General features: G+C 36.4%; 3 protein-coding genes and 2 non-coding genes across 8 annotated transcripts; 2 read left to right on the top strand and 3 right to left on the bottom strand.

The window, feature by feature from the left end:
• Positions 1-30,522: 30,522 nt before the first annotated feature.
• On the bottom strand, positions 30,523-38,233 carry LOC122019940. The gene is made up of 12 exons (XM_042577594.1): positions 37,618-38,233; positions 37,011-37,096; positions 36,824-36,923; positions 36,115-36,204; positions 35,594-35,707; positions 34,075-34,257; positions 32,957-33,450; positions 31,808-31,907; positions 31,647-31,706; positions 31,464-31,556; positions 31,253-31,372; positions 30,523-31,132 (listed from the first exon to the last, which is right to left on the bottom strand). Exons 2-12 carry the CDS (start codon positions 37,046-37,048, stop codon positions 30,818-30,820), a joined length of 1,707 nt encoding a protein of 568 aa, XP_042433528.1. The 5' UTR covers positions 37,049-37,096; positions 37,618-38,233; the 3' UTR covers positions 30,523-30,817.
• On the top strand, positions 38,192-40,908 carry LOC122019932 (pentatricopeptide repeat-containing protein At5g52850, chloroplastic-like). Its single transcript, XM_042577582.1, has one exon. It carries the CDS (start codon positions 38,220-38,222, stop codon positions 40,650-40,652), a length of 2,433 nt encoding a protein of 810 aa, XP_042433516.1. The 5' UTR covers positions 38,192-38,219; the 3' UTR covers positions 40,653-40,908.
• A 217-nt stretch (positions 40,909-41,125) lies between these two features.
• On the bottom strand, positions 41,126-53,454 carry LOC122019914 (serine/threonine-protein kinase STY13-like). Of its 4 annotated transcripts, none has more exons than XM_042577551.1 (4): positions 53,261-53,452; positions 53,082-53,111; positions 52,072-53,012; positions 41,126-41,749 (listed from the first exon to the last, which is right to left on the bottom strand). In XM_042577551.1, the coding sequence occupies exons 3-4, from the start codon at positions 52,983-52,985 to the stop codon at positions 41,416-41,418; spliced, it is 1,248 nt and encodes a 415-aa protein (XP_042433485.1). In that variant the 5' UTR covers positions 52,986-53,012; positions 53,082-53,111; positions 53,261-53,452; the 3' UTR covers positions 41,126-41,415. The 4 variants fall into 4 exon arrangements, with proteins under 4 accessions (XP_042433485.1, XP_042433476.1, XP_042433503.1 ...); XM_042577569.1 differs by adding an exon at positions 46,240-46,343 and having other exon boundaries at positions 41,631-41,749; positions 52,072-53,111; XM_042577542.1 differs by having other exon boundaries at positions 52,072-53,111.
• LOC122039196 lies at positions 45,285-45,394 on the bottom strand. Its single transcript, XR_006128081.1, has one exon. It is a non-coding gene; the product is annotated as a small nucleolar RNA R71 (small nucleolar RNA).
• Positions 50,768-50,877, top strand: LOC122039160. Its single transcript, XR_006128051.1, has one exon. It is a non-coding gene; the product is annotated as a small nucleolar RNA R71 (small nucleolar RNA).
• Positions 53,455-72,089: the final 18,635 nt, after the last annotated feature.

The raw sequence follows: 72,089 nt of genomic DNA, 5'->3' as shown, positions 1-72,089 counted from the left end.
AATGTTAGGTTTTTGGTGGGTTGGCCCGTCTCGCCACGGGTCAACCCGTTTGACAGCTCTACTATTCGCTGCAATCCCAAAGTCATCTAATAGTCTTCGGAGCCAAACGCTCTCTTGAACTGCTAATGAGCAAGACACAAACTTAGTCTCCATTGTAGATAGAGCAACATAGATTTGTTTCTTACTACTCCAGTAAATGGCTCTACAATTAAGCAAGTAAGCAAAACCTGATGTTGATTTACATTTGATGTGGTGAATAAGGTGGGGCCCCCGAGTCAGGTCAAAGTCTAGGAGGTTAGCTGACATGACGACCAAAGTCAAGGAAGGGTCAACACTCAGGGAAGCAAGGTCAATTCCTTTGGCCGAGTGGTTACCCGATCAGACCCTTAGGCTGGTCAGATCCTTAGTCCCTTGATATTACTGAACCCCCAAGTTGAGTCAGTATCTTCCTGAGCCAAGTCTTCTTCATCACTTGGGGATAATGTGATCAACTATTTCGGCCAAGTAATGTAACCGATCGGACTTATTGTCCGACCGGACAAACTAGACACTTGGTCTGACTAAAGCAGCTGAGTGAAGGACAAGTCTTTGACAACATTCCTCAAATCTGACCTGGTCGTTCTTGTGAGCGACAACCGATCGGACTACGCATGATTGATTTGCCAGCTAAGCATATTAAGAGTTCATCAACCCAACTACCTCACATTCCGTTTTGGCGCTTTATGCCATGGATGATAAAGGATTTTTCATATGCAAGTTATACTCTAGAAGCTTCTACTCTGCCAAATGTAGAGATTTCGAGTCTATTTTAGGAAAGGTATTAGAGTAATTTTATGGTCTGTCATTTTTCAAAAATGCTTTGAGATTCATGCACAGACAAACATTAACACTATAAAAGGAGGTCTCCATCTACAAGCGTAGGTACACTTACATTACGTAAATGTTATGCACAAGCTACATTACGCAGCCACTGTTCATCTACTGTTTACGGCTTCTATCGTCGCTAACTTGAGCATCGGAGTGTATGTGATGGGGACCCCCTCCCTTACCCTGTTGTTGATATTCTTTTTGACACGCAGAGCAACTCGGAGTCATTTTTTGCCAGCTTAGCGTCTTTACACGGTCAACATCAAATCCACGTACCAAATACACCATCTCTATTGATTTCAAACAGGATCAACGTTTATCTAGATTACCTCCTCAATCAGCGTCTGAATATTCACAAGTCACAAATCACCTCCTCCATAACACAAAGAGAAGTTTGCAATTCCTTTCAGATATCAAAAAAATCCTTTTCATTGCTCTTCAGTGACCCCTTCCAGGATTTGTTTGATATCTACATATCAAACTGACTACATAACATATATCCGGTCGTGTACACAGCATTGCATACATTAGATTTCCTATTACATTGGAATAAATTACTTTACTCATTTCCTTTACTTCTACCTGAGTTTTAGGACACATTTCCAAGTTCAGACCATCATCTTTAGTGATTAGAGTATCAATGGGATTACTATCACTCATCCGAAAGTGCTTGAAAATTTTCTTAATGTAGGTCTCATGTGAAAGAGCCAACACTCTTCTCGAGCAATCATTCTGGATCTTTACTCCAAGGATGAACTCAGCTTTACCCATATCTTTCATGTTGAAGCTAGATGACAACCATATTTTAATGGTTATAAGATACTTAATGTTGTTCCCAGCCTACATGATGTCATCCGCATATAACGATAGAATCACAAAAAAGTCATCTAACATTTTTAAACAGACACAATGATCCTCCTTGATCATTGTAAAATCATAAGATATCATCTCCTTGTGAAATCTTAGGTACCACCACTTGGATAATTGCTTTAGGCCATATATCAACTTCTGAAGTTAACACACCTTATCTTCCTGACCTACTAAAACGAACCCAGAGGGTTATTCTATATAGATCTTATCATGCAAACTTCCATTAAGGAAAGCGGTCTTAATGTCTATCTGTTGAAACTCTAGATCTAAACGTGCGACAATCACTAAAGGTAAATGGATTGATGTAAACTTGACTACTGGGGAGAAAATCTCCTTGTAGTCAATGCACTTTGTTTATGTGTGACCCTTGGCTACAAGACAAGCTTTATATCTCTCGATCAATCCATCATCTTTACTCTTGATTTTGAAAAATCCAATTGTTTCCAATGACCTATCTACCCTCAAGTAAGTCAACTAAGTCCCAGAGCTCGTTGATTTTTATTTATTCCATTTCTTCCTAAATGACCATTTACTATTGGTCCTTTCTAGAGCCCTCGAGAGCCTCTCCAAAGGTCCTCAGTTCTTTGTTGTCCTCTGGAGTCACAATGAGAATCTCATTCTCAATCAGAAAATGATGATAAGGTATATTTCTTTGACCACTCCTTCGAGAAGAGAGAGCCTCCCCGCCTTCAGATGGACCACTCCCACTAGGATCAAGATCTGTAACAAGGTCTTAAATCCCACTACTGTGCTCAACTGTACCACTAGGCTCATTCATCTCACAGAAGATGTAGTATCGATCAATTTCTCCTCTCTTAGGAAAATCATTCTCGAGAAACATAACATCACGAGATTCAATTTAGTTATTATGTCGTATGTATGTTCTCCTAGGAACACATATCCTTTGGAGTGCTTAGAGTATTTGATAAAGATACACTTCTTTCCTCGCGGACCTAATTTGTCGTACTTGTGAGGAATTTCTAACATACGCAACACAACCCCATGGCCTAAGATAGCTAAGGACAGGCTGCCTCCATGTCCAAAGTTTGTATGTGGTGCTAACTTTGGACTTTGTTGGAACACAATTAAGAACATAAACTGCAGTCAATAACACATCCTCCAATGAGAGATTGGTAAATTGACCTATACCATCATGGACCTCACCATCTCCAATAGAGTTATATTCGTTCTCTTGGTGATTTCATTCTGTTGAGGAGTAGCAGGAATAGTTAGCTGTCTTATAATATCTTTTTCGAAACAGAGCTCTCTAAACTGCTCAGATAGATACTCACGCCTCCGATCGGTTCTGAGATTTTTCACTCTCATGTCTGGCTAATTTTCTACCACGCTAATAAACCTTATGAAACACTCTAGTGTCTCAGACTTGTGTGAGATCAGGTAGATATAACTAAAACGCGTGAAATTGTCTATAAACTAATAAAATATGTGACTCTGTTTCGAGCTCTCACATTCATGGGTCTGCAAATATTGGAATGAACTAACTGTAATAAAGTCTCAACCCTTATTGCTTTTCCAAATAGTTTTCTCATAGTTTTACCTTCTAGACAAAACTTACATAAGGGCAACTCAACCTTGGTTAGCTGGCAAAACACACCACATGCTGCTAACCGACCCATCCTCTCTTGCCCTATATGACCAAGTCTGTTATGCCAATATTCACGTCATCTACTACACTATCAGATGTAAAGGCAATGGTAGATGTAGGATAAAACTCATGAAAAGAAATCAAGTTTAGTGCATATAGTCCCTCATGGACTAAATCAAAACATATTAAAGTACTATCATACGAGATGGAAACCTTAGAATTTCCAATTACAATACATTATTCTAATTGTTCTAGACTACGGATATAAACTAGATTCTGCCTTATTTTTAGAGCATATAACACGTTATGGAGATACATGACTTGATTACTTTGTAGCGATAGCTTGCAAGTGTCAATCCCTCTCACCTCCACAAATGCTCCAATCCCCACATATAGTTTTATCGCATGTGGGCTTAAACGACAAAATTCCACATATGCACTCCTATCATGAGCTACATACTCTGTGGCTCCTAAGTCTATGATCTATAAAGGAGATGAGTTAGCAAACATTACACTAGATAGCACATAGCTCATACCATGTAAAAAAGAAAGATACATCTTTCACTCACTACACTCATGTGTGAAATGCCTTGACTTACGACATACATAGCATTAGATATTGCTCTTTACAAGCTTCTTCTTCTTGCTTTTCTGTCCCTATCCTTTTTTGTCGATCTTTGCAAATGACTTCTTCTTGCCATGACCTTTGGTCTTCTTCTCATGCTTACGCCACTTGCGCTTTTTACCTCGGGAGTCCTTACTCGACTCAGCAAAGTGAGCATAATTTGAAGCAGACCTGGTCACCTCCTGGCGCTCCTCCTTGAGCTTATAATGCCTACTCACATCCATGAAAGTACGGATACTTTCAATGTGTGTAAGATATGTCTTAATAGTATCCCAAGAGTCAGGCAAGGACTATATCACTCCTAATACTTGAAACTCATTTGACATAGGCTCTCCCATATTCTTCAGAGAGGCAATCATGTTCGAGATATGCATTAAATGTTGCTTCATAGTATGATCAGACCTCTTCTTATGAGTTATGAACTTATAGGTTATCATCTTTAACTTTGAAACTAACGGGGTGCCATAATGCTCTTTAAGAGCATGCTAGACCTCGCTTACCCATACTTCACACAAGAAGTATGAATTTATAGGAGAAAGTAAGAATATACATAGTCATTCCATTAGGAGAGTTACTAACATTCATTTATGTTAGTGGAATCATTTATGTTAATGGAATCATGAGATGAAATTACTAACATTTACTTATGTTGATGGAATCATTTATATTAGTGAGTCATAAGATAATCTCATTATTCCATTTGAATACGTTATAATGGATATATGTTACTAACACTATGTAAATACCCTATAGTGAATATAAGTTGCTAACAAATGGAAATAAAAAATCCCGTCAAGAGTTTATTGCGTTTGCACTTTTTAATATTTATCTTAAATCTTAATGAATTTGCAAGGCATCCGATGTGCTGGAGATCTAAGTCAAACTCATGATCAAAATCAAGCGGAATTGTAAATCAAGAGGAGCGGAAAACTCGATTCCTCTTATTTAACCCTCCAGATTTCATTGACTTTTCCAACTCAGTCTATTAGATTCTTTCAATTTCTCCTTCTATTTGTTTAATCGACCTCTTCTACTCTATCAACAAATATTTTTGATTCAATCATCCTGGATTTGATCTACATCTTTGTTTTACCATTTTACTCCTTGGGTAACAAACCTCTTCTACTCGATCAATAATTATCTTCAATTCAATCATCCTTGATTGGGATCTATATATTTATTTTATCATTTTTTTTTTGAAGAATATGGATTATATAGCCATTTCTTCCAAAAAAAATATGTACAACATAATCATTTCTTTATAAAGTCATCCGTCCTTACGAGTACATGTATACACACAACCATCTAAATTCATCTACTGCTTCACAATTTTGATCTTTTGAAAGTGCTTGTGTTGACTTGAACCTCGAAATGATCAATCTTGATGTCTATTTTAATTTCTGGTTGAGTATCATAGGCATCCTAGGCGCTTTCTTCATCAATGAGAAGCGTTCAAGATTTTCCTCTTAGCGGTTGCCTTGTTGACTCATCAAATCACGATAGCAGACAGTAAGGACATCAATTATAAAACACTTTATTTTATACAACAAACTATCTTGCACTTTAATATAATTATGCTAGTTATAACAAATTGATTCATCGTACATGTTGATAGATGACTCATATAAGTCCCCGTAAGGATGGTAGATGATCTGATCTGAAAGTGGGAGAGATGGTATGTTGATTAGGGATGATGTTGAGGTGACTTATATATTGATTGAGAAAAGACTCTAAGTTAAAAGAAGATGACATTAAGTGATTCTAGAGCTAAGAGTTGTGGACCTGCACACACTAGAGATAGAGCCAACTGGAATATTAGAACGAGAACTAGGGAAGGGGTCCCTGGCACAGGCACTCCGACTCTTAAATCAAAACAACAGCCGAACGAAATAGAGAAGACGATGAACAGTAAAACAACAGTGTAAATGTGCGAATGTGCGGATGCATGCATATGCATTCATACCTATACTTGGCCAATGGAGAGGACCCCTTTTTATATCGCTTCTCATAACATATGCATTAATGAGGTAGCAGAGAATCTCTGGTGTTAGAGTATGTCGGATGGTGGAGTATGTACAATAATCTTCCTATAAGCAGAGGAAGGCTCTATTGCATGCATATGTCATAGAAATGACATATTTCCTGATAGGTTGTTATGATTCTTTGATAATGATGTCTCTTACAGAGAGTCCGATCGGCCTTGGGCTGACCGAATGTAGAGTAGGAGTCCTGCTCATGTGGGGAACTAGGCCCCAGATGCCCGACCTGTGCTGGGCTGGGCGGATGTAAACTGAGAGCCTTGCTTTTGGAGAAGTGGGGAACTGAGCCCCTAAGATCTGATCGGCCTTTGAGCCAACAAGGTTTATGTTGGGAATTCATAATCCACTCCGAAAATATGTCCGATCAGACTTTATGTCTGGTGTTCATTTTACACTCAGCCGCTATACTTGAATATAGAGTTCGGTCTGACCGGGCGATGTGTCTAGCGTATCTGATCAGCCTTTTGGTTTGATTTGCCAGAGCACTCGATGGTGACACTGGACTTATTTTGGCATGACATCTATATGACCTAAGAGTTTACCCCTTCTTGACTTTGACCGCCACATCAACAAACTTTCTTAACGTCGAACCCAACTTCGAGGATCCCACCTTACTTATTGTATTACTAGTCTCCCCTTCAAGTCTAGTCGAATGAGGCTGCAAGCTCGATTGATTAGACACTTGTGTTCCTTAGTGTCATTGGTTTGGACGCTCGGTCCTATTTTTGCTATTCGAGTTTTATGCTGAGAGCATTGCCCATTCTAATAGTTCACAGTTGTGGTAAGAGTTAAAAACAGGTACGAGAGCATGCTCTCTTATAAGTCGGTTGATCCGCATGAGAGTCTAGAACATAAGCACGAGAACATGCTCATTTATAACTTGACCAGAAGGCACGAAAGTCTAGGATATAGGCGTGAGGGCATGCTTACTTATAACTCATCCAGACGACACGAGAGTCTAGGACATGCGTGAGGGCATACTTGCTTATAACTTGGTTGGTCAACACAAGAGTCTGGGACAGGCGCGAGGGCAGACTCGTTTATAACTCGAACGAATGACATGAGAGTTTAGGACATAGGTATGAGAGCAGACTCACTTATAACTAGGCCGAACGACATGAGAGTCTGGGACATAGGCACGAGGGCATGCTTGCTTATAACTCGGTCAGACAACATAAGAGTCTAGGATAGGTGTGAGGGCAGACTTGCTTATAATTCAGCTGGTCGACACGAGAGTCTAGGATAGGCGTAAGGGTAGGCTCGCTTATAACTCGGTTGGATGACACAAGAGTTTGGGACAGGCTAAAGGGCAGGCTCACTTATAACTTGACTAGATGACATGCTAGTTTGGGACAAATGCGAGGGCAGGCTCGCTTATAACTAGGTCGAAGGCACGAGAATCTAGGACATAAGTATGAGGGCGTGCTCCCTTATAACTCAGCCGAACTGTACAAGAGTCAAGGATAGGCATGAGGGAAAGCTCACTTATGGCTGGATGACATGAGAGTCTAGGACAAGTGCGAGGGCAGGTTTACTTATAACTCGGCCGAACAACACGAGTTTGAGATAGGCACAATGGCAGACTCGCTTATAACTCAGTCGAACGACACAAGAGTTTGGGACATAGGCACGAGAGCATGCTCACTTATAACTTGGTCAGACGGTACAAGAGTCTGGGAGGCACGGTATATGACCTGAGTGCCTTGGTGCTTAGAGGCACAGTGTATGACCTGAATGCCTTGGAACATGGGTGTGAGGACATGATCACTTATAAATTGGCCGGTCAGTACAGTATATGACCTAAATGCCTTAAAGAGTGGAGGTACAGTGTATAACCGATATGCCTTGGAGAGCGTAGGCACGGTGTATGACCCAAGTACCTTGGAACTTGGAGGCATAGTGTATGACCTGAAAGCCTTAGAAACCAGAGGCACAGTGTATGAACCGAGTGCCTTGTGTAGAATTGTTGTGCTAGAGGGGGTGAATAGAGCTCGCAACTTTTCACACTTTTTGGAAAACACAGAATAAACGTAGTGGTAATAGAAAGTAAGATAAAATAAATGCTAACAAGTATTGATTTTACTTAGTTCGAAGCCTGTGATGATTCCTACTCTAAGGCCTGCGATCATCGATCATTTTCATTAGACAATCCACTATCAGTTTGAATATTTAAAGAATCGTTGAATTATAATATAGATGTAAATATTAAAAGTTAATGATAACTACAAATTTTGAAGATTCTTGACTTCGGTTGTTAGAGCAGCATTTGGGCATAGTCAAGTAGTTTCTGGAGCAGTGCGCAGGAGAGAAACTTGTTCGGAATGTTGTTCTTGAGATGCCGGTTGAATCATCCTTTTATAGCTCACTTTGAGCACCTGGAACCTCCCCTGGGTGCCCCCACAGGGCTGACATGGCGTGCTCTCGTCGAAACTCGAACTGCAAAAATTATCCGTCTCTGGGTGCCTGAACCACCCTCGGACGCCCGAACCTTGACATAGCTCCATCAGTTAGTGCCCTACAGCTGTTCGAGTAGATCAAGTTTTGGCAGTCCGGGCGCCTGGACCAACTCCGGGCATTTGGACCACTAGAGCGCCTAGCCATGCACCCCTTAGGGCTATTTGTAGTTGAAGACATTCTGGTCGCCCGAACCACCCCGGACCACCATTGTTTGCCAACTTCAATTTCCTACAAAACAAGGTTAGTCTAGTCAAATAATATGTAAAGAACGATAAGATTTGACAGCCTTCGGACTGTCTGGTCCTGACTTTGAGTTTCACAGAAACTCTAGGTTGGATCGACACCTACTGTTCCCTCTTCGGGGAACACATCCTCACCTACTCTTCTCAAGAGAAATTACTTTTTGCTAGACCGGTCCTCTAGATCGTCTGGACTTTTGCTCAGCGTCCGAGACTTTAGGACTTCATGTTGGACGTCAGCTCTACGACCCGTCTAGTCTTCCACTTGGTGTCCGTGATCCCCAGGATTTTCACCTAGAGTCCTTGACCTGCTCAAGACATTATACAGTCCCCTGGACTAGGACTTTGTTGTCTAACTGTAGCTAGGATTTTCCTCCTGCCTACACTCAACTAGGACTTTTCCTTTGCCTAAGATCACTTAAGACTTTCCTAAAAACTTAGGCACACTTGTTAGATCACAAGATACCTTAACTTTGAACCTTTTTACTATAATCAAAACTTAGGTTCGATTGTCTGGTACTCCCTGCACCTACACCTTGGAGCTTGAAGGCATAGTGTATAACATGAATGCCTTGAAGAGTGGAGGCACGGTATATGACTCGAATGCCTTAGAGAGCAGAGGCACGGTGTATAACCTGAGTACCTTGGAGCTTGGAGGCAAAGTGTATGACTTAAATGCCTTGGAGAGTGGAGGCATAGTGTATGACCCGAGTGCCTTGGAGCTTGGAGACACAGTGTATGACTTGAATGCCTTGGAACATAGGTGTGAGGGCATGCTCGCTTATAACTCGGTCGATTAGCATGAGAGACTAAGATTTCTGCATTGCTAAAAATAGCAATATATTTTTAACTTTAAACTATAAAATTCCAATTTTAGATTTATCTATCGAGTTGGCTTGAGCAGATAATCTCAAGCTACTGCACAGGGATGGATGAACCGCTCAATATGGCCAAGCTGCTGATTGAATTTGCCACTCATATTTTAATTATCAAGCGGTTCCTACTTGAGGAGGTCGATTAAACTTTATGTGCAGATGTCGATTGGATGTCCGATTTGAGCATCTGCTAAGCCCCTTCCTACTATGTTCTTAAAGGAGATCATTGAGAGGAGAGCGAGCGTGATCCTTTATTTGTTTCTCCTGACTCAATCATTCAACGAAGCCTCTTGGCATACTGATGGTATTCACTGGTAGCATGATGAGGAGATTAATGGTAGTCACAAAAATGTATGTGCCTTCCATGCAGTGACTGTTCCACTTTCCGTACTACTCTTTCTTCCCGGATTGGAAGAAGATTTGGGCGGGAGTTTCTGGGGCGTTTCGGAGGTAGTGGTGGTTTCTGACTGGCTTGATTGATCAAAGCTGAGACAGTCACCTCCTTCTAAGCAACCTGGACTTCCTCTATATTAATGTATTTTCCCTAGGAAGTCATCGAAGTCCTTTTGGGAGCTTTCTGACAAGGGCTTGGAAAAATTCTCCTTCTGAAAGGCCTTAGAAAAAAGCGCTTATTAATATCTCGGAAGTGGTAGACGAAACATCTAGCATCACTTGGTTGAATCGTTTGATGTATGCTCACAGGAATTCTTTGGCCCTTTGCTTGAGCATGAATAGACTTATGCTGGTCTTTTGATACCTTATGCTACTAGCAAAGTGGTGCAAGAAGGCTTTGCGAAAATCTTTGAAGCAGCAAATGGACTCAGCTGGGAGCCGGCTAAACCATCTTTGCGCTGAGCCAGAAAGGGTGGTAAGGAACACTCGACACTTAACGTCATCCATGTATTGATGAAGGATGGATGTATTTTTAAATTTAAGTAGATGATCTTCTGGGTCAGTCGCTCCTCCATCTTCTCCGATCGTCAAAGGGAAGAAGTGACTCGGTAGTTTGTCTTCCAAAATTTCTTGCGAAAATGACACACTTATCCTCACGGGGAAAATACTGGCCATCGACGCTTTCTTCTTTCAAAGGTCTCGAGAAGGCGCATCTCCAGAAGATGATATTTGGGACCTATGATACACAACTGGGGAGGGCGGTATATGCCGCAAGCTACTTGGCTTCATAGGCACTTGCACTAAGCCTACTGAAGGAGGAGGAATTAGTTGAAACCCCATTGGGTGTTCCACTCGGGCCCCTCGTTCGGTGTGAGGGCTTGACATTGACGTATCAGGGTTGTTCTGTAAGGGACATCCAGCTATTGCCTATTGTTGCTGCACTAACTTCTGCACTCAAGCAGCTATTAGTAGCTCCAAGTCTTCTTGTGACAAGGTAACGGTATGAGTCTCCCAACTTCTTCCATCTTTGCATTTTAGTTTTGGCAAAGTTCCCATAGATGGTGCCAAATTTGATCCTTTCTGAAAGCGAGGTAAATGACGCGTTGGCTAGGGATGACGTCGAGGTGGAATTATGTTAACTAGAAGATGACTCTAAGCTGGAAGAAGATGACACTAAGTGATCCTGAAGCTAAGAGTTGCGAACCTACGCACACTACATATAGAGCCAACGGGAATGTTAGAGTGAGAACCAGGGAAGGGGTCCCTGGCACAGGTACTTCGACGCTTAGTTAAAATAGTAGCAGAGCGAAATGGAGAAGATGATGAACAATAGAACAACAATGTAAATGCGCAAATGTGCGGATATGTATCCATTTATGCTTGTACCTGGCCAAAGGAGAAGACCTCCCTTTTTATACTGTTTCTCATAACCTCCGCATTAATGAGGTGACAGAGAATGTCCAGTGTCAGAATATATTGGGTGGTAAAGTATGTAGTATGATAGTCTTCTTATAAGCAGAGGAAGACTTCATTGCATGCATATGTCAGAGTAATGACATATTCCCTAACAGGTTGTTACAATTTTCTAACAATGCTGTCTCCTAGAGAGAATTCGACCAGCTCTCGGCCAACCGGCACTGTGTTGATTGGCTCTGGGCCGACCGACTATAGACTAAGAGCCTTGCCCACGTGGGGAACTAGGCCCCGGATGCCCGACCAACGCTATCACTGGGCGGATGTAAGCTAAGAGCCTTGTATTTGGAGAAGTGGGGAGCTAAGCCCCTAAGGTTCGACCGACCTTTGATCCAACCAAGTTTATGTTAGGGATTTGGTATCTGCTCGAACAATATATCCGGTAGGACTTTATGTCGGGGTTTTTACACTCGGCCTCTATACTTGAATATAGAGTTCGGTTTGGCTGAACGATATGCCTACCTTGCCCAATTGGCCTTTTGGTCCGATCAACTAAATCACTCGGCGGTGACACTAGACTTATTTCGGCATGACATCAATACAACCCTAGAGTTGACCCCTTCACTTTCTTGACACCGAACACAACTTCAAGGGTCCCACCTTACTTGTCATATAAGTAGATTTATTACAATAGAATATAGATTAATTTTTAGTGGTCACATGAAGAAAAAAAAAACTATTTTCACTTACTAGCCACTTGGCGGTGGTTGACTATAAATTGATCTTATGATTTATCTTTTTTCACATAATATGAAGACGAACTTAGGGATAGCTGAGATAAATGTAATCATCTTATGCAACGATACATGACTCATTTAATAATTTTAATGTTTTAAATTTATCTTTAAAAAAAAATCTAGTTACCTTGTTGAAGTTAGCTATAAATATTCTGTTCAAGAGAAATGGACAGAGCAAAATGAAGAGATCTGATCGTGCTTAATTTGATTCATTAAGAAACTTAGGTAAGAATTATGTAATAATATCAAATTAAGATGTCGTAAGATATGAACATCTATGAGACATGTTACTTCCCATTTTTTACTGGTACAAAATATTATCTAACCCAATTTCTCATGCAACACCGGCTCAAGCCTATTTAAAGCTCTATCTAAAAAAAATTTAGACTTTTCATATTATTTAAAAAAAATCATTTCACCCTTTTTCATTCAGTCTTGATCGGAAATGATGATTTAGATTTCTTTTACATATTAAAATATTAATTAAAATTTTTTATATAAAATTAAATTTGTTTTACTTTTTAAGATATAAAATTATTAATTAAATTTTTATATTCAAATTTTGATAATCTCATAGACTTTATGGTATTAAATAGAGTATTATTATTAGATATAATAATATACCTCACGAGATAATAAGTTTACAATTCATTTAACTAAAAATAAGTATATTCAAAATTATTTAAAAATGAAGAAAGAGAGAAGTATGTCTAATTACTTAAATAAAAAATGTAGGAATCAACCCTTACAAAAAGAAACAAAATTAAGGAAATAAGAACAATGAAATAGAATAACAATAGGAAAAAAATTATGCTCCCATACTCAACTCATCATCATCCATGAAGTAAAAAAATAAATAAATAAATTTATATTTAAAATGACAAAACTCAATATAATTCTTAAAAAATAAAAATCACAATGAGAGAAAACCAACCATTATCATTTATCAAGAACTAATGAGAACCTTTTTAGGCACAGAGCAAAATAAACAATAAATCATATTTTTCATCACCTAAACCAGAATAGTTGTAAATGATAGAATGGAGACAAAGGAAAAATCCAACAATTTATGATTGTAAATACATCTACATAAAAGTTAATGTCTATCAAGAAAATGAAATGGTAAAATATCTAATTTGTTGTTGTTCAAAAATAATAAATCTTCGATTTTGATCAGACACAATATGAATAAATGCATCAACATTTGAATTTAATTAAATAAGGAGCATAGTAGTAGCACCAACCATATCAACATATTAATGTTAGTGTGGTTTCCCTTCTCCAATCTCAATGAGCAAGAGAAGCATAGAGAGGGGAGTTGGAAAAGGGGAAGAGGGGAAACTCAAAAAAAAAAAAACATAGCATTTTTATTTTACATTGTATGAATAAGATAAAAAAATTTCTAATTTATGTTCTTATTGATCAAAGGAGAAAATATCATCAATGAAAGAGAAACGTAACAAGAGAAGGCTAGGAAGTGAGATATATTGAAGAGGAATAGATTAGATCTTATAAAATAACATCTATAATTAAAAATAAATTTAATTTCTTAAAAAAAGAGCTCCTTTATGACTTTATCGATTGGAGCCATAATGAGATCTTTGCAAAATTCATGTAAATCTTTAATGGGCCCTATTATAAAAATATATTTAATATATTAAAAAAAATGATCCTAATTTTTAGAAAATAAGATTGTGTAATCTTTTATCATGTAGGCTATATTCTTTTTCATTATCTTTAAAAAAATATATAAAAACATATTTAATATATTAAAAATAATGGGCCCCAATAAAAATTGGGACCCTAGGCATAGGCCTTAAAGGTCTATTCCTAAAGTCGACCTAAAGTCGACCTAAAGCCGACCTTGTTCTCATCGAAGTGCAATATTACATATCGTTTAGTGTCGTCAAACTAATTTTTTTATATAATCATCGATAATTATTGATAATAGACACTAAATTATTACAGGTAGTGGGGATGTTATCACAAACTCAAATCTCGAGTTATAGATGGGAGCACTAGGAATCTAGATTCTTGGAGTAGCTGGGGCTGACAAGAGAGAATGAATTGCCTATAAAATAAATAACCCCTTCTCGTTCTTTTGATTTGGTTAGTAGTACAATTAAAATAGCAATAATAAAACTAAATTAAACAACTTAAAAGAAAGATTAAGAGGCCAGAGTTTTACTTGGTTACAATCTATGTGGTTGTTAATTCAAGACGATGAAAGACACTAGAAGATCTCCTTCGTTGCAGGCGAAGAAGCCTCTTACATTCGTTAAAAAACTCAAGAATATGTTTGGGAAGTGTTACAAGAGTTGTAGTTCAAGTTGTTGAATATTTCCTACCTCTACGGGTATTTTTATAACCCTTGAAAAATATTATCCGTAGCTTGAAGGCGCCTTCAAAATGGTCCAAGGCGCCTTCCATCGGATAGAGTTTATTCACTGAGGATAAAATTTTATCCTCGGGTAATGGCCAGGGAAGGCGCCTTCCATAATGGAAGGTGCCTTCCACAAGGCAGACCAAGACACCAAGTTGGTCTTCTTCGCGTGAGTGATGCTTTCATCCAAACACAACTCCGACCTTCTCCTCGAGCAGACTTTATTCCTGGCTTCTCATCTCTAGAACGCCGTGCACATCCTTCTCGTCCACCAGTGTACTCTTCCGCAACTTCTCATCCCTCGGATGCACCGAGTTTGTTGGCTCCTTTAATTTTCCATGCCACCTTTCTCTTTAGCTACGTCTTCCGCTCGATTCCTTGTGTTCTTAAGCTCCTGCATACTTAGACACAAGGATCAAATACACGAGACCTAACTTAACTTGGTTGACTACATCAAAACTAACCCGGGGTACTTACAATCTTTTCTTTTTTGATATACATCAATCCAAGTTAAGTTAAGATTAAACTATAATGAAATAACATAGTACATTACGATTTATAACAAAAAAAATTGCAATGAAATGAAATGAATTAACTAAGTTAATAAAATTATAGAATAAGTATAAGGATAAATATAAAAATTATCCTATTTCCTTAACTTTTGCCTATTTTTCCTTCTTTTATCACATAAAAAAAACTCATGAAAAATATGAAAAATAATGATAAAAATTTGAGAAATTTTCTTGGGAGTTATTAAAGGAATATCTAGTAAAGTAACATCTTTTAAAAATTATTTTCAAACATATGTGAATTGTACCGATTAATATTCTGTATTAAAAAAATAATAGTAAAAATTACTTATTAGTTTTTAAAAGTCCTAAAAAATTTAGTCAAACTCAAACAGAAAATGTCAGATCAGTATAAAAATGTTCACTAAAAAATTTTTTGTACTTTAACAGAAATAAATTACTTTAGTATAGCAACCTATTTTTTGAGAACTGATATTTAAAAATATATTTTTATGTCTAAAAATTCTGTTAATTTTTCTCGATATGTAAAATAGATAGTTTAATACAAGAAAAATTAAAGTGTCTAAACTTCTATTTTATTAATTTTTTTAATATTAAAAATGAACTTTTTAAAAAATAATTCTTAATAATTCAAATAATACTAAAAAATGTCGAAATTTTTTATTGAGATTGAGAACTCCATATTTTATCAAAAAATACATTTGCAAAATATTTTTAATTTTCAAAATACTATTTTCATTAATAAATTTATAAAAAATAACTTAGCAGAAAAAACTTTTTTCCTTAACAGAAAATTATTGTTCTATAAGTATAAAAATTTTGAATAAAAATTTTCAAACACAAAATTTTATTTGGAAAATATTTTTCTAATTAAAATAATTTCTATCCTAATAATTCAAAAATTTGGGAATTTAATTTAAAAATTATTTTAGAACCCAATATAGGTTCCTACCTATTAGATTTACTAAAAATTTTAAAGAGACGTAATTTCTAGAGATTTTTCTAATTTGTCCTTGGTGATTTTTGACGTACCAGTTAAATCTTCCATAATTTTTTAATTCTAATTTTTGAAACATATTTACATTCAAACATGGATAGTCATTTTCTGTTTTTCTATTTTTGCTTTCAATTTTTAATTTTCTACTATTAGATTATCATACATTTAGCGGCATGAATTGACCAAGGTCATTTTTATCTTAACATTTTCTTTTTCTAGTTTTACTATATTCTCAGAAAGCATCTTGATAAATTGAAATGACTTTTAAGAGAAGAACACGTACCTCACTTACCTCGTGTTTTGATGCTCTCCCTTCATCATAGCTTTCTTTTGAGGATCCTTCCCCTTCATCATAACTTTCTTTTGAGGATCCTCCCCCTTCATCGATGCTCATCTCTGAGCTGCTTTCATCTTCTCCTAGGTGGTCCGTCAATAGGGCTAGTTCGGCATATTCTTCAACTTCTGACTCCGATGATGACTTGTCCCATGTTGCTTTTAAGTTTTTGTTCCTTGATTTGGTTGGCTCTTTCTTCTTCTCCTTCATCTTCAACTTTGGGCAATCATCCTTGATTGTGTCCTTTTTCATTGTAGTTGTAGCATCGGACCTTCCTTTTGCTCCTAGAATATTTCTTAGCCTGTGCTTTATTAAATTTATTAGATATAATAAACTTACTAAATTTTCTTACCATTAGGGCAACTTCATCTTTATCGATTGATGTTTCAGAGCCTAGATCGTTCGTTTTTACCTTCAAGGCAATGTTCTGACTGTGCTCCTTTTTCAATTTTGCAAATTTAAATTCGTGAAGTTCCAAAGTAGAAAGTGTTGGTGCAAGATGCACCAGAATCAAACCTGAGTTTTGATGTTGTCAAAGGTTCACGTTAAGTCTGGTTATGATTTGATGATTTGGCTAAGTGTGCATGCTATTTACTCAATCGAGAAAGTCCTAGTCATGACCAGACAGTAAAGTCCAAACAGGTCTAGAAGACCCAACATTTGGTAGGTAGGTTGAGGTAAATAACTGGAGGAGCGATAGTGAGGTCGGGGTCCTGAAGGGAACAACCTAAGGTCGTTGATCCAACTGAAGAAACCAGGAAGGTTTCCAAGTTGAGATCAAAACAGTCCTAACTGTTATACTCATGCATATTACTACTCATGTATTATAACTGTGCTAATTTTGTTTTGCGGGAATATTATTATTATATCGAACTAACTTTGTGTTGCAGAATCATATAACCCCTTGAACTTCAAATGGTCATAACTTTTGATTCAGAACTCAGAATCAGGCTCTGTCAGCGGCCACATGACCAGCACTCAGAAAGCTTCATTTGACCAAGGGTTCGGTCGATTGAACAGGAGCTTCAGTCGACCGAGAAAGACATTTTATCAGTCGACCGAACAAAGGTTCGGTTGATCGAACAGGCAAAAATGGCAAAACATATCAGGCTCGCAAATATGGTATCACAGCATGATCGGTCGACAGAAAATGAGGTTCGGTCGACCGAACAGTAAAAGCATTAATAGAGCATTAAGTGTGAATCTCGGCAAGAAGGAAAGTCCATCGTTCGGTCGACCGAACAAGGTTATCGGTCGACCGAACAATTAAAGATAAGTTAATGCTCAAAGATCAGATCTCAGCGAATCTCAGCACAGAAGGAATGGAGCAGGTTCGGTCGACCGAACCCAAGGATCGGTCGGCCGAACGTTGACGGTTCTTATAAAAGAGAGCTCGAGGTCCAATGCTGAATAACACTGTTCGGGTTCGAAGTCAATCTCTATGCTAGCTGCTATTGTTCGTGCTACTGCTCTACAACTCTTCTACACGCAAGCAAGTGCCGACCGAGCTTCAACTTTCACATACTGTTGGTATATTTTACTTTTGTATTGCACTTAAACTCATACAAGATAGTAGGCTTGTTACTATCTTATATTATTGTATTTTGTATGCATTACTTCTTTTCGAGGTTTTCGGGAAGAAGAATCTTAGTGGATTGCTCATCGGTGCAGTCAAGGACTGCGAGTCTTCGAGTAGGAGTCGAGCTAGGCTCCGAACGAAGTAAACGAACTTGTCTCTTTATATTTTCCACTGCTTACTCGAATTGTTTTGAAATACGAAAAGAAAAGTTTTTAAAAGAGCGTGATATTCACCCCCCCTCTATCGCACTTAATCGATCTATCAATTGGTATCAGAGCCTCGTAGCTCTGAAATTACTTAACCATTTTTTCATAGCACTTTTAAAACTTTTTCTTTTCACTTATTCCTTTCCTTTTTCTTTTAGAATTTTTTTTTCTTATATCTTTTTCCCTCACTACTAATCCCAAGACGAGAGTCTTGGAAATTCTTTTTGTTTCTCAACTTTTGGTGTAAGAACAAATGACACAATCTGAGGGATATTTGACCATGCATCCTCCGCTATTCGATGGAAGCGATTTCCCATACTGGAAAAAGAGGATGAAAGTTTTTCTCAAAATAGACATTGATCAATGGTTCATTATCCGATGTGGCTACACATCACCAGTCAACAACTTAGAGGAATGGACAAAAGAAATAAAGAAGAAAGTACAAATTGATTCAAAGGCACTCAACACTTTACAATGTGGATTATCAAAAGAAGAATTAAAACGAGTCGGCCCCTTCAAGAATGCAAAAGAGTTGTGGGATAAGTTAGTCAAACTACATGAAGGGACAAACGAGACAAAGGTAATAAAGTGTGATCTTTTATTAAATTCATTACTAAATATTAAAATGCAAGATGGTGAGTCGGTAAGCCAACTACACATGAGGATTAAGGGCATCCTTAATGGACTACATATCATCGGCCATCAACTCGAGAATCGTGATATCATCAGGTATACACTTAACTCATTCCCTCGAAACTCCTTATGGACATCTATTATAGATGCCTATAAAGTTGCGAAGGATCCTTCTACTATTAAATTAGATGAATTATTTTGTGAATTAACATTACATGAGCAGACTAACTTGAGTCAAACCAAGAAAGGGTTAGCTTTGTATGCAGGACCAAACAAGGAAGCTAAGCTCAAAACAAAACCAGAACCAAAGCACTTGAGTCATATAACATTTATGACAAGGACAGAAGAGTCTGAATCCGAGTCTGAAGATGAGTACGAGTCAGAGTCCGACGATGAGTCTAAGACAAGCCACGGATTTGCATCTGTTTTCGAAGGATCCGATAAGGTAACTTTCAATTCGAAGTCTGAAATGTTGAAAGTAATTAAATGCTTGTTTAAAAAATTAACAAAATCTGAAAAACAAAATAACTTGCTACTTAAGGAAATAGACCACCTTAAGGAGCAAGTTAAATTGAGCGACTCGACTAATCATGTTCAAGTTGAAACTTCAACTCAAGTTACAAAACTTGAAGAAGAAAATTTCAACTTGAAAGGACAAGTCGAGCAACTCAAGAAAATGTTGGAAAAGTTCGAATTGGGATCCAAGTGTTTAAATATGGTACTTGGGTCACAACGAGCCGTGTACAACAAATTGGGGCTTGGCTATAAACCGAATAAAACAAACAAATCATATTTATCTTTAATCAGTCAAAATGCTAGAAGGCTAGTCCAAGCATGGGTTCAAACAAAACTTTTAACCAAACTAATTGAACCAAACCTATACTTAATCCCTAAGAGTCAGATTCATTACTTAAATAGACCTTATCTAAGCTATGACTCAGGGGGAGCAAGTAGAAAAACAATACAACCAACTTAATTAACCAAACTCAACACTTAGGATTAGGTTTATTTTCTGCTTAGAATAATTAGATGAAAAAGGTTTACCAAACACTACAACATAGCATTGGAATGGATTCGGATGATAGTACGTCAAGGAAACTTTGTTGAAGGCATGTCTAGGCGAAATATAGAATTCTACCTGGTGCACTAGATATAGTGGATCTGACCGAAGCTACCCCAGTCAAACATGGGCTAGTTAGACCAAAATTTAGAATTAAGTTTTTTGGGCGGGAATAGTTTGGAAAGTCTTCAGCAAGTGGTCTACCATTGATACACAAGAAGGTCATATGCCTCGCCACTGAACTGAAAACTTATCGTTAGGAAGCCTGCTTGATTAACCCAAAGCTAAGTTTGAATCTAACATGAGTTCAATAATCTTTTTCAATAAATAAATAATTATTTCAAAACTTAAATGAAATTATTTTAAAACTTAATTAAAATTATTTTAAAGCATAATAAAAATTATTTTAAAATTAAAAATAAATTTAAAATTTAATTTAAAAATTATTTTAAAACTTAATTAAAATTATTTTAAAACATAATTAAAATTATTTTAAAACAAAATTAAAATTATTTTAAAACATAAAAATTATTTTAAAAACTAAATTAAAAATTACATTAAAACTTAATTTAATAATTATTTTAAAACTTCATTTAAAAATTATTTTAAAACTTAATTAAAAAATTATTTTAAAACTTAATTAAAATTATTTTAAAAACTTAATTAAAATTATTTTAAAACTTAATTTTAAACTTAATTAAAATTATTTTAAAAACTTAATTAAAAATTACTTTAAAACTTAATTAAAAATTACATTAAAACTAAATTTAAAAATAATTTTAAAACTTAATTAAAAAGTTATTTTAAAACTTAATTAAAATTAGTTTAAAACATAATTAAAAAAATATTTTAAAACTTAAATAAAATTATTTTAAAACTTTATTAAAATTATTTTAAAACATAATTAAAAAATTATTTTAAAACTTAATTCAAATTATTTTAAAACTTTATTAAAATTATTTTAAAAAACTTAATTAAAATTATTTTAAAACTTAATTTAAAAATTATTTTGAAACTTAATTAAAATTATTTTAAAACTTTATTAAAATTATTTTAAAACCTTATTAATATTATTTTAAAACTTTATTAAAATTATTTAAAAAAACTTAATTAAAATTATTTTAAAACTTAATTAAAATTATTTAAAAATTTAATTAAAATGATTTTAAATTAAAATTATTTTAAAACTTTATTAAAATTATTTTAAAAACTTAATTAAAATTATTTTAAAACTTTATTAAAAATTATTTTAAAACTTAATTTAAAAATTATTTTAAAACTTAATTAAAATTATTTTAAAACTTAATTAAAATTATTTTAAAACTTAATTAAAAAATTATTTTGAAACTTAATTAAAAAATTATTTTGAAACTTAATTAAAATTATTTTAAAACTTTATTAAAATTATTTTAAAACTTTATTAAAATTATTTTAAAAAAACTTAATTAAAATTATTTTAAAACTTAATTAAAATTATTTTAAAACTTAATTAAACTTATTTAAAAACTTAATTAAAATTATTTTAAAACTTAAAAATTATATTAAAAACTTAATTAAAAATTACTTTAAAACTTAATTAAAAATTACTTTAAAACTTAATTTAAAAATTACTTTAAAACTTAATTTAAAAAGTGTTTTAAAACTTAATTTAAAAATTATTTCAAAAAACTTAATTATAATTATTTTAAAACTTATTTAAAATTATTTTGAAAGTTAATTAAAATTATTTTAAAACTTAATTAAAACTTAAAATTGTAAACTTAAAGTAAAACTAAATTAACTCTAAATTCAAAACTAAATGATTAATCAATTATTTGAACTTGAAATCACAAATTAATTTGTTAATTTTATGTAACAATTAATCTTGAAATTTCTATATAAAGACATAAATTAATAAATAAAGAAAAATAAATTTTTAATAATAATAAACTTAAAATTAATTAAAACATAAATTAAAACTTAAGCTAAAATTTAAAAAATATAAACTTAAAACTTTAAGTAAAAAAATAAAAAAAAAACCTTACACAACATAAAATTTAACTAGTTTAGACCTAAATTCAATACTAAAGTTTAAAGCTTAATTCAAATTGAAATTAAACTAACACTTAATCATCTCAAAATTAAACTCTAACTTAAAATGATAATCATTTTTATTGAAATAAGTAATAACTAATCTAATAATTATAATAATGTAAACCAAATCAATCTAACTCAAAACTAATTTAATTCAATTAATTAACTCTTAATTAATCAAATTATTTAAAACTGAAATTAATAATTAAAGTTAAATTAAGTTAATCAACTTGCTCAATTAATCTAATTTAATAAATAAATGAATTAATTATTCTTAATTAATAAATTAATTACTAACCCTAAATTAATTATGTTTAATTTAATCAATACTAATTAAATTGTTTTAAATAGTTAACTTAAAAATCAACTTTAAATTAATCCTTAATTAATTAATTTTATTTTAAATTATACATTAAATTAGAAACTAAATAAACCATTAAAGTTTTAAACCTAATTTATTTAATTCAAACAATAATTAAATCATTAATTAATTTGAAGCGAACTTTAGAAATCTAATTAACACAAAATTCAAACTAATCCTAATTTAATTCTCAACTTAATCAATTAATCTAAAATTGATCAACAATTTAAACTAATCACCGTATTTTATTAATTTAAATTAATCTTAATCAATTCAAAACTAACCTTAATTAAGTTTAACTTGAATAATTCAATAATCAAATTTGGCAAATAATATTTGATTAACTAAATCAAACTTAATTATTAACTTTAAACTTTAACCGTAAATTAAACTTTAATCAAATATTAACTTATCCTAATTACTAAAATTGACTCATCTCACACAACTATAGGTTTATTTAGTTTGATAACTTAGAAATGATGAGATTAATTAATTAAATTAAAAACTATTCCAAAACTTTGGTCTAACATATATTTTTCATATCCCACTCGAACTTAGGTTATTATTTAATTAAGGGAGAGTATCAACATCATTTCAAGACCAATTTTTCTTAGAATTTTTCAAATTTCATATTTTCAAAACTTATTTGTTAAATATTTCTTTTAGACTTATGGGTTTTAAAATATATTTCAAAATTCTCTTTCTAAAATATTTCAAAAATTATACACTTATTTTCCTAAAAAATATAAATGTTCTTAATTATAAAATTTTGCTTCAGCCTTTCAAAACTTAACTTTTTCATCAAACTTTCTTCTTCAAAATTTTGACTTAGGAAATTTTTTTTAAAAAAAAACTCTAAAGACTAATTTCAAAACTTCGTTCACTATTTTCTCTTAGAAAATTTTCTAACTTCAATAGTTTTCCTTAGAAAATTTTTCTAATAAATCGTAAAATTTACGCTTTCTTTAACGCACACTTATTCATGGAAATTTTTAAGTTATTCTAAATATATTTTTTAAAAAATTTTAACTTGTTCTGATATATTTTTTAAAAACTTTTAACTGAATTCCATTAAAATGCTTAGATATTTTATGTTTTTTTTCAATCTTTCTAACTTATACTCAAACCTTGATTTTAAATAAAAAACAAATGATTTTTCTAACTCAAACTCTTAATTTTTCTCTTGAACTATTTCAAATATGTTGGTTGGTATTACCCCTATTTTTGATGTGTGTCAAAGGGGGAGAGATAGTAAATTTTGGAGGAGTTATTGAACTCAGGGGGAGAGTTAAAATCTTTTTTACTTAACTCTGCATATTTTAAACTTAACTATGAACCTTAATTGCCAAACATCAAAAAGGGGGAGATTGTTGGTGCAAAGTGCACCAGAATCAAACCTGAGTTTCGATGTTGTCAAAGGTTCAAGTTAAGTCTTGTTATGATTTGATGATTTGGCTAAGTGTGCAGGCTATTTACTCAATCGAGAAAGTCCTAGTCACGACCAGACAGTAAAGTCCAAACAGGTTTGGAAGACCCAACGTTTGGCAGGTAGGTTGAGATAAATAACTGGAGGAGCGACAGTGAGGTCGGGTTCCTGAAGGGAACAACCTAAGGTTGCTGATCCAACTGAAGAAACCAGGAAGGTTTCCAAGTTGAGATCAAGACAGTCCTAACTGTTATATTCATGCATATTACTACTCATGTATTATAACTGTGCTAACTTTGTTTTGCAGGAATATTATTATTATATCGAACTAACTTTGTGTTGCAGAATCATATGACCCCTTGAGCTTCAAATGGTCATAACTTTTGATTCAGAACTCAGAATCAGGCTCTGTCAGCGGCCACACGACCAGCACTCAGAAAGCTTCATTTGACCAAGGGTTTGGTGCAGTCAAGGACTGCGAGCTTTCGAGTAGGAGTCGAGCTAAGCTCCGAACAAAGTAAACGAACTTGTCTCTTTATATTTTCCGTTGCTTACTCGAATTGTTTTGAAATACGAAAAGAAAAGTTTTTAAAAGAGTGCGATATTCCCCCCCCCCCCCCCCTCTATCGCACTTAATTGATCTATCAGAAAGTAAACTCTCTAAAGAACTTACCTCTAGATCTTTTGAAATATAATAGGAGTCTACTATAGACGTCCATTCTTGTGTTTAGGGAAAGCATTTAATGCACACCATAAATAATCTCAATTTGTTACCTGTTCTCCAAGATTCGTAAGTCCGGTGATTAAATCCTTCAGTTTGACATACAGTTGTGCTATTGACTCTCCTTCTTTCAGCCAGATGTTGGTTAGTTGGTTCCAGAGTAAATCCCATTTTACGAGCTTGGCTTTAGACGTACCTTCATATAGGTCTAAAAACTTCTTCCAAAGTTCCTTTACTGATTCGTAGGTGTTGATTCTGCTAACTTCCTATGGAGGTATCATGCTGAAATTTGACTATCCGTTTGCTACGAAGTCGGCTTGTTCTTTTTTTATCCATTGGTATTCTTCCTTTTTAGCTCTTTATTGGTCCTTGGGGCTACAAAATCATACTTAATTATTAAAAGAATTTCAAAATAAATTTTGAAAAATACCTTCATGTATTTTTTTTCCATAACGTAAATTCTCCCTCGAATTTCAGTGAGTAGATGCTCAGTCCAGCCATCGTCTAGGTGCTTTAGTCAACGGTTAGTCCTTCTGAGGCGTTCTAGCTTTAATACCACTTGTTGGAGCAGTGGGAGATGGTAAGAGAGGGGTGAATTTCCTACAAAATAAATAACCTCACGTTCTTTTGATTTGGTTAGTAGCACAATTAAAATATCAATAATAAAATTGAACTAAATAACTTAAAAGAAAGATTAAGAGGCTAAAGTTTTACTTGGTTACAACATAAGTGGTTGTTAATCCAAGGTAGTGAAAGACACTAGAAGATCTCATTTGTTGCAGGGAGAAAAGCCTTTTTCAATTGCTGAAAATCTCAAGAAAATTTTTACAAGAGTTGTAGTTCAAGTTGTTGAATATTTCCTAGCTCTAGGGGTTTTTTATTGCCTCTGAAAAATGTTATCCGCAGCTTGAAGGCGCCTTCCATCAGATAGAGTTTATTCGCCGAGGATAAAATGTTATCCTTGGATAACAGATAGGGAAGGCATCTTCCATAGGATGGAAGGAGCCTTCCATGAAGCATTGAAGGCGCCTTCCATAAGGCAGACCTGGCTGATCTTCTTCGCATGGGTGATACTTCAGTTATCCAGAGTTGAGCTCACCCGAATCCAACTTCGACCTTCTCCTTGAGCAGACTTCCTTCTAGGCTTCTCGTCCCTCGAACTCTGCGCATATTCTTCTCATCCATCGGTATACTCTTTCAAAGTACCTCGTCCCTCGGATGCACCGAGCTTGTCGGCTCCTTTTCCATGCCACCCTCCTTGCTAGCTATGTCTTTTGTTTGACTTCTTTTGTTCCTAAGCTCCAGTACACTTAGACACAAGGATCAAATACACAAGATCTAACTTAACTTGGTTGACTACATCAAAACTAACCCAGGGTACTTACACAGACATGCTTCCGGCTACCTCTATAAAAAACAAGCAAACAAAACAAAAACATAAAAAGAAATAAATATATTAGAGATATTTTAATTAAACTCTCTAATATAGAGATAAGTAATTGGAATATTAGTTTTGATGACTAATAAATTAAATAGGGATAAGACGGCTATTTCGTAAGTAGACCATCATAAATTAATTTTTCGAGTGAATGAAAAATTAATATGTAATGAAGGGTTGATCCGATATGATCAGATAGAAGTTTTAACTTGCACACGAGTTGGATTCATGGATGCAATTACATAAATACTAACTCGAGTATACGTGAATGTCAATCCATGTGGAACCATTGAGAGGTGTGAAATTAGAATTAATTTCATTAATTGATTAATTGATTGAATAAAAGATTAATCATGATTATGATATTAATTAATTGATTAATTAATATTTATCATAGATTAATTAAATAATTAATTAGATTAATCAATTGAATTAATTAATGATGATTGGTTATGGTTTAAGTGAAAAGATACACCTACTGTCATTTCATCTCTTAGAAGAAACTTTTCACCTCCTAGAAGTAACCGCCCATCTCTATAAAAGAAACATCATTCCCTCCACTCAAATTACTCATTTTTCACTCAATTCTCAAGTTGTGAATTCTTCACTTGAGTTCTCTTCTCTCTCTCATCTCTTAAGAGTTTTAAGGCTTTGAAAGTTCAACGGGGCTCAAAACATGGAGTGCTCTTATTTCGAGATGCAAGTATTTGTATCTTGGGAGACGATTACTGAAAAATCATAAACACTTGGGTGGAGCAATATAGTCTTAAGGAAAGAAAGCGTAGCCTTCGCCTCGACCTTAGTACTCTTATTTGTAGGGATAAGGTTACTCAAAGGGTGTGTGTCGATATTCGAAGGGATATCTCGATGACCGACGAAAGTAAGTTGGCAATGATGATACCAAAAGGGGTATGTTTATTATCTAAAGGAGTACCTCGATAACCGAAAGGGTGTGTTGAGAGTTAAATTGGGATAAGGTCCATATCCTCATACCAAGATCCACTGGTTCGAGTTATCAACTCATCGTTGAGATGACTAAGTGGGCTTAATTATTGGATCAACATCAAAGATCCATATACATATAAAAACTCCCAACAATTTGAAGAAAATATTCGTGGTTATGGTGACCGTGAGTCCCACTCCTACTGGAGAGAAATTCTTTGTAATCGTCTTCAAGTAATGACAATAAAAGACACTGTATTACTTGAAGAAAATGTATCTTTTAAGATTACTATCAAAAGAAATCCTAATCCATCTAAAAGTGAACCTTAAGCAATGGGAGAGTTATTCATAAGAATAGAAGTTTTCTATGTGAGAACTATGCCTTAAAAGGATGAACGACAAAATTATACCATGGGTATAATAATGTAACAATGATGGCCAAGACTTTGTAGGGGTCATTTGACTAAAATCACAAAGTTGATGATAGTGAGTTTTGAACTATCCAAAAAGAGGGCTAATGAAAGTCTTCAGATAGAAAATCAAGCACACTTGGTAAAAAGCTAGATTTTAGTATAACTCAATAAGACCTAAGTGGATGTCAAAATATATGAATTAGAAGGATTGCATCACATGTGCTGCAATTGACTAAGAAATTGAGTCAAGTGTCTCACGAAAAATAAATGCAATCATGGTTAGCATTCCAATTAGATAAATATAGTTATGGTTCGATGAGATTAAAAGACCAAGAGATATATACTTCTTGAGTCAAGTGTCTCTCGAAGAGTAAATATAATCATGATTAGCACTCTGATAAAATGACAACAATTTTCGCTCAATGAGATTGGATGACTAAGAGATGTATACTTCTTGAGTCGAGTGTCTCTTGAAGAGTAAATGCAATCCTGATCAATACTTCAATCAGACGATCATAGCTCTAGCTTGGTGAAATTGGAAGACCAAGTGATGCATGTCTTCTAGATTGAACACTTTTGAGAACAAGTGCAATCTTGGTCATCATCCTGATTAGACAACCACATTTTTAACTTGGTGAAATAAGAATATTGGAGTTATGGAGACTTGCTTTTAAGCAAGATTGAGACCCTAGAAGTGTTTTAAAAAACACTAGAAATATGATTGGAAAAATTAATTAAGCAAGATCATCTAAGGTGATTGAGGGAGGGAATGTAGGACATTGCTCAAGGAATGTTTCTCGAGAAAGAGCAACATTCAATAATCGACTATATCACATTCACCTCAATTCAATAACGGTGGCTAAAACATTGAGAAGATAATAAAAGCTATATTTATAACTTTTGAATTTATCCTTAAAAAAAAATATAGATCCGCTACATTAACGACCGCCCTAGTATCGGCCCCACGGATATGGAGGGAGGTACATGCAGGTACATAGACGTCAAAGTATAAGCCCCCGTGAAATAGAAATGAAAAATCTCTATAAGGCATTGAAAGGTCACGAACCTTCCAATGAAACCTATAAATGTGAGGGTGAACCAATAAATGTAGGGGTCTTTGGATATAAACACTCAAATTGGGGGCTCAAAGAATTGATTGCATAAAATACATCAATATGTGCTAATCTATATAATAAGGGAACTAGTGTAAAATGGTAAACCTTGAAATGACTTAATATCATTAAACCAGTAGATCTCTAGTGGTGAAATTTTCATTGAATATAGAGAATTGTGCGAATCTGCTAGTTAAAAAAGGTCTACCGAGAGATCAACTATACTGCATGCTTAAGGGAATGAGTTTAAAACTCAACATTTAAATTGAGTAGTGGTAATCCAACAATGTTGACCGGAGATACCAAGATCATGCCTCAAAAGGGATAACTATGCTACAAGATTCGAGGCACCTAGGAGTAATTACTTCAACTCATTCCTGGAGACAAAAGGTGTAACTTGTAAAATGAGTAAAGGATGAACAAAAGTTTTAAATAATTTCTATATTATACCGTAAAGGATATAATAAGGTATTATAAGATACTCTTAATAAGAGATTATCTATATAAGTGTGAAGACTGACCGCTTCAATGAAACACTTATAAATCTCAAGCTTTGTCCATTGCCAAAACGGACATGATAGAGAACCGGTAAAAGCCTAGGGGCTATTGTGTGGATATGATTGTCTTAGTTTACACCAACGGATGAACAATTCAAGACATAATTCATTGGGTAGCCAAGTAAATCTGATCATATTCCACTACAGAACGTTCAAAACCACAAACTACCTCTCCATATCCGATAGTCTTTTGATGAAACTCTTGTTTGAGACTTGAAATTATCCATAATTTCCATTCATATGGGGGATTGTTGGAAAATTAGTTTTGGTGACCAATAAATTAAATAGGGATAAGATGATTATTTCACGAGTAGATCGTCGTAAACTAATTTCTCGAGTGAATGAGAAATTAATGTCTAATGAAGGGTTGATCCAGTATGATCGGATGAAAGTTTTGACTTGCACACAAGTTGGGTTTATGGATACGATTACATAAATGCTAACTTGGGTATGCATGAATGTCAATTCATATGGAACTATTGAGAGATGTGAAATAATTGATTGATTAAAAGATTAATCATAATTGTAATATTAATTAATTGATTAATTAATATTTATAATAGATTAGTAAATAATTAATTAGATTAATCAATTGAATTAATTAATGATAATTGATTATGGTTTAAGTGAAAATACACATAGCGGGATCCTCTGGACCGTGACCCTGGTTCGCTTTTGGACCAGGGGCCACTCATATAGGTGTGATCCATAGAACCCTACCTATGAATGAACTGGTCTATTCTTTGAACCGGAAAGTGGGATATAAAGGATCCGTGCTAAAAAAAACATACCTCATGTCTTTTCACTTCTCGGAAGAAGTCTTTCACCTCTTAGAAATAATCCTTTATCTCGATAAAAGAAACACCATTCTTTCTACTCAAATCACTCATTTTTCATTCAATTCTCAAGTTATGAATTCTCTTCTTAAATTCTCATTTCTTAAGAGTTTCAAGGCTTCGAAAGTTTAACTGAACTTGAAATTTAGAGTACTCTTATTTCAAGACGTAAGTTGTTGTATCTTGAGAGACGATCGTTGATAAACCGTAAACACTTGGGTGAGACAATATTGTCTTAAAGACAGAAGGTTTAGCCTGCACTTCAACCTTAATACTCTTATCCATAGGGATAAGATTACCCAAAAAGTGTGTGCTGATATTTGAAGGGATAATTCGACAACCGACGAAAGTAAGTCAACAATGAAAATACCAAAAGGAGTATGTCCATTACATAAAAGAATATCTTGATAACCAAAAAAGTGTGTCGAGAGTTAAAATAGAATAATGTCCATATCATCATATCGAGCTCCACTAATTCAAGTCATCAACTCATCATTGAGATCACTAACCGGACCTAATTGTTAAATCAACACTGAAGATCCACATATATATATATATATATATATATATATATATATATATATATATATATATATATATATATATATAAATTCTCAACATTAGATCCATATATATATGTTTGATCTATAATTATTTACACATCAACTCTTATGATTAATAAGAAAATTAAAGAACCTCATTGAAACCAATCATCTTATTGCAAAATTTTAGAAACTACGTTACCAATTAGTACAATGCTCATTTTAATAAATTACGGCTTACTATAAGCTGAAGATAATCATTTCGCCCAATAATAACACAAGCAGCACAATAATCCAGAATTGTTTAAATGTCCTTAGACGCGGAAACATCTGATAATTTTATGTAGTTGAATGTGAAGAGATGTACCCATAAATCTGGAGCTCCAATTTTCATGCTTTCTACCTGCATTTTCCGTTCTGGCAGCACTCAGCAGGTCATGTAATGACAAGAGGGAGAGTCGGAGGGAGGTAGCCTTTGGCATGGACAACATTGTTATGTTAATTTCTCCGGCAAGAAAAGATAGCGAAACCGAGAGTCAAAAGGTAGGACTCCAAAATTCCGGGAAGCGAGGATCCTTTGTCGTCGCTGCGACATGCACTGCTGAACAAAGTTTGCTTGTTGTTGAGGAAGAAATTGAGAGACCCAAGTTGCAAAGTTAGTATCGTCCACAAGGCTTCTGGCAAAAAAGTAGAGAATTTTTGGCACTAGTAATTTCCCCTTGTGGTTCATTCCAACTGAAGCTCGTACATAGTCTTTTTGTGCCTCCTGAAGCTCTTCCTTCACGTTTGTGGGACTATAGATCTTCACCTGTAAACCACTTGAATGTTATCCATATAGAAAATATTCTCTTTCGAGGAAAAGAACTTCGATCAACATAATTGATATAGGAAATGCATTTTCTAAAAGAGAAGTTAGAAACAATATTACCGCTGGGGAAGAGTATGACCCACAACTTAGAGCAAATGCCACAAGTGGCTCAAATGTGTCGATTGAAAACTTTTTCTGCTCTTCAGATAATTTTATTTTGTGAAGAGCAAGCAATATAGCCTGCGAATAGATAATAACGATAACAACACTGTGTAATATATTCAAAGAACAACAAACGAATAGGCTCCCTATTTAGCAGTCTTTCACATACTGTTTGCGGTCTGTGTACGGGTGGCTTCATTTTCAGTATTCCATACTCAATGGCAGAAGCACTAAATGAATGGCCTCCAACTGTGTATGCTGCCTAATTTTAGAGATAAGAGCAAGTCAATTTATAAGTGCAAAATATTCCCCGAGAGGAAAAATATTGAAGGAGAAATAATGTTTATTGAACCTTCTGCATCAGGGAAAATAGTTTCATATCACTCCTTGGAACACCATATGCAAGATAAGCCTGCATTTTATGACGGAAAATATTCAAATCCTTCTTGCCTACAGTAAACATGTCTTTTTCCTAAAGCAAACTAGTATATAGTTTTGGTTTCGGTAGCTTACATGCATGATGAGCGCGTTGTATAAGTTTATCCAAAACGCCATTTTTTCATCACCGTTAAGATGGACTGGGTTTACTTCTGCTAGTTGCTCGATCAGTGTTCTGTCTAATTCAAGGATATTAGCATAACAAAGAAAAATCAAACAATTAATGGGTTGATAAAATTTCAACCCAACTCGATTAAATTGTTTAACGGGGCAAGTAAACCCGACGTACCCAACCCAAATTGACGGCTCTACTTGGAGGCTTGGCCACCAGATACATAATAGCAAGTTAGTGGCTTTACCATTATTTATCACTTGTCTTCTAAACATAGTAACTTGGAGGTTATGAATATTACATAGTAAAATTGCATATTATGTTTAAACATGAACATTGACTGTGTTTGAGATTTAGGAACAAAAATGAACTCCCATATTTGGTGAAGATTTATAAAATAAAAAAAAAATGTATTTGCTCTACAAAAAAACAGTGTCAGTTTGCTTAAGAATATACAGTTCCATTGTTGTACACTGATTATTATTAAATGAGATCTTCCAATACTATGAATTTTTGCGCACTTGTTAACAATTTTGATGTGCTTTACCAAGAACTGTTAGAAATAGTTTGACTAGTACAAGATAAGGCCACAATCATAGTATGATAGTAAATCATCATTGTAAGACTATAACAGAAGCAAAGCTTCATTGCTTTCACCTAGCTCGAGATATTATTATAGTTATAATCTAAATAAAAAAATGATCTAATAAATGAAAGATATTAATTTTTTATTTTTAATATATTAAATGTACAAAACTTATAAGATGTGAATTGCTTTTTTTATCTTATTGAACATAATTTTTTTTAAAAAAAATAACAATTGTGTTTATCCATTAATTGCTTATGAATTTTATTCATGATTATTAACAAATTGAACTCACTAGTATTTGAGTTGTGTTATTTTATTTATTTTTTACATATTGATTATAAACGTGATCTTATTGAGTGGAGTATTGAACTTGTCCATGATCACCTATTCATTTACAGCCCTATGTGGCTGAAAGGTAACAATTCACAAATGCAAAATTAAGATAAACACAGATCGGAAAGATATGTATATAAAAAAAATCTAGGTATTTAAATTAAAAGAGAAAATATTGAACAGAAAGTACCTGAACCGTCTAAGTGCACCAGCAGCATATTCAAGTTGCCTTTTCTCCACTGACATCCAGGAGACTTCAGTCACCAAACCATAATTACCAATATCAGCCCAACACAGTTTTCCATGAACTCTGTATGGATCAAATGAGGTTCCAGTGGCTAAAATTTCATTATTATATTGCAGACCAATTCGAGGACTATCAGCCCATGATGGAATTGATGGTTCAGACATCGAGCAATGTGATGAATTTGAAAAATTCTCCGCCGGTGATGAAGGAATGTAAATAATGTCAGAGGACGACATTCGTGATGATACCGTAGAAACATCAGCTAACGAGATGAATATATTTTTCATACAACGAACTATTTCTTCAGATAGCTGATTGGGATGCTTCCAAAGGCCTTTGATGGGGATCTGTTTTCTGAAACTTTCAGTTGGTACTTGGTGACAAATGTCTTCCTCTAATAACTTCTGTTCTTGATTAAGCACGCTGCCTACTGTATCCTGACAAAATCACAACCCATTACAAATTTAGACCAGAACATAGACCTATGAAACACAACATAGCTTATATTCATAAGCTGTTTATTGTCACCTCCAGATTTTGGAGATCAATATCACTGGGTGCAGTGTTACTTCTACCTTATTTTTGCCTTATTTCAAATACAATTCCTATTAACTTGCATGACAATTTCCAGCTTATAGTTGACAAAATTTACAAGTACAATAATTTGTTTGTAAAGTACTAGAGGCTTGTTCATACTTCTTATGGCTAGGGTGGACCAGTAAATACTGGTTGTATGTACTACTCCAATAGCGTGTAGTACTCTACAAGGCTTCAAACTCATCATATAATGCAGATAACGTATGTGCAACCATTTGATGAGTTTAAAGAATATTTCTGTTACTCCATTTGATGTGAATGGCATTGAGAATATATTCTTTAAATCTATGAAAGTAACAGAAAAGAAAAGGGAACATGCCATTTCAAAGGTCAATTCTAAGATTAGGTTAGAGATGCAACAATAGAAACATTCCATTGAAAAGTTACATAGTGTTCTTTGCTTAGGATAAAATTAACTCATTTATATATTTTTTTAAAAAAAATGAAAATGGGAAAAGGTTTACATTTTCTGCTTTTTTAGCAGGGCAGATTTTTGATGGCTGGGTAGGCAATTGTTTTAATCGATACTCAGCAAGTCTTCTTTCATTTCTTTCTTGAATAAGCTTAAAATGCAAAGACATCATCTCTTCCTCTAATCTGGAAACAGTCATCTCTAATGATGCTATATTGGACAGCAATTCCTGTACCTGCAAACAACACCCAGGCATTTCTTTGCATTATAAAATGCTTTGAAATATGAAACTGGTAATAACTAACAAATGGAATGGATTCCATATAACTATCCATTTGTAGTAAAACGGCATGTTTTTTTAAAGTACAACTCATTGGAACATTGCAATATATATAGATGATAATCCAGAGAAAGATTGATTATATCTAAGGACCAAGGAAAGCTGCATCCAGAGATTGTGTTGATGGCTTCATTTTTTTTCCCAGAATTTTCAAAAAGAGAAAGGTATTCCCAACAGGCTTTTAAAACATGGAGAAAAAAGAAGAGAGCTTGTAAGAGTTCGTCTAGCAACTTTGGTCTGATATTTAATTTTTTAAGGGAGTTGAGGACATTAAAATATAGATGTAATAAAATTATGTCTTGGAAAAAATATGCAGTGGAGGCACCATATATGCTGCAGTTGCAGAAGCATGCTAAAAAACATGTGCAATGCACATGAGTAATGCAAATGCACTGCATTGCATGACTACACAAATGAGTGCGACAGCTGCCGTGGTAAATGAAATTTACGAGGAACACACGAAGTGTGCATGTGAGACACTTCAAAATGCCCATTGTGCCCATGTCATAACTGGACTTGGCACAACCTGTTAACATATCTCAGCAAACTTCACTTGAATACATAGGAAACAGGAAGTTACTCTCAAGTTCCTGTAGCAATATTCCTCCCTATAGACAAAACTCTAGTTATTAGATTTGTGCACTATAATTGGCCAATTTCAGCAACTTTGTTTCCAGGTTAAGTGAATCTCAAACTCTTCCGCACTAATGTTGCATAAAGTTAGTCCATCTTGTTATATATCCTAGAGAAAATTTGAACTCGATTTGATAATACCATTGTTGAGGATGAATTGATCCATAAGAAAAGCACTTACAAACTTTGAGGTTGACAATTGTTACTAGTGGACAAACTATCATTCTAGCTTTCTGGCAACAATCTCCCAACATCTCCTATCCTCGTTTCACAAACTGAAAAATATCAAATAGATGCACAAAGAATTTGATATGAAATTTGTGGTGTTGATGAACACGATGTGAGAATAAAAAGGGAACTCAGTTGATATAGTTTTGTGTTGATTGCAAATATATACATATTTTATTCAATTCACTACTCTCAAGTGTATGTCATGGGTATAAAACAATGCGGAAGTGGATCTGAACAGTAGTCTGGCGATAGAGATGATAACTATCCAGAAACTTATCTATTTTACAAGACATTAAGAAACATAATGTTTGGTTTGGCAGCGTTAGTTTATATGTTAAATGGATCTCTATGGGATCGAAGAGGATACCTCATTTGGGAGGCATGTCAAATCAGATAGGGTCACAGCAGCATGCTCTAAAGCATTTTCAAGAACGACATGCAATTCCATTTCATCCTGCAACACTTGTTGGAGCCTATGAACCTGAAACATAATATCAGGCAACACTAATCTAGTAATAGAGAGAGAGAGAGAGAGAGAGCTAATATTTCATGAAGCTGAAAAAAAAAGACACTTCATATCAATAGTCAATGTAGATTTTAAGCAAAACATTTCTCTATCAAGTACTTATTGAAATCCCAATATCCTAATAGTTTTGGTGACAAACAAATTGAATCACCAGATTCACCCAATCGAGAACATTTAATAAACTGTATATCACAAGTTGGCAATCATTTTACAAAATCACAATACAAACTAGGGCAATAGCGATTGATGATGAGCTCCAAAAGGCAGGTAGCAGAAACATGATACCACATATTACCTATGACATACTATAACCATTATCAAAAAATTAATTACAATAGAAGAGAAGAATAAAGTATACTTACATCCTGCTCCAGTTGAAACCTAGAAGAATGTTTGGAGAAGTTTCTTTTATACAACATCATGCTTCCAGCTTCTCCAACTTGATTATTTTCCTAAAATATTACTACAAGCTTAGAAATTTGGTAAGAATACAACGCTTTTTCAAACTAAAAGTTGGATTACTTAGTAAAGCTTTAAGGCGTATCAGTAACAACTATGTATAATCAAGGAATCCTTGTTTTGTGTTTTTTGTTTGCAGGAAAAAAAATACAATAGTGAAGTAGGAGTTCTGAAAACATGGAATATATATTCATTGAGAAGGATTAATAGGAAAAGATATACAAAATACACCAATTTTACTATAATACATAAAACATTATCTGCCTCTGGTCAGACAGTAGCCAGTTGAGAGCCAAACATCATGAGGAAAACTAAAGATACCATCTGATAAGGGATTGAGAGCATAGAAGTCACCAGAGTGATTGCTGTTGTTGATGCTAAAGAACTAAGAAATAGAAATTGCATTTTTCTTTTTAAAATTTTTAAGTTTGTTTAAAAGGTAATCTGGCCGCAAAATCAAATATAGATCATCATATACTGATTATCAGGAATAAAATAAAAAATGGTACTGGAAGTGGAAATAGCAATTTAGCTGGTGAATAGAGTTTGGCAGTGTGATTCTCTTTATTTGGAAGCGATGTGGAGTGGCATGTCTTGAAAGTTGAAACCAACCTGTGAGCGCCTATCTATCCTGAAATCATCTTGGTTACCCATCTTAAATCTCGCGTCATGATTTTGTTTTGGTTTCGGACAGTTAGGAATCGAATCTTTTCTGATTAAGAAGAGAGAAAAACAAAAGGGTTTAGTATAAGCACTGCTTCAATCAAACACAGAAAAAGCAGCACCATCATGTGATTACATGTTCGTTTTGCATTTCAGAGCAGGCCGGTCACACATTCTTCAAATTCGGAGCTTTATTAAATCACTAATGTATGCTGCTTTTGCCTGCCCAACAATGGTAACAAGGAAACATATTAGTGAAGCGTATATTCCTAGTACGACAGTTCATAGAAAATGAAAAAAAAAAAAAAAGATGTTCGACATAATGTACTCAAGCATTGTTTCCTATTTCTTCGGTTCGTAGAAATTAAAACAGAACAGAGTCTTCGTAAGTCCTAATGTTCTTCCCTCTAGTTTCAAATGGCAAAGACCAAGAAAAGGCCTCCTTTTGCTCCGGTTTTAACCTCGCCCTTTGTGATCACGCAAGTAACGGATAGAGGGATAAATTTTGATTCACCAACCGGTACAAAAACGTAATTGTCACTCGAATCATCTCATTCAGAAAACAAATCAAAAACCCCACCAACCAACCACTATCGATGCGAAATATTGGACAAGGAAGCGTGAGAAATAGACAGAATCATTCGATCTCCTTGCTTGCGGCTCAATCAATGAGGCTAAGCGAGCAGAGGACAGGGGTGAATGGAGGAGCGTTCTTGCAAGGAGAAAGAAGATCAAAATGTTACCTGGAGAAGAGTCGATTTGAGTCTCTGAGTGGAGAGAGATTCGAGCAAGATAGCAACTGGACATCGACTGGTATATATCTGTGTACCGACAAAGAGATCAAGAGTTCATCACAGATTTCAAATTTCAAACACGGACTTGGTTACTACTAATATATTATTGATCTGTTCTTATCATCCGTCTGTCGGAACAGGAATAGCTCCCGGTCCCAAATTCTCTCGTACCCACAAAATCTCCTCTCACACAGTCTGACGTGGCGTCCGATAGAGGAGATAATGAACTTTGGGAATCTCCGTTGCCCCTAGGGATGCTTTCCAGATTGGATGTCTTTGGCAAGGCAGGATACTCCATATTCACAGCAAAGGACTTCCAGGATCTACGTTCAGCGTGGTAGAAGAATACGAAACATGTTTTTTGAAGACATTTGATCCTGATTCCTCGTTACAGTTGGGTCCCACGGCCATCATCTTTATTTTCCAGTCATATATTAGAATTTGAGCGGATCGATCTTGGGCCATCCTGCCGGGCCTGGTTGACAACCCGGGTGCGTTTGCTATTTGACTGTAACCCAGACGATGCTCTTTTATGAGAGGAGAATAATCGCATGAGGCTGAGACGGTGTTGGAGCAAAGGCTTCTTCCCCGCCACCTCGCTTCCTCCCTCTAGAACCGATTCTGTCACCTCTCCTCGGCAGAGGTTGTCCCAAATATTTCGCAGCCTGCCTTCCAAATCTTACCCTCCGCATCCACTCCAACGCGTCTATCAGCCGCCTTCCCGTGTCACCGAGGATTTCTGCTGCAGTCTTCTCGCTTCCTGCTCCATTTCTAGATCCTCGAGGCATGGATTATGCCTCCACAGCTTCATCATCAAGCTTGGTTTCCGTGACCAGCTCCCGCTGAGCAACCACCTCCTCGGTTTCTATTCCAAATGTTGTGGACTCGACAGTGCACGCAAGTTGTTCGACGAATTGACCAACAGAGACGTCGTGACTTGGACGAGCATCATCGCGGCCTGCACGCGAACCCAGAAGCACCAGGAGGCGCTGGAGTTGTTCAAATGTATGCTAGTTAGTGATCCCTCTGTTGTTCCTAACGAGTTCACGTTCTCAAGCGCCGCCCGCTGCGCCGCCTCACTCAGGTCACTTGACCTCGGAGTGCAGATCCATGCGCAGGTTCAACTGCACGGCCTTGCGGCCGATTCAGTGGTTGGAAGTGCTCTCTTGGACTGCTATGCAAAATGTGGGAGGCTGGAGGAAGCATTGACGATTTTCTCGTCCACAGAGTACAAGGATGTCGTCTCCTTGACCGCCATGATCTCAGCTCTCGTCGAAGCTGAGGATTGGACCAAGGCAATCCAGTTGTACTCGCTCATGATCGAGAGTGGCATTACGCCAACAGCATTTACCATCGCCAAGCTTCTCACGTCCTGCGGGCGCTTCTTTGGCCTCCGCGGCGGAAGGATGCTCCATGCTCACGTGATCCGTTTGGGGGTCGAGCTCAATCTGGTGCTGAAGACGGCGCTGGTTGACATGTATTGGAAATGTCAGTGGCCGCGCTATGCCATAAAAGTGTTCCGGCAGACACCGGACTCTGATGTCATGCTCTGGACGGCGATGATCACCGGATACTCCCAAGCAGGATACTACCAAGAGGCCATCGCGATGTTCCAAGAGATGAAGAAGGGAGGGGCGGAGCCGAATGCCTTCACCTATGCCGCAGTCATCAGCACCTGTTCCTCTGTCCCTTCGCCAGAATTAGGGAAGCAGATACACTGCCAGGCGGTGAAGGCTGGATTGGTACCCGATGTATCGGTCGGCAATTCACTGGTTGACTTGTACGCCAAACACTCCACGGATCGGGATGCACCTATGCGTGCCTTCAGAGCAATCGCCACTCCTAACGTCGTCTCTTGGACTGCTCTCATAGCGGGGCTTGCTCGACTCGGAGCTGAACACCTGGCGTGCGCAGCTTTATTGGAGATGCAACTCGCGGGAATCGAACCCAATTCTTACACTTTGTCTACTATGCTCCGCAGTTTCAATTCTCCAGAAGCTCTGTCTCACGCACGGAAGCTTCACGCTTACATCATCAAGACCATGGTGAACTCATCGGACTTGGTCACCGGGAATGCTCTAGTCGACTTCTACGCGAGATGTGGGAGGGTGAACGAGGCATGGACCGTAGCGCACAGGATGATGCCTCGCAGAGACGTGCTAACGTATACCAGCTTGGCAAAAGGGATCAACCAGACGGGCCACTACCGGAGGGCGCTCGACCTGATCGCGCCCATGCACGAGCAGGACGTGAAGATCGATGGTTTCATCCTTGCTTGCTTCCTATCATCTGTTGCAGGGTTGTCAGCGAGGCAATTCGGCGAGCAGCTTCACGGCTTCTCACTTAAGTCCGGACTGCTGAGCGTAGTTTCGGTCTCCAATGGCCTTATCGACGTGTATGGTAAATGCGGGGGCGTAGACGAAGCGCGCAGGGTCTTCACAACGATGAAGGAGCCAAATGTAGTATCGTGGAACGGATTAATTTCCGGCCTAACGTCGAACGGCCAGTTCGCCGCAGCTCTGTCAGCGTTTGAGGACATGCGGCTGGTGAGTGCGCGTCCTGACGAGGTCACCTTCTTGCTGGTCTTGCAAGCATGCAGCCACAGTGGGCTGGTCGACTCAGGCGTCGACTTTTTCAACTCCATGCACGAGCACGACGTAGTGCCGCGGCGAGAGCACTACGTTTGCTTGGTGGACATGCTGGGGCGAGCGGGGAGGCTTGAGGCTGCGGCATGTACCATAGAAACGATGCCATTGAAACCGGATGTCTCAATCTACAAGACTTTGTTGGCTTCCTGCAGGCGTCATCGGAACCTGGTTCTTGGAGAGTGCACGGCGAGGAAGGCGATGGAGATCGATCAGTCAGATCCGACTATCTACGCGCTGCTCGCGGGATTGTATGACGACGCAGGGAAAGTGGAATGGGGTGAGCAGACTCGGAGGATGATGAGGGAGATCATACCAAAGAGGGAGGCTCGAATCTGATCGAACTGGTAGCCCACAATTGATGCTGCATATGAGCGCACCATGCAGGAACAGCTAGGAAGTTTTGTTTTAATGAGTCAATCGACATGTATTATGTCGAAAAATCAAAATCTCTCTTGTTTTTCCCCTCTGCAATAGTTAGATCACAAAAATTGTCAGCCTACCTGCATCTGCAGAGTAGTGAATCCACCATATGTATTATCTTGGGATCTTTTCAGAATTTTGTGTTGGTCCAGACGGATTGGCAGGACACTAATTGCTTTTTGCCAACTTTGGATCTTCATTGAGCCACCTGAGAATCATATACATCATGTCTTACAACTACACTTTTGAGACATCAACAGCTACACAAGCCTGTAAGAAATATGACAAACGTTGTAAATGTTAAACCATATGCATTCTATCAGGAAATCAATCATCCCATACGGATTCAACCATTGGTCGCATTCTAATAGCTCACAAAGAAGTCACTGTTCATAAGAATAGATAATACACAATCATAAGAATAATCTGTCATACCAGCGCTAACACCATTTGTGAAGGCATAACACGTTATCAAGTCGGCATACATTAGTTTGTAGCTATACAACAGAGACCGAACCACTATTCAGACAAGATAACAAACTATTAACCATGGGGTTATTTGGAACAATAGACTCCGTAAAAGGCATTTTAACCAAAATCCTCATTTCAATAAGTTTTCTCTAATTTTATATGCAGTCCAAAAATCTTCATTGCACGAAACACTTATTATCTTCACTCACTAAATCATCATTGGTTGTATGCAACAACGGAAGCGGGCTCTACGAACAGTATGCACAATCTCTTCTTGTGTGCTTTCTAGCATTCCAACAATGTCAGAGAAGGAAGGCCGCACATCAGGATCAGGATCCCAGCAGCGGGTCAGGATCTGGCTAAGTGCTGGGAGGCAATCTTGCGGTATAATTGGACGCACACCCCTATTCACAACAGCAAATGCAGCCTGGACAGCTGTCATATTCTGGAAAGGGAGCATTCCAGTTACGAGCTCCCAGAGAACAATGCCAAAGCTGTACACATCAACTTTCTGATTGTATGGCCTATGTTGTATCATTTCTCTGGGAACAAAGATGCAGTCAACCAACAAATTTAGCGGCAATCCATAATGTATGAACACAAAGAAATAACATGCAGTTAAAAGAAAAGAACAATAAGTCAACATAAAAGGTGTTTTGAACTTTTCCGTGTTTTCAGTTGGAATTTTCCTTATCACATAGCTATGCATAAACCATATCTCTTATCTCTAGCTGAATAATAGTTTGAAAATCAGTAAATATCTAGCTGAATAATAGTCCGATCATTATTTTTTAAGGTGAATTGGTTGACCTTTGAACGTATAGAGAATTACCTCCAAAGGCTTTTATTTGTTACTATTACACATTTAAGGCAAATGTGAACCACTAAGATATTTTGTTTCTCTATGAATAGCTGAGCTCCAGGAAGTAACCTTGCTGCAAATGTAATTTGCTAAGGCGTTGGCTTCCAATCCAATTGAGGTCATTCTCAATTGAAAAAAGAAAAAAAATCTTAGTACAACATAGAAGGTCTCTTACTAAGGAGCAGTAAAGAAAGATGAGCTACATTATATTAATGATAATGGTACATAAACCACATAGTCAGTATGAAGCACAGATAAAACTTCATAAAAATTAAATAACCTAGAAAGCACATGTATTTGCTGTCGCAAATTTTCTTCTCTGCAATACTTTTGTTCAATTGAATTAGCCTTCTCCTATGAGGTTAGAATTGAAACCAATCCCTGCAAACTTGCAATCTCTCAAATATTTATCTAGTTAATTGATTGCTGCTATTTCCCCTTGGTTATCTTTTTGAGATTGAACTGGCTTCCTGTCCTACTTGTGGTCCATGACAATCTTGTAAGCCTTGTGCTGAAGGCAAAATGTAATTTCTTCAACAAAAGAAGTTAGAAGGCAAAAAAACTCCCTCACATTACAAAAGCAAAGTTCCAATCCACTAAGGGCGCATATTGTAGTATCCATTGAACAGTTATTATCTAACAATGCCTGAAATCATTATTATGCCTTACTGCTTGAAATCAACTTAGGACGACAATTATCATAGGCAGCCAACAGGGGTTTGTTTACATACAGGGATGAAAAAAATGGAGGAATGAGTTATCTTGGTAAATGGATAAATAAGTGGATGACTAAATAAAATTTTCCTTCCGTTTCCACTTGTTTATTCTAGTTGAGGAAAAAGAGGGTCAAAAAAAAATTGAAGATAGCACTTGTCACTTGGCCTCCTTTACTAATCCTAGATCCTCAGTCCATCCAACCTGCTTGGGTCTTTCAACTCTCTTAGCCCATCTAGCCTAACCAATATGTTTAAACCACCTGGCATGCATGGCTCATGCTTACTAGCTAACTGATGCGCGTAGATTATATATGCTTTTAGACATTGATTAACGTACATTCACTTGCATTTCTTGATTATAATTTACGTCATCGCACTCTATTTTATCAGCATGATTACTCATTTTGTTCGAAGATTTGCTTTTGCCTTGTTTTCATTGACAGGATATGATATGGAATGAAAATGGATAAAGAATGCATGATGCAGCCTCCTTCAGAAAGCAGCATTGGCAGGTTGTACCCTTAGGCACGGTCGTGCCTCTCCCCACAGTGTTGCACACGGGCAGATCGTGCCTCTCCCCACAGTGTTGCACACGGGCAGGTCGTGCCTCTCCCAACTCCACATGGACTTGTCATGCCCAAAGGCATGACCATGTCCCTTTAAGGCAGAGCCACACTAATCGGTCGTGCCTCAAGGAATGGTTGTGTGCAAGGCATATCCGTGCCGCATTTTTGACCCGCTACATGCCACGGCCGTGTGTGCGGATAGGCAGGGGGTCGTGCCCCTGCTTATAAAAGGGGTCCTCCTCCCCTTTTCTTGGGGAGGAAGTTTTCATTTTGGAGAAGACGAACTTGGGTCATTCCACTCCATCTTTGGGCATCTTCTCGATGATCCATCACGATCTCCATCATCTGCCCACCTCTAAAGTGAAGGATTGATTCTCAAAGACATCGTTTTCATCTCGACTAAGCTTTCTTCTCTTTTCTTTATGTTTTTAGTTGTTGCTTGCCTCTATTCATGTCTTCGAGCCCAATTTCTTTGCGCATGGAGTAGATTCTTCTTGTTCTAGAACATAGGGAGTAATTATAATGTGAATTTGATGTAAATTCTATGGATATGTCTATTTCTTATTTCTATGACATGTTTATGCATTGTTCTTGTTCGATTGAATGTGTGTGTGAACTTTATGTGCTTATATGTGTTGTTTGCTTGAACAGATATATAGTCAGTCACCACATAGAGGGAACACTCAATATTATATGACCAGGGGACCCTTAGTGATAGAGGGTATCCCTTTAATTGAACGACTCGAGCATTCTCTTCCAAATGAAGGTCAAATCTCTACAAAGAATGTCCTAATTAGCACTTATGGGTTTTCCCCAATTCTGTATTAGGAAGTCACTTGTATAATTTAGATTTTATGACTGGGGGACCCTTGGTAACAGAGGGTATCCCTTTAACCGGACTTTCTATGTTACCTTGTTTACTTAATAGCACTGCGTGCCAAAGGGGTAAACACTTTGATATGATCATCGTAGGGTAACTCCAGTACTTAGTTAGACTTCCTATGAAGCATGAACATAGAAGATTGGCTATTCATATTACATCAATGAGTATTACAATGAAATAGAAATCCTAGAACAACCTTCCCAAGTTATACTTCCTCACAAAACTTTCCTCTCTCTCACTCCTAATTCATGACACCAACCAACCCTTCGACCGTCTAGATAATTCACTTTGCGAAGTCTCTAGTGGTTGCTTACCAGTCCTTGTGGATCGATATCTTTTTATTACTTGATGACTTTTCCACGCACTTGAGGAATCGATAACAAATTTTTGACGTCGTTGTCGGGGACTAATTGTAGAGCAACATTAGTTGATTAACATTTGGGTTTAATCTAGACACCTCTGCTTTTTGTGAATATTTCATATCTTGCAACTTCTCTCTTTTAATTTTATACTTTAAATTTCAGCATTTTGTTCTTGAAAACGAAAACTGATTTCACTTTTGCTCTTTTATGCGAAAATTGATAATTGTAGGGAATTTATTGCCTATTGATCCTAAGATTGATAGGACATTCAGAAGAAGAAGAAAGACAAATAGAAGAAGAGCAAGCACAAGCTCAGAGGACCATGGCAAACAAACCCTTAAAAAACTATGCTGCACCTTATGCAAGAGGTCTCAGGTCTAGCATCACCAGACTAATCTGTTAAGGCCAATAATTTTAAAATCAAGACGACATTCATTTCTATGGTTCAACAGTACCAATATGGGGGTAGACCCAAAAAAGATCCAAACCAACACTTGGAGACGTTTGAAATCGGTAGCACCATGAAGATGAACGGTGCCCCATATGAAGTTGTCAGACTACTCTTATATGGATTTTCTTTGAGAGACAAGGTAAAGGCCTCGCTTAATTCTTTACCCATAAATAGCATTTCCTCTTGGGAGAGTGCGAACAAATCTTCTTGGAGAAATTCTTCCCTCTAAGCAAGACGACCCACATAAGGAATCTAATAAAAAGCTTCAGACAGAACGATAGTGAATCCCTATACGAAGTTTGGGACAGATTCAAGGGAATGCTCAGATTATGCCCGCATCACGGATTAGAGAAATAGCTAGTGATCCACATATTCTACAATGGAATCAACTATCAAAACAAAATCTCCTTAGACTTCAGTGGAGAATTGTTGAACAACGTGTGGCAATACATCATCACTAATGGGCATCTGAACTAAGTGGCAACCCCGTTAAAACCCTTGGGAAGTATGATGTTGATGCCTTAAGCTTAATTTCTACAAAGATGGATGCCTTAACAAAGAAATTCGAGTCAATGAACACAAGTCCGGCAAATGTTATTGTCTCAACATGTGAAGAGTGTGGAGGAGTGGAACATGCAAAAGAAGCTTGCCCGAGCCATTACAGCAAAGTTGGCTCAGCTTGAACATGTGGATGCTATAGGCAACTTCAACATAAGACAGAACAATTCGTACTCCAACACATACAATCCCGGATGGAAGAATCATTCGAACTTCTCATATCGAAACAACCAAAACCAAGGGCAGTCATCCGGATATCAACAGAATCATCAACCCTCAAGAACGGATAAACTTCTTGAAGGAATTAAAGCCAACCAAGTTGAGATGAAGAATGACCTCAATCAATTTAATGCAAGGATGGACAACACGATGAGAAGCACTGATGATTGGTAGTCAAGTAGCACAAATGGTTAGCTCTTCTTCAAGAACACAAGGGTCCTTTCCAAGGAAAGTCGAAGCCCAATCATGTAGAGCATTCCAATCTTATTAAGTTAGAAGAACTTGGAAAACCCCCAAGAGACTTCGCAAAAAGGAATTGAAGAAATTGAAGAGTCTTCTCCACCCTCCTCTAACATTGATTTTGCTCAAGAGGAGGTGGAGATTGAATAGCCTGCATCACGGAGAAATGTTTTACCATTCTCTTTCCCTCAACGAATTGCAAAAGCTAAGGATGAAGAATTCGAGAAATTTCTTGAGTAGGTCAAGGAACTCTGCATTGAAATTCCTCTCATCGATGCACTGCAACAAATGCCTAAGTTAGATTAACAACATAAGTAAAGAACAAGTGTGCTAGAATTTCTACTTGGGAACACGTCAGCAAATGTGATCAATAATGAGCTCAACATGCCACAAAATGAAACTAAACTACACTGGAAAACAAGATGGATCAAAATCTAACTAATTGAAACAAAATGCAAACAAGCTGAAATAAACTAAGACTGAATTGAAACAAGAAACAAGTATGTACATATGTACAACTCCCCCAGACTTGAATATTTCATTGTCATAATGAAATCAATAAAGTGGTGGAGGGGATGGCTTAGGTGGTGAAACGATGGAGGGTATGGCACAAGGGCCAATCAGCAGGATTTGGAGAGCGTGACCTAGGAGGAAATCTAGGTACTCCTGGTATGTTGCCAATTTATTCATGATACTGAAAAAGTGTGGCAACTTGCCGCCTAGTAACGTTCATGGAGTCCTTAAAATCCTGCATTCTATACTGCTTATCATAATAATCATTAACAAATTTAGAGATATGTCCCTGAAAATTTCTCATCTCTTGAAAATGATCGCAAACTTTTTAGAATTGTTCATGAGTCAATGTACATGCCCCTCCAACAAGAGTTGGGTGGTCATGTGCCCCTCATGAAGAATGTCCAAAGAAGTAAGAAAGTCAGAAAAATCGAATCTAGAGTATTCCATATCACCATAGGCAAATGAATGTCTTGCCGGCTAGGAGTGTCTGACCAGCTCTGGGTATCTAGCGGACGAAGGCTGATGGTGCTCCTCAACGGTTGGGGCATGCTCGGGCGCTAAGTCCCTTATGACCCAATTGGTCGGATTTCGAATTAAGATTCGGTCAGGGTAAGGTAGGAGTAGAGGAAATGAATTCCTCCTCAAAAAACCATACTCATTTTCGTCATGACATATCATTTTCATTGTCATACAAGTTTCTAGGTCTATCTTATTGTTACCATGTAAGACATCTAGACCATATAGATCATATCCTAAGTGTAAGATAATATTGGTTATCAACCCGCCAAAAATAATCACCCCCGAGGAGGCTTGTCCCGCTCTCACAAAAGTTTGGAGAAAATAGAACCCCGAATCGAAATTGACTTTATTTAACATCGCCCAAAGACAACAAAGCTCTATCTTCCTAACCACCCCGTCACTCTCACCAAAATGATTGTTTTACTCATGACTCGTGGAAGAAACGAAAAATAGGATTTTGAAGTGAGGAGGCTTTGGAGCAAGATGGGTCATGGGGGCCATCAAGATCAGTCCAAAATGAGTTGTTATTAAATGGGAAATCAAATTTATGGGAACCCCCGAAGACAAACTAAAACAATTATTAAAGTCGTAAAGAGACCATTGATAATCATAATTCATTATTCAAAAGATAATATTACCATCTTGATCATCTTCCGAAGCAAAATTAGTTTCTAACGAACTTAAAAACTCCAGGACAAGATGGGGAAAAGTATGATCGTGTGTATACATCAAATTGTTCCAATCAAGGTTGCAAATCAACCAATCGACATCATCCTTAATCCCTAAAATTTCCATCATATAAGGATCAAGATATCTAGTGCAAACTAGTTTTCGGGTAACAAGAATATCAAATCTAGATTTTTGCTCTTCATTTCTAAAAAAAATGCCCAAAGAATTCTCGTTACCTTCATCACATGCTTGTCTTTTTCCATTGTCGGACGCCTTGACCTTCCCTTTGTCAAAGGCCTTTCCTTTTCCCTTGTCCTTATCGAGGTCCTCGCCTCCTCTGCTTGATCCGTCACTCCTTTGGAGCCTCTTTAAGATATTAGACATGATATGTCGAATTTAGAGGGGAAAGTTGCTCTTGGAGGAAGAGAGATCTTTGAAAAGGAAAAAGAAGAAGGAAGATTGCTTCTTGTGGCGAATTGAGGTGGGAAGAAGAGAGGGGATATGTAGATCTTAGGATAGGGAAGGAAGAAAACTTAGATTTAACCTTGGAAGGAGTAAATATTGGTTTTAGAAGGTGGATCTTGCTCAATCAGGAAGAAGGGAGGGCTTTGGGAGGAGAATTAGAGAGGAAGATGAAGGAGACGGGGGGAGGTGGAGCTCACATAGCTGTGTCCTAAGGTGGCATGACCGTGTTCGCGGCTAAATACCCCTGAGTCTTTGAATCGGCACGACCATGCTTGGACACACGACCGTGTTGTGTGTCCCGACCATGTCGAAAGACACAGCCATGTCGTGTATCTCTCTAAGTACACGACCATTTTTTTTTTCAAATGTCGGCATGGCACGGTCATGTCGTGTCGCACGACCTTACCATGTGTCCTCCTGTGCATAGGGGCATGGTGGTGCCGCATGGCACGACCTCGGCATGTCTCGTTGAGTTGAGGGGCACGACCGAGCCGTGGATTTCGTTTTCTTTTGTCGATGCTCCCACATGGCCATGCCCTTAGGCACGGCTGGGTCATGCAGGCTACTGCCCTGCTCCTATCCGACACTGGTTTTCTTCATTTTACTTCTCCTGAGTGCCTCCATACTCATGGATGAGTTCATGGCCGACTCATGGAGGTCGACAATCTTGAAAAATGAAAATTGAACACAAATTACATTCCAAAAATAAACATAATAAAGAAGGCAAATTAAGGGAACCCTTGGGTTGCCTCCCAATAAGCGCTCGTTTAAGGTCACGAGTTCGATCCCTTGGCTCAACTTGGAGCATTTTCCTTGAAGGGGAGATGCTCCCCTCCAACGTGGTAAGTTATTTGTGGCCCCTCCATCAGGGCATGTGCCGAGATGATATATCTATTGTTATGGATTCAGGGTTGCCTTTCCTTATCCGCCGGACTCAGTGCTTTATCTAGCGGTCTTCCTAAGGGGTGGTGGTGTTCTTCTTTTTGTTGGATCTCATCCAACCTGTAACAACAACTCTTAACAACTGACAATGGATTAGATGACTTGGATAAATCAAATTCAAGCTTTTTCTCTCTGACTACCAAAGATAATCTATGGTTTTTCACGTCGATCACAGCTCCTGCTGTGGCAAGGAAAGGTCTTCCAAGAATAATAGGGATTTTTGGATCTTCATCTATGTTCAAGACCACAAAATCCGTAGGGACTATGAAGCTCCCTATCTCCACCAGTACGTCCTCTATGATACTCATATGGTATCTTCAAGAATGGTCTACTAGTTACAGTACCATGGTGGTCGGCTTCAAATCATTAAAACTAAGCTTTTTACAAATTGAATAAGGTATATGACTTACACTTACACCCAAATCACAGAAGGCCTTATCAAATTCAGTGGTACCAATCTTGCATGGTATGGAAAAGCTCCCTACATCTTTGAGCTTAAGAGGCAGCATGTTCAGAAGCAACGCGCTACACTCTTCGATTAATGTGATAGTCTCATAACTGTCCTTCTTGCGCTTGTTGAAGATGATGCCCTTTATGAACTTGGAAAACTTAGGCATTTGTTACAGTGCATTGATGAGAGGAATTTCAATGCAGAGTTCCTTGAGCTTCTCAAGAAATTTCTCGAATTCTACATCCTTCTTGGCTTTTGCAATTCGTTGAGGGAAAGGGATTGGTAAAACATTTCTTTATGGTGGAGGCTCTTCAATCTCCACCTCTTCTTGAGCGGAATCAATGCTAGAGGAGGGTGGCTCTCTAATTCCTTTCTGAGCAGTCTCTTGGGGTTTCCCAAGGTCCGTCTGTTTCTTAACTCAACAAGATTGCAATGCTCTACACGATTGGGCTCCAACTTTCCTTAGAAAAGAGCTAACTATTTGTGTCACTTAACTATCAAACATCTTCATATGCTTCTTAGCATTGCTCATCCTTGCATTAAATTGCTTCAGGTCATTCTTCATCTCAACTTGGTTGGCTAGAATTTCTTCAAGAAGTTTATCCATTCTTGAGGGTTGATGATTCTGCTGATATTCGGATGACTGCCCTTGGTCTTGGTTATTTCGATATGAGAAGTTCAAATGATTCTTCCATTTGGGATTGTATGTGTTGAAGTACGGATTATTCTGTCTTGTGTTGCAGTTGCCTATAGCATCCACTTGTTCAAGCTGAGCCAACTGTGTTGTAATGGCTCCAAAAGGGCAAGCTTCTTTTGCATGTTCCACTCCTTCACAAACTTCACAAATTGAGACAACAGCATTTACCTGACTCGTGGTTATTGACTCGAACTTCTTTGAAAGGCGTCCATCTTTGCATAAATTAAGCTTAAAGCATCAACATCATACTTCCCAGGGATTTTAATGGAGATGTCACTTCGTTCGGATGCCCATTAGTGATGATTCATTGTCACACTTTCAATGATTTCTTCAGCTTCATCAAGTCACTTGTTTATCAATGCTCCACCAGCCGTGGAGTCTAAGAAGACTTTGGTTGGATAGTTGATTCCATTGTAGAATATGTAGATAACTAGTCATTTCTCTAATCCATGATGCGGGCATAATCTGGGCATTCCCTTGAATCTATCCCAGGCATTGTATAGGGATTCACTATCGTTCTGTCTGAAGCTTGCTATTAGATTCCTCATGTGGGTTGCCTTGTTTGGAGAAAAGAATTTCTCCAAGAAGATTTGTTCGCACTGCTCCTTAGAGGAAATTCCATTTGCGAGAATCAAATAAGAGTAGTTTGATAGCTTCAGATGGGACACCATTTATCTTCATGATGCTACAGATTTCATAAAACGTCTTCTAAGTATTGGTTTGGGTCTTTTGTGGGTCCACCCTAAATTGGTGTTGCTGAACCATAGAAATGAATGTCAGCTTGATTTCAAAATTATTAGCCTCAACAAATGGTCTAGCGATGCTAGACCTGAGACCTCTTACATAAGGTGCGACATAGTTTTTTAAGGGTTTGTTTGCCATGTCCCTTAATGCTGGTGCTTGCTCTTCTTCTACGTGTCTCTGCAAGTTTCTTTTCCTTCTGAATGCCCTATCGATCTTAGGATCAATAGGTAATAAATTCCCAATTATCAATCTTCGCATAAAAGAGAAAAATTGAAATTAGTTTTCATTTTCCAGAACAAAATGCAGAATTAAAATGTAGAAATTTAAAGTGCATAATTAAAAGAGAGAAGTTGCAAGATATGAAATATTCACAAAAAGTAGAGGTGTCTAGATTAACCCAAATGTTAATTAACTAATATTGCTCTACAATCAGTCCCCAACGACAACGCCAAAAACTTGTTGATTCCGCAAGTGTACGGAAAAGTCATCAAGTAATAAAAAGATATCCACAGGGACCGGTGAGCAACCACTAGAGGCTTCGCAAAGCGAATTATCTAGACGGTCGAAGTGTTGGTTGGTGTCATGAACTAGGAGTGAGAGAGAGCTAGAGAGAGAAGAGCTAGAGAGTGAGAAAAGTTGGGTGAAGAAGTCTAACTTGGGAATGTTATTCTAGGATTTCGATTTCATTATAATACTCATTGATATAATATGAATAGTTAATCTCCTATCCTCTATGTTCAAGCTTCGTAGGAAGGCTAACTAAGTACCAGAGTTATCCTACGACGGTCACACCCGAGTGTTTACCCCTTTGGCACTCAGTGCTATTAAGCAGTGCAAAACTCTAGAATACACCTAAACTGAAAATATCTGATCAAGTGGGAAAAAACGCATAGAATAAAATAAATTCAAGGAATGATGAGTATAAACTTGTGTCCTGTTGTCCTGTAATAAGAACTTCAATAATGTTAAAATTGTTAAACTTATGAAAGGCCAAGTTCACATACGGAGCCATCCATCGATAAGTTCCAGTTTCAGGTGTCATTCCTTCAGTCTTAACCTCAATACGAGCAACCCCAAAGTCAGCAATCTTAATTGATTTGTCTGAAAATATAAGTAGATTGTCGGACTTAAGATCCCTGTGTATGAGTCCCAAGCCATGAACATATTCCATCCCTTTAGCAATGTCTATTGCTTGCTTAATGGCCAGTTTTAGCGGCACTGATCTGTTCTGCCTCTTCATGAGAAATTGCCTCACTGAACCACCCTTTGCATACTCTGTCACAATGCACCAGACCATCGGCTTCCTGCAAGCCCCAATAAACCTGACAATATTTGGATGCTTAAGATTTGCAAGCATCATAACCTCCTGTCTGAACTGCTGCTCCATCACCAATGCCCTTTCAGGATCATTCTCAGGCTTCTCCAACAGCTTAATAGCAACATCTTCCCCATCATAAATACCCCTGTAGAGCTTCCCAAAAGCACCCTGAGCAAAGGCCACCCCCATATTCAGTTTCCTTAGGTCCAGAGTCCATTCATCATAGTTCTCAAGAGACTCTGTAGGATATCGTGGGTCCATCAGGGTCTGAGCTAAAGCATCTTCGTTCATAGCATGAGAGACCCTTCCAGGTCTCAGCACGCTATGCCCCAGAGAGAAATTGGAGCCCGGGAATAGACGGAGTCCAGTATGGTGCAGTATTCCAGTCCTCGAGTTGTTCGATCCGACACTGCTATTTTCCACGGACATGGCAGCCGAGCCACCATCAATGCTCGTCTGAAGACTTCCAACGCTATCTATCGACATATTAGAGCCCTCATCTAGCTTTTGGTAAAATCCCACATCATAAAGCCCGTTTCCGACGACATTTCCTCCAGCCACGCCAACAAGAAAACCAGCTATTTTTGATCCTTCCGCCATTTGTCAATAAACCAAAAGCGCTACCTTCTGCAAATGCTTCTATAAGCCACACAATTTTTCATACATTTCAAGAATCAAAGAGCTACCTAAACCTACCAGCATCGATCCCCCGCACGCCGGCGAAACCTGTTATACCAAATTGAATAAAGATATCGGTCAAATATTCCATGGAAACACCCAAAGATAACACCTTTAAAGACTTCGAGTAATAATCAACAAGAACAAAACAGCAAAACCCGATCGAAGCGTATGAAGCACCGATTAAGTGTGCTTACCTCGACCTCGAGGAGACCGGTCGGGACGAGGGACTTTCTTGCGGCCAAGGAATAGGGCACAGGAAGAGGGTCGACTGGGGAAGGTAAGGGAGTGATGGTGGGTGGAGGAAGACGAGTAGACGACGATCAGTGTGGATAGGAGAGCAATCCTTGATTGCTTTTGCGTATGCTTTCCCTTTTCTCTACTCCTTATTTCTACTAAAGCATTTGCTGATTTCATCCTTTTCGTTTTGTCCATTCCCCAGTTGTCGTGTTACAAAATGACCGTTACCGAAGCCGAAGGGCCGTTATGTGCAGATAAAACGCTCCATCAAAGTACCATTTCCATTCCATTATCTCACCAACCAATTGATTAAAGCATCATGGACAAACTAATTAATTATTAAAATTAAAAATTATCGTTAATTTAGAATGTTTAACATTCTACCAAGGCTGCTTTTAACATTAAAAATATGTCCCCGGACTATAGTATTGTAGTAAGTTATTCAAAATTATCATTTAAATATATGTGATTTAATTTTCAATAATATTGTATTTATAGAAATTTTTTCTTTAAATGGAATGCATAATTAAAGGAGGCTGATTTTTAGATTGCTCATCTGGCACTTCTCAATTTATCTAATGACTAATAAAAAATTTTTATAGGGCCAAACTAATTACTCTAAAAATTAATCAATAAAATTAACTAAATTTATCATATATATTTTTTTAACATCAATATTAACTACAATTTGGCATACAATATTAACTACAATTGCGTATATTATTTTATCTGGAAAATTTTCGTAGGCATATTTATATATAAAAAATTATATTGTTTTTTTTTACATTTTTATATTATTATTCCCTTGCAAAAATTAATTAATATCGCACGACATTATTTCCATGAGAGAATAAAGAAACAAATATCTCTACCTAATCTTTGAAAATTCCGATTCCAAAATTTTAGAAGTTAAAGACAAGATTTATGAGATCGATTCACTTGGGGAGCTCTCATTCACTTTGTTTTTTTTTTTTCAAAATCTCTACGTGTGCTGCGATTCGAGTTGCTTTGAAGATTGGACTACTTTGCATGGCTGAGCTACCTCAGCCAAGCCATCGGGTCAGTCGAGGGTCAAGTCGTCATGTGCTAAGATGTTGAGTCAATCGAGTGTTGAGCCGTCGAATGTTGAGTCATCGAGTCAACCGACTGCGGAATTGGAAGAGTCATCCAATTATCAAATGTCACCCGAGCCCGAATAAGTCACTGGACATAGTCAACAAAGCTATGTAAAGTATTCAGAAAGTAATCTTAAGTCCAAGTAGGTCTCCAAGTGCTCAAAAATAGAGACATCGAAACCTACATTTAACTTAGTTTCTTAAAACGGATTCGCCCTCCTCCGGCTATGCTTTGAGATTACGAAAGATAACTATTTCCCGGGATACAATGACAAGCAATCACCATCAAGCACTAGTGGTCGCAGTGAACTGAGTTCGTACCTGAATACTATCACAATGATTCTACCGAACGAAAATGCATGACAAAGAGGAAAAATTAGAAGAAAAAAGTGAATGGAGATTTCTTTTTATTGCTTCCGCTTCTCATTACTTAAGGTCATGGAGGGCCTCCTTATATAGGAGCTTCATAACTCTGTTGCTCTCAGGAACTAACGACTTGGGATTTACCCCATCATACATCTATGGCTTGTGTACCTGCATTTACCTCTTCCCATATCTGTGGGGTCGACACTAGGGGGCCGCTAAGGTAGAGGATCTACCTTTTTATTTTCATAACTTCATTGTAGTAAATAACCGAATAAAGATCATTTATCGTCATTAAATGCCAAGCTAGAAACATCAACCACCGACCACAAATGGTCGATCGTTTCACTCTACGGTTATAGATTTTCAATTAATCATCGATTAATTCATCCATTACTCACTTACATAGTTTGCAAAAAATTACATGTAGTAAAGCATTGATTGATTCACTTGGGCAAATTTTGCTCCTATTGGTCTAGCATTTGAAGTGCAGGTCATGTTTGCACATGAGTCAACTTGGTTCAATAATATTCGGACCCTAAATTTGCATTCCTATGGGCCCTCATATGAGAGAGAGTCTCTCCTCATGCATACGTTCATAATATCAATGCTTGTGAAACATTATAAATGAACCACAAATTCTCAAATGTGGAGGGACTAAACTCTCATTCACTATTCGGGAGACCATTTTCATCCATATCTTTATTTCCATTCATATTTTCAATAATCATCTACATGAATGGGTATGTATTAACATTCAATAGTTGAGTCCAGTATAGGACATGTAAGTTTTACCCTTTGAACCTTCCCATGTGAAGACATGTTTGCTTATTAGCTGATAATAAACACAATGTCCTTGAATTGTTCTGCCATCTATGAAAGCATTGACATCAGTTTGCATCGGTGTATTTGTTCTTAGCCATAAATATAGATGGTTTTGTGAGACATTCTAAAAATTCTCCAATTCTTTTCGAAAGAGCCTCACTTTTTTCCACATAGGTGATCTCTTAACAGTATTCCATATTACTCTATTAGATTATTGAAAGACGTATGTTTAACCTCCATCCTTTCACTGGGTAGTTTCCCCACCTAGTTGATATAGTTAGGTTGTCTCATTCCTAGTTCATAGGATCTTTGATATGCATATGTTGAGTTTCCTTTACACTAATATTTTGTATCGGTATTAAGCTTATCCCTCGTAATAAGCTTGCAACTAACTCTCAAGTTTAACCTTTTGATTAATATATCTGCTAGGTTATCCTTTGACTTTATATACTCAATAGTGATAACTCTCGTACGTTAATCATAGTTATCTAATGATATTGTATCTATGACATATATGTCTAAACTTACTATTATATAAATAACTTTATGATTGGTCAATTGTTGATTGACTATCGCAATGTGTGCAAATTACCAACACAAGTTTTGGCCATCTGGGAATATTTTTTAAGAATTGTTGTAGTTACTTAGTCTATTCACCATATTTGTTAAGAGCTACAACTCATACTCTATCGTGGATCTATCACTACGATTTGGTTATAAGATTTCCATGAAATGATTTCACCTCCTGAAGTGAATACATATCCACTCGTAGACTTAGAATCTTTCGTGCCCGATATCTAATTAATATCGTTGTATCCTTCGATCACAATAAGATATTTCATATAACATGGTCCATATTCATGAGTATATCTTAAGTATCTCAGTATTGTTGTTATCTCTTTCCAGTACTCAACATTGAGATTACTCATGTACCGACTTAGTTTACTCATTGCACAGGCTAAGTCAGGTCATGTATAACTTATCAAGTACATCAGACTTCAAATCACTCTGGAGTACTTGAAAATTCACTTGCAACGTGAGTGGTTTTACTTCCTAGAAGAAGATTCACAAGTTCCAAAGTATGGTTTTTCAAAATAGAGTTAATTTCATATATAATTCTCTCTTTTAGTGAGGTCCATCAAAAGAGATTATAGCTTTTGAGTAATTTTGCGCATCATTTTCCAACATGAAAATGATAAAGTCCATTATGAAGGATTTTTCCACCAGATCTCTTATACTTCGTTTGAGCTCAACTTCAATTAGTTTATCCTCTTCTTCTTCTTCTTCCTATATTAAATATGCCCATTTTGAGGAACTTGTTTCCTCTTAAGTCTTATAAAAAATACATGTTCAAAGAATGAAGCATTTCCAATTCAATTATCAAGTTCTTATGTATCTAAGGTATTTGAGACTCATACATAAGATGTTGGATTGTAGCATACATGAGAGGGGTGTGAATCATGTGGTTTTAGAAAACTTATCTTTTTTTTTTATTTTATAAAACGAGTATGAAACGGAAAAGATAGAAACAGAAACAAAAAAATAAGAACTCGATCAGTTACTTGGTTCAGAGCTTTCGGTGACTCCTACTCCAAGATCCACAATCTCATGGACCGTATCGATGGAAAATTCACTATAATTCTCTTCTAGAACTGGCAGAAGAGGGAAACATGTAAAATAGAAAAGATAGGATAAGTGTAACAAGTTACACTTTCCTTTATGCAGTAATTAAGTACACAAAGAAACTTTGTTACTCAACACTTGTAGATTATTGGATTGAACTCGATGTTGGATGGTTACTCAACAGTAGTCGAGCACAGCAGCATCGTAGTAGAGTAGCAGCATGTTGTTGGAGCGGTAGGAACGTCGAATGGTTACGCAAAAGCTTATAGAAGGGATGTGTAGAATGCACTAACCGAAGCTCTCTTTTATTGAGCATTGAAGGTGCCTTCAAGCCAATGGAAAGGCACCTTCAACCCCAAGGTTTTATCCCCCAAAAATCGACGATTATCGTCGATGAAGCCTTCTACCTTATCCGATCGAAGGTGTCTTCAAGGCTATCCAAGGCGTCTTCCATCACCCAGCTCAAGGTGCCTTCCATGCACAAGAGGCGCCTCAGGTACTGCTCACCCGAGAATAAATTTGCTCCTTTCATTTTGAAAAATGTGTTAGTCCAAGAAAATAAAATATACCTTGTAAAACCTAGTTAGCACAATAAAAATAAGCAGTATTAATTAGACTCTGTCTTCTCAAGACCAAGTTCTCGTCACAATCTAAATTTAAGTTTCCAAAATAGACCTAAATTAGACCTACACCTAAAGTCCCTAAATGGGACTCGTCCTCATGGAACACTCTCCTCCAGTGACTTACCTTACTTACCTTGTAGAATCATTTGACTCTCCCTCGGTCCACCTAGTCTTCCCGCTAATTATCAAATCTGTAGATCCAACTGGATTTCGGCCAGCTGTCAGTCCCACTGATTCAGTCGGACTTCTCACTAGATATCAGGTCACTTCTTGACCTATCTGAACTTCTACACTATCTATCAGGTCCTCCAGACCTAGTTGGATTTCAGCTTAGTGTCAAACCAGTCAAGTCCTATACACTTGGTAGAGAGATTAGATCATAACACATCTATCTTTAATCCACTTGTCATTCATCAAAACTTAGGTTTGACCATTGGTGCCAACTATACCAATCAATCTCCCTCCTTTTGATACAATGACAACCTGAGTTAAAGTTAGAAAAAAAATAATACAACAAGAAATAGCAATATGAAAATGATTCAAGAAAAATTAATTTATTTTTGAATTTATTCTCTTGATCATTTTTAGGGTTAAGTTTTTCAGATTTTGTTAGTTTTCTTACTTAAATCCTTACTCTCCCCCTTTAGTGTTCATCAAAAAATATTCAACTAAGTAAGAGAAAGTATAAAACAAATAACTAGATTAAGTAAGTACATTAAGCAATACACTCTTTCAAGATAAGAATTTTTATAAAAAAAAATTGTAGGTCTATTTCAGGGAGGATGAAATGATTTTCAAGAAAATTTTCAACATATTTAGAAAAATTTTGAAAGGGATTTTCAAAATAAAAGGTTTTCAAGAATTTTGAAAGTTAAATTTTTTATAAACAAAATATTTTGCTAAGATAAACTTTGTAAGAACTTTATAAACCATTTGCCAAGGCAAATTTCAACACACTTTTCAAAAGTAATTTTCAAAATGATTTTCAAGGTAGTGTTGTAAAGTAATTTTTAAAGTTTAATATCCAGAGTAACTTTTGAAAGTTAATTTTTCAATCAAGTTTTGAAAATATTTTTTCAAACCAATTTTCAAAGAAATTAAGCAAATTAGTTTTGGAAATATTTTCAAAATAAGTTTTAAAAGAATTTTTAAACCAATAGTTTGTAAAATTTTTCAAAATAAGACTCATGGAAAGTACTTTTCAAATATTCTCTCCCTTAACCTGATATTATTTTAAAAATAATATTCATCTAAAAATTTATCCTTAAATGTCTAATCTTTAATTACTGACTAACTACTAGAAGATAACAATATTCACTTGGTTAGTCAAGTTAAGTGTATTGTCCAGTTAGGTTTTGCTGAAAAATGACTACTTAACTTGATCAATGTACTTTGAATTTTTCACCCAAACTTATATTAATACACTGATATAAGCATCGGAAGTCCAGGCAAAAGGCCTAAGCATCTCACACCATTCTAAGTTTTTGAATACACAATCAAGGTAGACCTAGTGTGCTTATGAGATGCTTGTTACTTAGATCTATAGGATCATGCTTTTTAGTGGTTCATCCTAGACTAAGGCTAAAACAAATTTTGGAACACTAAAAAAATGAGATTTTTTTTTAAAGAAATACAAATAAGAGTAGTCTAGTATTTGCAAATTATTTGAAAATTTATTTGATAATAAGAGTCCTATTCTATCATACACATTCCCAGTTTTCTTCTTAAGTTACTAAATTCATATTCTAATAGTGGTTTAGTGAAGATGTCAGTCAGATTTGACTTATACTTAACATAGTTGAGTTCAATATCTCCTTTGAGGATGTGCTCTCTAATGAAGTGATATTTGATTTCAATATGTTTGGCTCTTGAATAATGCATTGGATTCTTAGTTAAATTAATTGAACTTATATTATCAATAAAAATTTTCACATTTTTATATTCTTAGTTGAAGTCTTTTAATGTGTGCCTCATCCATAACAATTGTGTCACACACTTACTCGTTGCTATGTACTCTACTTTAGTAGTAGATAAAGCAATACAATATTATTTTCTACTAAACTAGCTGACAAGTGATGGTCTAAGTAGTTGATATCCACTACTTGTACTTTTTTTAATCTAATTTATAGCTGGCATAGTCTGAGTCAGAGTAACCTATAAGTTCAAAATTAGGTGTTCTAGGATACCAATTCCTACATTTGGTGTGCCTTTCAAGTATCTAAAATTTATTTTTACATTAGTTAAGTGAGATTCCTTAGCACGAATTTGGTATCTAGCACATATACTAACTGCAAATAAAATATCAGGTCGATTTATAGTTAAGTATAAAAGGCTGCCTATGTCACTCCTTTAATATTTTAAATCTATTAGTTTTCTATTTGGGTCGCTATCTAAAGTTGTGTTAGTTGTCATTGGTGTTTTTATTTCTTTAGTATTTTTTATTTTAAATTTTTTAAGTAATTCTTTAGTATATTTTTTTTACAAACATAATTTTCTTCATTTGCTTGTTTTACTTGTAAACCTAAGAAGTATGTTAGTTTACCTACTAAATTCATTTTAAATTCTTATTCCATTAAGGTAATAAACTCTTACAAAAATTCCGAGTTTGTTTAACCAAAATTATATCACCCATATACACTTGGGCTATAAAAATATCTTGCTTAAGTGTTTTTACAAAAAGAGTTTGATCAATTTGACCTTGGTTGAATCCTTTGAAAATTAAATAGGAGGTTAACCTTTCATACAAGGCCCTAGGTGCTTGTTTAAGATCATACAATGTTTTCCTTAGTTTAAACACATGGTTAGGATAATTTAGACTCTCAAACCTAGGTGGTTAACCTACATAGACCTTTTCTTTTATTATCCCATTTAAAAAAGCGGATTTAACATCCATTTGATAAAGTTTAGATCTTTTATGGGCTGCATAACTTAGTAGCATTCTAATATACTCAAGTCTAATTACTGGGACATATGTTTCATCATAGTTAAGTCTCTCTACTTGACTAAACCTTTTAACTACTAATCTAACTTTATTTCTAACAATTTTTCCATTTTCACTTAGTTTATTTCTGAACATCTATTTTGTTTCTATGACCTTTTATTATTAGATAATGGTACTAAATCCTAAACTTTATTTCTTTCAAATTGAATCAGTTTTTCTTACATGGCTATAATCTAGTCTAGGTCAAGTAGGGATTCTTCTACTATTTTGGGTTCAATTTTAGAAATTAAAGATATTTGACTTCGGTTTCTAAATGATGATCTAGTTTGAACCCTTAGGTCTGGGTCACCTATTATTTATCCAGTTGGGTGATCAAAGCTAACTCTTATTATTCTAGATTCAATTTTTCTTTGATCATTTTCTTGTGATTGATTTGGTTCATCTTCATATTCATCTATTTGATTTGGGTTTTCACTTGCCCCCCTAGATCTGTGCTAGATTTAACAAAGTCTATGGGTTGGTATTGAGTTTGAGTTGAGTTAGATTCTTTAGAGTTAGTATTTTCATCGAATTTTATGTTGGTTATTTCTTCAATTCTTAGTGTAGTTTTATTATAAACTCTATTGCCTTTACTGTTTAGTGAGTATCCTACAAAAATTCCATTGTCTACTTTTGAGGTAAATCTTTATAAGTGTTCTCTTGTGTTTAATATGTAAACTAGACATCCAAATACTTTAAAGTATTTAATGTTTGGTATTTTGTTATAATAGAGTTTATAGGATGTTTTGTTATAATTCTTGTTTATTGTTACCCTGTTTTGCACATAGCATGCTATATTTACGGCTTCAACCTATAGATATTTGGATAATTAGTATTCATTAAGCATTGTCTGAGTTACTTCTTATATGTTTCTATTTTTTCTTTCAACTATTCTGTTTTGTTGAGGTATTTTAGGACATGAGAATTCTTGATGATACACATTTTTTAAACAGAATTTAGTAAACCTATGGTTTTAAAACTCTCCACTGTTGTTACTTTTAATTCGTTTGATTTTCGAGTCCTTTTCAATTTCTATTTGTTTATAAAAGTCAGTAAAGGTTTCAAATGTTTCATCTTTATTTCTTAAGAATTTTACTTGGGTAAACCTAGAATATTCATCTATTATTACTAAATAATATATGTTTCCATTAATTGATTTAAGTCCATAAGAGTCAAATAGATCTAGATATAATAGTTTAAGTATTGATTTAGTTTGAGTTTGATTAGTTGATTTGTGAGTTGACTTGGATTGTTTTCTTTGTAGATAAATATTACAGATTATTACATCTAAATAAGATAGTTTTGATAGTCCTCTAACTATTCCATTTAATTTAGTGAGGTTTCTAAAGTTAGTATGTGACAGTCTTTTATGTCATAGCTAGGTTTCCTCTTTTTGTGTCAAATAATACTTAAGTGAAGAGCTGGCTAGGTTAATTATGTAAATATTATTATTCCTAAATCCTTTTAATTTTATTGTGAAGTCGTTTATATGTTTAATTAAACATTCAGTGGATGTAAACATAACCTTATACTCTGAATCACCCAATTGACTAATACTGAGTAAGTTGAATTTAAAATTTTCAACAAGTAATACTTTATGAATAATGAAATTAGACTCTAGTGTTGGTGGATTTTGATATGGAAAATGATCCAAAGTTAAGTTGTCTTGTGATCTAACAAGGTTGATTGAGCTTGCAGGAAAGTCCTAAGTTGTCTTAGGCAAAAGTCCTAGTGGATTCTAGGCAGGTGGAAAACCCTAAGGGGTGGTAACCCTAGGTCCTAGGGGGTGCTGACCTTAAGTGATGGAAAGCCCTAGTTGCGGTTAGGCAGGTGGAAACCCCTAGGGGTGGTAACCCTATGTCGTAGGGGGTGGTAATCGTAGGTTATGGAAAACCCTAGGGGGAGGTAACCTTAGGTCTTAGGGGGAGGTAACCCTAGGTCCTAGGGGGTGGTAACCCTAGGTCCTAGGGGGTGGTAACCCTAGGTCCTAGGGGGTGGTAACCCTAGGTTATGGAAATCCCTAGGGGGAGGTAACCTTAGGTCTTAGGGGGTGGTAACCCTTTGGCAGAAAGTCCAGTCGGTCTGGAGCACTGGTCTGGCAATAGGTGATCTCTCCTAAGAGGAGTAGGTGAGGACACGTTCCCCGTTGAGGGAACAGTAGGCGTCGGTTTGACCTAGGATTTCTAGAGAAAATTCAAAGTCAGAACCGGACAGTCTGAAGGTTGTCAAGTTAATAATTTATATATTAATTGTTATTTGTCTAACTCTGTTTTATAGGAGACTAACACTTTATTGCAGGGATTTGACCTTTATCGGTCGATCGAACGTCTGGATCGGTCCACCGAACCCCAGTACAGCAGGATCAGATTTTTAGAGATCAGACCGAGTTCGACCGAGGGATCGGTCGACCGAACGAGGATAAGTGGTGATGTGGTTGAGCCGAGTTGATCAGATCAAATGAGCTGGGGATCGGTCGATCAAATGGAGAGATCGGTCAACCGAACAAAGAAACTCTATCCGAGCAACAGAACCGGGATTGGAAGGCTGACCGATTCAGGTGGGATTGGTTAACCAAACCTAGGGATTGGTCGACCAATCCAGGTCGAGTCAAGACTTGATCCCGAGATCAAGGGATCTGGATCAAGTTTAAGGAGGCTATAAAAAGGGGTCTTGGCCAGCACTTCAAGGCAACCAAAAATCAGACTACTTGCGCTCCTGTGTGCTGCGATAAAACTCTTCAATAACACTCAACTGCTATGCCAACAATTGACGTTCCTTTCCAACATCTTTGTATTGTCTGTAACTTAGTTTTAATATTGAAATTGTAATTGATTTTGTAAAGATTTCTCGAGCTTATAGTGATTGCCCATCGAAAGCACTCTCACGTGCGAGCCTTGGAGTAGGAGTCACCACAAGCTCTGAACCAAGTAACTTTTGGTGTTTGCGATTGTGCTCTTTGTCTCTTTACTTTCCACTGTATTCTTACTCTATGTTTTCCGAAACAAACGTGAAAGTCACGTATGTTATTCACCCCCCCTCTAGCACGTCATCGACCCTACATCTAATTCAATATTACCTATACTTATTACCTCAATTTTGTCATTGTTTCCAAAGGCAACCATTCCTAGGCTTTTATATTTGAACTTGGTGAATTTGATGTGATCTCCAATCATGTGTCTGGAGCAACCACTATCTAGAATCCACTTAGATTCATACAAGAAGGTAAGAGTCATAATTTAGCATTAAGTGTTAAATTAATTTTTAATTTTAAGTTTAAATTTAAGTTTTTATTTAATTTTAAATTTTAAGTTTTAAGTTTAAGTTTAATTTTAAAGTTTAGTTTTAAGTTTAAATTTTAACTTTTAAGTTTAAGTTTAATTTTAAAAATTAAGTTTAAATTTAATTTTAAATGTTAATTTTAAGTTTAATTTTAAATTTTAGTTTTAAATTTAATTTTAAATTTAAATTTTAAATTTTAAGTTTAAGTTTAAGTTTAATTTTAAATTTTAGTTTTAAGTTTAAGTTTAAATTTTAGTTTTAAGTTTAATTTTAAATGTTAAGTTTTATTGATCTAATCATCTCACCTAGTCTAAGTTTTCAGACAAAGGTACCTTATCGTTTTGTGAGCTGAGTTAAGTTAGATTTTTAGGGATTGGTTTAACTTGGGTTAGATTTAAGTTTAGCTTTGGGTTAATCAAGTAGACATTCTTTGAATAAATTTCTAGGCAGTGGTGAGTCACACAGACATCATTAGAGTAACCACGTGCTTCGAGATTTTTCAAATAGTCTTACCCAAATAACTTAGTACAAAACTTTGGTCTAACTAGTTTATATTGGTAAAGGGTAGCTTTAGTTAGTTCCACTAAACTAAATGTACCAGGTTGAACACATATGATTCTTCCTAGACATGCATAGACAGAGCTTCCCTAACCTTCTATCATCCCAAACTTCTCTAATGTTGTTTGCCAAGTTAAATTAGTCTCTAATTTATCTAGTCCTAATTATCCAACCAAGTAAACTATTATTCTGGAGATGACAACTAGTTTGATGTCTCCCACTGAATTATTGAACTTAGATTTATTTTAAGTTTTAGGGTTATGCCGATTTATTTTATAGTTCTAATAAACTTGATTATAATTTGAGATTAAATTGAATTTGTAGTTATTTGATTTAGTTTTTGATTTTTTTTATATTTTAGGTTTGTATTTGAATTAATAGTTTTGACTTTTATTTTTAGATTTGAGTTTGAATTACTTGGTTTATTTTGATTTGATGTTAGGTAGTGGATTTTATTTTTAGGTATGTAATATTAATTGAGTCATACTTGCTTCGTTAAACAAGGATTTAGAAGCCAAACTTTGGGTTGTTTTATATTTTGACTGAAGAATGATGTAAATATTTTATTTGAGCTATTTTTATATCTAAGTTCAGATTTGTTATAAACAACTCATTGTGATGTAAGTATAAGGTCTAGGATTTTGGATTTTGTTGTAAATTTTTTAAGTAAGCTTTTAAGGTTTAATATTTTAGATTTTAGTGTGGAAATTTTCTTCTTTAAGTTTAACAACTTGAGTTGAATTTTTAGATTAATTTGGTTTAGTTGTTGGGTTTGATTTAAGTTGTTCTTTTAGCTCTTTATTTTCTTTACTAAATGTATATATTTGACTTTCAACAACAGATAACTTCTTATGTAGATATGTAATAATTTTAAAAAATCTAGAGCTTAGAACAGAGTTTATCCTGGTGGAACCTTCATAAACAAGTGCGGACTTGTGGCTCGACTCATATTCTAACTCTTCATCTTGTTCCAATTTACTTTCTAATTCTGGTCTAATTGCCATCAGTGTCAAATAGTTGTTATGTTTCAGTTCATCGTTATCCAATTTCTCAGAGGATGACTCATCCCAAGTTGTCTTGAGTACCTTCTTTTTCTTGAGATTCTTGGGTTTATCTTCCTTGGTGTTCGGACACTCATGCTTGCAGTGACCCTTTTTGTTGCATCCGAAGAATGTGATGCTTAACTTGCTAATGTTGGGCTTGATCATCTTTTGAAGGTCCTTTGTACTTAAGCCCGTCTTCTTTTTGGTGAACATTCTCCTTACCATGTTCACTAATTGCTCTTTTATATCTGAATCTGAGTCAAATTCAGAGTTTGCCTTTTGGTTGGTCTTGTTCTTTGTTTGCTTTGTAGAACCTGCAAGAAATGCTATACCTTTTTCGGTCTTTTGAGAGTTAGTCTATTCGTGCAACTCTAGTTCACAAAATATTTCAACTAATTTAAGTTTATTTAAGTTCTTCAAAACTTTATAGGCATTTACTATGGATGTCCATAGTGTCTTTTGAGCAAACAAATTTAAAGCATACCTTATAATGTCCCAGTTTTGAAGTTCGTGGCTGATAAGGTGCAGACCGTTGCGCATATCTTTGATCCTTGCATGGAGTTGCATTATCATTTCTTCATCCTGCATTTTAATATTGAATAATGAATTTAGTAAGAGGTCTCTTTTTGTTACATTCGCGTCGCTGGTGCCCTCGTATAGTTCGATTAGCTTATCCCAGAGCTCCTTTGCATTTTCAATTGGACCAACCCAATTGAGTTCCTCCTTAGTCAATCCACACTAGAGGGTGTTTAGTGCTTTGGAGTCAATCTGAGCTTTTCTCCTCATGTCTGGGTTTCAATTCTTCGGTTCCATAGGTATTTTGGTTACTTCATCAATCGGTGCCTGGTACCCGCGTCAGATTGAGAACCACTGGTCGATGTCCATCTTGAGGTATACTTCCATTCTCCTCTTCCAATACAGGAAGTCATCCCTGGTGAAGAGTGACGGGCGCGCAGTTCTGAAGCCTTTGTTTTGGGCTATGTGATTACTGAAATAGAAACTATAGAGCAGCATTAAGACTTGATCTTGTATTAGTAATACAGATAAAAAAGAATAATAGAATAAAACTCAAGTGTTGTTGCACCAATTCGAGCAATTCAAAGAAATTAAAGTGAAAAATTTATTTGAAGAGTCAATAGTACCGATTCAGATTGATTCAGAAAAACTTAAAACTAAAAAATTAAAGCAAAAAAAATAGGCAAATAAACCGCCTGCTTGATTGGTGGTTGCACCAATTTAGAGCTAATAGGGCCCTGATACCACTTGTTGAATCATTACACATGTGAGAGGAGGGGGTGAATCATGTGGTTTTAGAAAACTTTTCTTTTTTTATTTTATAAAATTAGTATGCAGCGGAAAAGATAAAAATAGAAACAAAAAATAAGAACTCGATCGATTACTTAATTCAGAGCCTTTGACAACTTCTACTTCAAGACACACGATCTCACCGACCATATCGATGGGTAATTCACTATAATCCTCTTCCAGAACCATCGGAAGAGGGAAATGAGTATAATAGAAAAGATATGATAAATGTAACAAGCTGCACTTTCGTTTATGCAGTAATTAAGTATACAAAGTAACTTCGTTACCCAACACTTGTAGATTATCAGATCGAACTCAGTGTTGGACAACTTCTTAATAGTAGTGGAGTGCAGCAGCTTTGTAGCAAAGCAGCAGTATGAAGTTGGAGTGGTAGGAATGTCGAAGGGTTGTGTAAAAGCTTATAGAAGGGATGTGTAGAATACACTAGCCAAAGCTCTCTTTTATTAAGCATTGAAGGCGCCTTCAAGCCAATGGAATGCACCTTCAACCCTAAGATTTTATCCCCCAAAAATCAGTTTTTATCATCAATGAAGCCTTCTTCTTTATCCAACCAAAGGCACCTTCAAGGCTATCCAAGGTTCCTTACATCGCCCAACTCAAGGCGCCTTCCATGCATAGGAGGCACCTCGGGTACTGTTCACCCGAGACTGAATTTGTTCCTTTCATCCCAAAAAATGTGTTAGTCCAAGAAAACAAAGTATATCCTATAAAATGAAGTTAGCACAATAAAAATAAGCAGTACTAACTAGACCATGTCTTCCTGAGACTAGGATCTAATCACAATCTCAATTTAGATTTTCAAAATAGACCTAAATTAGACCTGCGCCTAAAGTCCCTAAATAGGACTCGTCCTCACTGGAACACTCTCCTCTAGCGACTTACCTTACTTACCCTGCAGAATCGCTTGACTCTCCCTTGGTCCACCAGATCTTCCTGCTAGTTGTCAGATCCGCAGACCCAATTGGACTTCAGCCAACTATCAGGTCCCGTGGACCCGGACTTCCTGCCAAATATCAGGTCACTCCTTGACCTATCTGGACTTCTACACTAGCTATCAGGTTCTCCAAACCTAGTTGGATTTTAGCCTAGTGTCAGACCAGTCAAGTCTTGTATACTTGGTAGAGAGATTAAATCACAACACATCTAACTTTAATCCACTTGTCATTCATCAAAACTTAGGTTTGGCCATTGATACCAACTGCATCAACACAAGGAATCGGTAAGCACTGTTGTTATGTGCATATCCAATAAATATAGTGTCACGCCCCCAAAGGAGTCTCTGCCAGACAAAAATCCGGCAGCATCTCCCCTGTACTGGTGACAATCTGAAGCATCCATACAAGCAAAATACATCAGCCACATGCGGTTGGAATATTTATATACACAACCATGCAGTTATAATCACAGCCCACTCGGCTGGAATGAAACAATCACAACCACGCAGTTACATATAAAACAACCCACACGACTGTACTAAAAACACAGCGGAAAAACGAAGGAAAGCCCACACAAACCAAATAAATACAATGCATGCCGGCACGGCTTAAACACAAATACAACACCAAAACCATAAGATAGCCACATGGCTATACACAAATACAATGCCAAAAATAATAAAAGAATATACAAAAGAAAACAAGCACGGTCTTCGGATGTGACGTAGGACCCGGCAGACAGGATACCCCGAGCGACATCAACCATCTACAAGCTACCTGAAAACATAAATGTATACATGCGGTGGTGAGTATAGGTAACTCAGCGGGTAATAGACAAGATAGTGCATGGTCCATAAACAAACATGAAGATCACAAGTATACAGTCTCAGTAGGGAATAAAGAACATGATCATACTATCATAATCAAAGCACCTAAACATATCTGACATAATAACCTGACACATAAACTGTACCAACCACAACTAACGTAATGACAGATACATACCCAATCTGGAATCGACACATGGTACAATGATCAGTAAACTCACTGGATCTGCAACAGACATACCCGTGATACCTGTGCAATATAAATACGACTGCATATACATGTAAAATAAATGACATGTATGCAGTATGACAACCATATGCAACAAGCATATCTCAAACAAGTGCAACATATCACAATCATATACAACTAATATCTACTAGGCATGTATGCAAATGCAGATGCACCGCGCATCAAATGCAAGAATAATAACTGCGTATGCATGCTCCATGGTCACCCCGACACCTCTCCAAACACCACGACCCTAGTATGGCCGAGAGGCTTGGGTCCGTGACAAACCATACTAGCCTCACGCACGTAACCGCTATAAAGCGACTGAGGCGTTCGGTACGCTAGGTAGTTATCTAACTACATAGCATCAGAGTCCCTGTCTACTCACATCACAAGCCCCCTAACTACTGAACCCTCCAGACCCCTAATAAGAGTGGCCGAGGCGGACAGAGTATGCACTGAGCAGCCTAGTGAGCAGAACAGGACTAGCTCCACTCCTAACTACCACTCTCCAATAGTGATCGAATGGACAGCTAATATGTTTAATGACTAGCTCATACCTAAAGGAGCTGGTGGTCATCAAACAATCCACAAGTATGACTGACGACTAACTCATACCACAAGGTAGCAATAGTCATCAGCATGCAATATATGATGACATGATGTGATAATCATAATATAAACATCCCCATCATCAATATAAACTCTCCATCATCATAAATATCTCCACAACCTGGGTATAACCATCATGATACCTGTACATATCACACCAGGCACGTGTACACAACCCCACATGTATCCTCCAGTAAAAACACATCAGACACGTGTATAAACCACAAACATACAATCCACACAACTCCTCCAAAAGTACATAACAAATACATGTGATGTAAATGTACGGTCAACATGATGACTCCTATAACACATACCCACCTATGTACAATCCACATCATATACTCAATCAGCATGGGAATACCAACAACCCGACAATCCCTACAAGACATACTCTACACATGAAATCACAACAGAGTAGATATCAAGAGTTGAGACTATATATGAATTAAATAGAACATCTCTAAGCTCAAGCAAAGGTATCAAGCAGGAAAAACAGCAAACGAACACGATATAAGGTAAAGTAACCTAATCCGTCAAATAACAACCACGCACTAAGCTCAAAGAAAATCTACATAGAGGCAAAGGAAGAAATACCCGCCTTTATCTGTCGACCGTATCAGATAAACCAATCCACGTCGAGGCGCTCGCCTCGAATCAAAGTCCTGCGATCACATAATATATTTAGCTAATTACATACGAAGTAAATAACTAAGCAACTTCCCCCACTTAATTAGAATAACCCTAATCAAACATGATTAAGAATTAATCCTCCAACTAACCTTAATCATAATACAACCTAATTAAATTAGGTTATACATGATACATATCCAAAACTCCCCCAAAACAACACATTTAATCCAATAATAAATCTATTCTCTTAATTACCAACCCACCACATAATGATATCAACCACAAAACCTATCATAAGCTCAAATCTCCATCATAAATCCACATCAACCAAACAACCAAATCATCAACCTACCTCATCTGATAATCCAATCAACAACCAATCCAATGATCCTAAAAATGATCACATAATTGTAGGCGCAGCGGGGACCGACAAGAGGGGGGTGAATTGCCTGCAGACAAAAATAATAACCCTTCTCAAAGCTTTTCAACTCTTAAAATAAAGCAACAATATAAAATCAACTACAGAAATAGAAGGAGACAGAAATTAACCTGGTTACAACCAAGAGGATTGTTAATCCAGGGCAGTAAGAAAAGCGCAGTAAGAAAAACTCCTTCTCAGAAGGCGGAGAAGCCTTTTACACTTTGACAGCACAGTAGTTGCTTAAACAGAGATTACTAGAGTTGCTATTTCGTTTGTATTCGTTGTACTGTACAGCTGCTCGAGACCCTCTTTATATAGGGGTTCTAGAGCTTATCGGATGACGAGAAATGCCACAGGATCGATGCCGTGAAATTGTCAAAGGATACCATTGACTCAAGTCATAATATGTTGAACCACTGTTGAGTTGGTCCGATTAAACTGCTCGACTTGGTCTCTGGATAAACTTGGGTTCGGTCGACCAATCAGTATGTTCAGTTGACCGATCAGCTCCACCAAAAGGTCAGCTTCTGACGTGGCATTCGACGTGTCTACTGCGGTTGGCTTTGGTTAATGAAGGGTTCGGTCGACCGATCAATAGGTTCGGTCGACCGAACCGTTGACAAGTCAACTCCAGTTGACTTGCTCCGGTTCGGCTCCTTGGGTGATTGCGGCCCACCGGAATAGAGCTCACCCGAATCCAATTCCCGACCTTCTCCACCGGAGTACTCTTCCGCAGCTCTCTCGTCCTTCGGACGCACCGAGCCCGTCGGCTCCCTTTCCGTGCCGTCCTTCTCGCTAGTTGCATCTTCCGCTCGACTTCCTGTGCTCCTAAGTTCCTGCACACTCAGACACAGGGGTCAGACAAAATGCAGGACCTAACTAACTTGGTTGATCACATCAAAACTACCACGGGGTCCAACAATCTCCCCCTTTTTGATGTGCATCAACCCAAGTTCAAGTTAGGGTAAAACAGACACAAGAAGTAATTTTAAAGAAAAATTACTAAACTAGCATATTAAGCATAGGTTTTACAATAAGTAAAATTGCAACAATATTTAGAAAAAATATTAAAAATTTAAACTTCCTAACTCCCCCTAAACTTGTACTTTTCTTTATTCTCCCCCTTTGATCACAGCAAAAACGGGGGCAAAACAAGTTACAGAAGTTGAATTAGGTTTAACTTAAAAAAATTTCTAAGTGTTAAAAAAATTTCTAAGTGTTAAAAAAATTTCTAAGTTAAGATAAATTTTTCAGAATTTTCAAAGGAAAATTTCTAAGTTAAAATTTCAAGAAACAATTTTTCTAGAAAAAAAAATTTAAAGAGTTCCTAAGGATATGTTTAAAAACTTTTTAAAGCATTGTTTAATTCTAATATTAATGCTTTTATCTGAAGG

Source organism: Zingiber officinale, chromosome 1A (genome assembly GCF_018446385.1).
Source record: "Zingiber officinale cultivar Zhangliang chromosome 1A, Zo_v1.1, whole genome shotgun sequence".
Classification (NCBI taxonomy): Eukaryota; Viridiplantae; Streptophyta; class Magnoliopsida; order Zingiberales; family Zingiberaceae; genus Zingiber; species Zingiber officinale.
This window is presented reverse-complemented; position numbering and strand designations above follow the sequence as displayed.

Coding starts and splice junctions, on each gene's coding strand:
- LOC122019940 (XM_042577594.1), bottom strand. CDS start 37,048: ATGTGTGACCGGCCTGCTCTGAAATGCAAAACGAACAT. Junction 35,708..36,114: donor GGTTTCAACTGGAGCAGGAT/GTAAGTATACTT, acceptor ATTATGTTTCAG/GTTCATAGGCTCCAACAAGT. Junction 31,373..31,463: donor CCGTACACAGACCGCAAACA/GTATGTGAAAGA, acceptor ATCTATTCGCAG/GCTATATTGCTTGCTCTTCA.
- LOC122019932 (XM_042577582.1), top strand. CDS start 38,220: ATGAGGCTGAGACGGTGTTGGAGCAAAGGCTTCTTCCCCGCCACCTCG.
- LOC122019914 (XM_042577542.1), bottom strand. CDS start 52,985: ATGGCGGAAGGATCAAAAATAGCTGGTTTTCTTGTTGGCGTGGCTGGA. Junction 41,750..52,071: donor ACTTATCGATGGATGGCTCC/GTATGTGAACTT, acceptor CTTTGTTCCCAG/AGAAATGATACAACATAGGC.